The sequence below is a fragment of the Mytilus edulis genome, chromosome 14, assembly GCF_963676685.1.
Source record: "Mytilus edulis chromosome 14, xbMytEdul2.2, whole genome shotgun sequence".
Classification (NCBI taxonomy): Eukaryota; Metazoa; Mollusca; class Bivalvia; order Mytilida; family Mytilidae; genus Mytilus; species Mytilus edulis.
The window spans coordinates 23,103,706-23,175,794 of record NC_092357.1 but is presented as its reverse complement, the minus strand read 5'-3'; the positions used below and the strand labels follow the sequence as shown (position 1 = coordinate 23,175,794).

At 32.7% G+C, this 72,089-nt stretch overlaps 2 protein-coding genes across 3 annotated transcripts in view; both read left to right on the top strand.

Annotated features, from left to right (window-relative positions):
- The first annotated feature begins 32,772 nt into the window (after positions 1 to 32,772).
- On the top strand, positions 32,773 to 45,919 carry LOC139503194 (uncharacterized). Of its 2 annotated transcripts, none has more exons than XM_071292935.1 (7): positions 32,773 to 32,875; positions 36,358 to 36,664; positions 37,770 to 38,043; positions 39,213 to 39,374; positions 40,253 to 40,468; positions 43,526 to 43,717; positions 45,356 to 45,919. In XM_071292935.1, the coding sequence occupies exons 2-7, from the start codon at positions 36,450 to 36,452 to the stop codon at positions 45,893 to 45,895; spliced, it is 1,599 nt and encodes a 532-aa protein (XP_071149036.1). In that variant the 5' UTR covers positions 32,773 to 32,875; positions 36,358 to 36,449; the 3' UTR covers positions 45,896 to 45,919. The 2 variants fall into 2 exon arrangements, with proteins under 2 accessions (XP_071149036.1, XP_071149035.1); XM_071292934.1 differs by having other exon boundaries at positions 37,569 to 38,043.
- An 18,126-nt stretch (positions 45,920 to 64,045) lies between these two features.
- Positions 64,046 to 72,089, top strand: part of LOC139502769 (uncharacterized) — a 9,348-nt gene continuing 1,304 nt past the window's right edge. The window contains exons 1-4 of the mRNA XM_071292350.1: positions 64,046 to 64,652; positions 66,402 to 66,593; positions 67,472 to 67,558; positions 69,942 to 72,089. The exon at positions 69,942 to 72,089 is cut by the window's right edge and continues 1,304 nt beyond it. Of these exons, the coding sequence (XP_071148451.1) occupies positions 64,103 to 64,652; positions 66,402 to 66,593; positions 67,472 to 67,558; positions 69,942 to 70,252 (1,140 nt within the window). The 5' untranslated portion in view covers positions 64,046 to 64,102 and the 3' untranslated portion in view covers positions 70,253 to 72,089. The remainder of the gene's footprint in view (positions 64,653 to 66,401; positions 66,594 to 67,471; positions 67,559 to 69,941) is intronic.

Genomic DNA, 72,089 nt, shown 5'->3' with positions numbered 1-72,089 from the left:
TCTATCCGATCAGAATTTGTGTTCCCACAATTATCCCAAACTTCTGATGAATACTCAAGTATCGGACGAATAAAAACCATATAAATTTTTTCCAAATAATCCCTTTTTAATCGATATTTTAGTTTGCGTAAAACATTAAGCTGCTTCGTAGTTTTCTCAATCAGTTTATCAACATGCTTATTCCATTTACAATCATTACTAAATATGACACCTAGGTGTTTGTGCGCACTAACTGGTTTCAATGTAGCACCTCCAAAATCAAAAGTAATATCACTGTATATATTTTTCAAACTAAATACCATAATATCAGTTTTATTAGGGTTAAACTTCACTAGCCATTTTTCTGACCACTTACTTAAATAATCAAGATCTCTACTGATTGAATTTTTCAAAGTGGATTCATCAGGTGCAGTATGACCTATTGAAGTATCATCTGCAAAAAGCCTTCCGAATCCAGACATACCATCAGCTATATCATTTATGTATATTAAAAACAACAAGGGTCCTAATACTGACCCCTGAGGCACACCAGCGTTAAGTTTTCCAATGTTTGATAACGAATCTTTTATGACAACTCTCTGAGATCGTCTAGACAAGTAACTTGTCAACCAACATAGCAAGTCTCCTTTAATACCATATTTTTCAAGTTTATGTAATAAAGCCTTAATCCAAACAGTATCAAATGCTTTGCTTATATCAGCAAATGTAATGCTTGTTAAAAGCTTTTCATTTAGTGCACTCAAAATTTTGTTATACAATTCTATCAACTGATGCGAAGTTGAGTATCCTGGAATAAATCCGGATTGATACTTGTATAATAATTTATTTCCATGTAAATGGTTAAAAATATTTTTGAAAACAATCTTTTCTAAGACTTTACTCACACATGACAATAAGGAGACTGGCCTGTAGTTAGACGGTAATGACTTGTCACCACTTTTGAATAAGGGAATAACATGTGCAATCTTCCATTGGTCTGGAAATATTTTATCATTTAAAGATTTGTTAAAAAGTAGACATAATGGTTTGGAAATTTCATTTTTAACTGCAAGTAACATTCTGTTGCTAACGATATCTGGCCCAACAGCTTTATTAACATCGAGCGTTGAAAGAATATCAAGTACATCTTGTTCACTAACTACAATTTGTGAAATAAATTCAAGACATCGGTCGTCAAATTCCGGCAAATCTTTACTAGCGCCATCTAAATTAGAAATTGAACAAAAATATTTATTTAAAATGTCGGACTTTTCGGTTCCCTCATACGCAAGTTTAAAGTTGTGATCAGGGTCCGTCATGGGTGGTAAATCATGAGACAGTGTATCGCTTTTAATTAACATGTTAACCGTTTTCCAGTATTGTTTACAGTTGGTAACTTTTAGTTCATCTAAATTTTCATTAATACTGGTAAAAAAATATTTTTTAGCTTGCTTTTTCAAGTTATTTACTTTGTTTCTTTGTTGTTTAAATTTCTTTTCTGCGGATGCACTATTTGAGCGAATAAAAATATTACGAAGCCTGTCGCGTTTTCTCGTTTCACGCCGCAAATTTGAATCATACCAAACTTTATCGTCACATCTTATAGTTACTTCCCTTGTAGGTATGCACTCGGAGGCTATATTAAGAAATGAGTTCGTGAAATTAGTCGCAGCAACATGAACATCACTTGCATCAGAAATTAAAAATTCCCAATTTGTTTCAACTACTTTTTGTTTCATAAGGTCATAATCACCTTTTTTGTAATCCCATATCGATCTATTATAAGTTCGTCTTTTACTAAAACCACAATTAATTGTGACGTATGTTCCATCATGATCACTAATACCTCTATCAAAAGGTATTGTGTCTTTATCTAAAACCGGTATCGAATCAGTGACTAAAATAGGATCAAGTAAAGACGTGCTACCTGTTCGTGTGTCAAAATGAGTAGCTTTGTCAATTATGTTAACAAGGCCATTGATGAAAAAAATATCTCTTATATTTGACGGTAGATCTGACATAAAGTTTTTATTCAGGTCACCTAAGCAAATTATGTTATTATTTTCATCCAGGGCATTTTTCAACATTTGATCAAAATACTGCCAGAAATAAACTGAAGATTGCCGTTCCGACCTATAATTGATGTTTATCAATATTGATCGCAATTTAGTTTTTAACTCAAACCACATACTCTCAAGTTGGCAATTCTCCAAATCATGTCGACGAGTTATGCGAACGTAACTTTTATAATACATAATAATGCCACCCCCATGAGAATTTCTATCTTTTCGAACTGGTATTTCAAAACCGGATATATATAAATCAGAATCTGTAATATTTGAGTCTAAATGGGTTTCTGTCAAGAATACGACATCGTAATCTTCAATAATATCGACAATATAATTCAGTTTATTTCTAAGGCTTCTTATATTACCATGGAAAATTGACAATGTTTTCTCAGATATTTCTGGTGTGCGCTCAGGACCCGGGTTCGGTTCGATGTCACCACATATTAGCAACAACCATAATAACAGTATGTACAATGAAATCATATAAGCAGAAGATCTGTATAAATTAAAAATACATAGTTTGAGTCTTGAAATATTCGTAAATAAAACGGCAAGTAATTCATACACTGAGAAAGATACAAATGTTTTTCTCAAACAACCCAGACTTATCTTGTGATAAAACAGTCCTATTGTCATTCTATATGCTACGATGTCATTACCCATTGTCAAATACAAGACAATACATGTAAATGACAATTAGAAAATAGGACTGCTTTGTAAAACATGATGCAAGATATAAACACATATAAATCGAATGATCATTCATGAAATTCAGGAAAATAAAAAATAAGGGACAACAAAAATGTATGTACAAAAGGCAAAATTGGAACATCATAAGAATGTTCGATGCAATTGTAATGAAATCAGAGAGATCAATTTAGTTAAGATGAATTTAGTTTCGATGTCATTTGAGGGGGCGGAAACAATAATCAAATAAATCAGAAAACAAAATGTGAAGTTTTTCAAAAACGGAAGATCATTTGTGAAGTGTTAATATAAGGTAAATAGATTAATCTATCTTTTCATTTAATCAATACAGGTAAGCTATAAAAACGTTTGAAGAACGATCATTATTAAAGTTACAGGAGCGTAACAAGTTCACGTGTATGTAAGTTATTTAAATCACTCAAGTGTAAAGAGTTGAGTTATAATTTCATGTCACATGTTTTAAATTGCAAATAAATGAAATATAAATAAACAAACACAGACACGTGATACTTAACACGTGTAGCGAGAAAAGAAATATTCAGCACAGCAATACATAGAAAACGAATATAATTATCTATACAAGACTAGTGCATATAATCAAATTGATAAAACAATTTAAGAATCGTGTTAAAACTTGTTTCTGATTTAAAGATGAATTGAATCCATCGTGTTGATCACCTAGACCTAGAGATCATCATCTTATTCCTGATTCTACGACATTTCGTGAAAAAAGTTGTTCTATTGTTTTCAAACATAACCGAGGAACAATGTTTTTAACCACCCATTCAATTATTGAGGAGTAGGCCATGACATAAAGACATCCACAGGGTCGCTATTTCTACTTAAACAGTGGTAATTGTAGAGTTTGATATATATATACCGGCTGAAAAATAACATTTTGAATAAAAGAGAATGAGAAAAGTTCATGATCATGCGATGAGCTTGTAGTGACGTTAAGCACGATATTGCGTCTCAAATGGTAACGTCAATTTTTTACGTTTTACGCCGATTAATGATTATTTTGGATATAACTTTTTTTTATTTCGCTTGCAATTTTTGTTTTGCACATCAAGATGTATACTTTTTAATGTTTGGTTTTACTGAAAATGCATAGAATATTACCAACTGAAAGTAACGTAAGCAACAAACAACAAAATACATCATATTTGGGTACTGCATAAGTCCCTTTGATATGAGAAGATATATACGGTATGATGAGTGCCAATGGGACAACTATCTACCAAAAACCAATTGACATAAAACGTAGTTAAATGCAATGTTTCCCCATTTAGATCCGAAAAGGAGGAAGATATATATTTTGCTTTACTAAAAGTTTGTCGGGAATTACAAGTTACACGGGTCTTGCTTATAAAATTCACTTTACTTTCTTAAATAACGGTACAATTAGATTAAGAAATGAAACCATTGTCAGAAAAAAAGTTTATTATATTCATCTCATATGTTTACAAGCTTTGTATGATATGGGGAGGTATATAGCCACGCTTGAGGCCCAATTTTATTTTCACTTTCAAGTTCTATAAATATGAATCTTATTGCAGAGAAATAAAAAAAAAATCACAGTTTTTTTACGCTTCCCAAATTTGAAAATTGATAAAAAGATTTTTTTTATCCTCTCGTGATACAAAACTTTTTCACAACTTAAAAACCTCATTTAAACGAACAACCCCAGTCATCGGACTTTGTGGGTTGTTGATAGTATCCGATTATCAAGTAAATTCTATCTGAGGAAATATCTACAAATATAAAAATAAATAACGTACCCCGAATCGACAACGTTGAAAAAGCATTAAAATCGTCCAGTGGACAAACTTGCAAGACATTTCATTTCTTTGAAAACGAAGTCGTTTTTACTACGCAAATTATCAAAACACTGTTTTGTAAAGTTAAAGCACAATTACGCAAAAGCACTATTTAGCATGCAACAAATCTTAATTTTCAATAAATAACGTCGCAAATGACAATTTATTTGTAAAAAGCGGCGAAATTCGACAGTGGACATCTTGCAAGACATTTGCCAGGAGCTGTTACATTTTTTTATGTGGTGTGAGTGCTGCAAAAATTCGATTTTGATATGGTCTATGTATGTTCTTTGTGTGAGCATAATTTACACAAACGAAATATCATATAATCTTGTATTTTAAAACCTATAAATTTTGATAACTTAACATTTTCCAAAATCAGACCATAATGAACACTGTTTGTGTTTGCCAAAAAAATAGCGTTGGTCGTTACAGGAACGCATTTTCAGTAACATTGTAATACTTTTTATATAAAACATATCATTCATTCGAATTTTCGTGAATAAAACACTGTTTTGAAGAACACAAACACCCCTGCTAAAGTTATTATGCGTATAGTCTGTTACGTATGACACGCATATTTTTGACGTTTTGTCAATATGTTGTCCTTGTTTTAGACTATAATAGAACATGATAACATAATTTGTAGTTTTTTTCGAAATAGTATTTACCTATCTTGTCTATGGATATAAATTTTATATAATTTAACTGTAATGATTTTATAGAAAAGCTGTTTATTAGTGTGGACGGGTTGATTACACGGTATTGACACAATAACGTGCGTAACGTCACACTATGTCAGTAATAGTTTTTATACTGCAACTAGCTGTGTTTCTTTCCTAAATATAGTAACATAGCTATATATTGTATAATGTCAATTTCATCCTGGAACACTTTCTCAACAATCAGGGGTTTCATTAAGGGATGAAAATAAGTTTGACATTTGTGTTATGATTTAACAAGCTATGAATGTATAATTTAGTTTATGTTGCAGTATAAAAACAATAATAGGTCAATGTCATTAAAATATAAACTTTTTCGTATTCGGCGCAAGACTGGGGAAGGGCACGGTAGAACCTCGCTCTTCCACAGTTTTTTAGCCTGACACAAAAAAGTTTATATTTTTCTTTCATTGACCTCATATTGTATAGTTGACATGTAATATGGATATGTAATTAATAAGTGTCAGCATACGTGCCTACACCTAGAAGATCGAAAAGGTTTATCCTGTACAAACGCTTCAAACTAACTAAATTGAATTACTATGAAATACTTTCATAAATGTCCGAGAATTCGAAAACATTTAGACATTAATTTGAAATTGATTTTATCATAAACCATAACTCATAGTCGCTCTAAAAATAAATTGACACAAGCATAAATCTCATTATTTGTTTGATAAAATGGTCTTATCTTTTTATATATGGAAAGGTAACAGTTTTGTGAAAAATACTTCCTGGAAGATATTTTGTGTAGTTTTTAAATCGTAAAACATGGTATTAGTTGTAATGCGAATTTTATTCTTTACAATATTGCTTACAGATGCAGGTAAGAATTTAATTTTTGTATTAAAAGATGGTAAGATTATTCTTAACCTGGTTAACCTTTCAAAATTTTCAGGATGTTATACGCCTAAATATAAAAAGAAAGGAGATTTGGTATGAAGAGACAATTATCCTACATATTTCAAATAAAGTAAATGAATAAATTATAGGCAATCCCATGTCTTCCACAATAAGAAAAAAAAACATACTGCATTAAGAGTCTTATTTTAGATTAGAATTGGTATGAGTGTATTTCCTATATTGAAGATCATGCAGTATACAAAAAGTTGATATAGTACGTATAATCGCCAAAGAGACAACCTTCTAGCAGATCAGAGTACTTATCTTACTGTAAGTTAGTTAAACCAATACCAACTAATACATTGTGTATCTAAGACAAAATACCATCTAGTACACGTCAATAAATCAGTGAAAAGATATAATAAATAATGTCACTTTGTTAAGTAATTATACTAATTTCAATACATCAATTGGTTTGTTTTATGCATAAACAAGTGATCCTCTACACGTCTTTTATAATTTGACTTTCCAGGTAATTGCCGTATGATACTCAGATACATCAACGAGCAGAAAACATGGCTGAATGCGTCCAGTCACTGCAGAAGCTTAAATGGATTCTTATTTTCAACAAGCAATGCTGAACTGAGTTCGCTATTGCAGTGTGATTTTTATAACACCATCGAATATCCGATATGGACTGGGCTTTTTAAGTCACTATCGGATTGGATAGAAATTCGACGTAAGCATGAATCTTAACTAATTTTCTGGGTTTGAATTGTATTTACATGAGAATATAAAGAAACCGACATCAAACGGATTGAAAGCGATTTGTTCTAACTAGCAATGGTTGCTGACTTATATGTGTACATGTACCTTTTACAATGACCCTACAACAAGATTTTAAAAACAATATTTATACATAAAACCGCTAACTTGTATTGCTGGTCATTGTTTTCTATATATTTAGACTTTTTTTAAAACACACAGAAAGGGTTAACATTATTTTCAAGGACAGCAGCTCCTATAAGGAAAGGGTTTATATACCTTTAGTTTTGTTCATTTTTTGTTGCTCATGTTTTGATGAAAATTGTTTTCTGTCTGTTTCTGTTCGTCTTCTATACATTATGCCCAAAAATGCAAAATGCCAAAAAAAAGACAAAATAAAGAACGTCTTTTAAGTCATTGACTTCTATAAGAATAATGACTGTATGGGTGTATTTGTACACCATGTTCTGATGAATAGTTTTGTTTTCAGTTTCTTTCTAACTGTTGTATTTTCAACAACAAAAACAGGCCAAAAAAATTGGTCTGAATAAAGATTAAACGATAGAATATAAATAATTTGTCAAAGACTCCGACTACTTAGTCCAGTTACTTTCCTTTGATTAAATTGAATTTGCAATCCATTGTAATATATCATGCACAATAAACGTCTGGTCTATGGTTTTTAAAGATGGTTTTTGTTTGTGTTTTGTTGCTTCTCTGAGTTAAGTCCCCTTCAACTGATTTTGATAGTTTGCTCTTAAGTAATGCGGTACCACCACTGGCCAGCTGGCAGGATATAGCAATCAGAAACATGTTTAACCCCACAACAATTTGTATGTGACTGTCCCGAGTCAAGAGCCTAGGCTGATATGCAATAAACCACTTGAGTTTTTAATACAATCGAAGTACTAGTTTATGAAATGTCATATTCAAAAATACGTCCGTACGAAACAAATATTAGTTTCAGTAGTTTTATGCATATCAGCCCTGAATTTAATTGGTGTTCGTTTGTTTTTGGCTGTCATATTCTTTCGAAAATAATTATGTTGTTAATTAGGCTGTTAATTGTTTTTATCGATTGGTTTCATTCTTTTCATGTCGGGGCCTTTTATAACCGACTAAACGATATTTTTTTTACATTGTTGAATGCTGTACGGTTATCAATAATTGTTTACAACCATTCCATTTAAATGATTGTCAATAATTGTCTCATTAGAATGATACCTTGTTTTTATATCTACACCAACCGTAACTTAAAATCAACAAAATGGAAAAAAAGATGAGTGATGAAGATAAGTGTATAGTGGCTTGTGTATGTGCAATACATGTCAACGATCATTCATTAAGATTCTTTTTTGATCGACAGTTTGTTATGAAACCATAAAACACAGTAGGAAGGTGAACTATGATGACCTTAAGATCACCGAATACGACTGTCAACAATATTGCAAAGGAGGCATAAACTTTGCGCAAGTAAGTTGAAAAAATATGTATTTTGTTGGTTTTGTAACATAAGGAACACATGATTCATATTTCGAAATGACTCAAATGTTCCTTATTTGGTGAGCAAATAGTGGTTCCCTATATATAGCATTGTTGTATATTGCAAAAATGAATAACGGAAAATGAGGGGTTGATGTCAGGGACAGAGTTTCATTAAAATCATCCGATTGATTGATTTATTGCTACTTGTGGCAATTATTTTAATACATATCCAAGACGAAACCGTTAACAATTATTAAGACAAGCAGGTTGTGTCAAGTAGGTCAACGGGAATATATCGATGAATGGAACGCGATTTGCACTGCTACTTGAAACAATCGTGTGAAGGGATAAGCTGAAGCATGTCTCAGGATGCTGGATTTTGTCGCTTACATTTTATTAAGTTAGCCAGTAAACATACTTTTGTGAACGGTTTCTCCACTATTCTTGCTGTCAATCTTTCCTAACATTTATACAGATATATCATATGTTTCGACTTAAACGAATCGAATTTGGTTAAATTGAACTCTCAGCTCAATCCCCCCTTTTTACTAGCGATTTCCATTGTTCGTGGATCCCTTTTACAAAATAAGATCTTTCTATGACGTTTACACTATCGAATTTTCATGTTAAGATCTTCAAACTAGAAACATTTTCAATAACATTGATACCGCCTGTTTCAGCCATGGTCTGGATAGTCGGAAGATAGCCTCTCCGTATGATCTAACCATTGTCTTAGATAAAACTAACAATGTTTCTTCGTTCCATGAGACTAGGCATATGTACAAGGTCAATAAACTTTATCATGGACCAATTTAAAGCTATAACCAATACATCATTAATTCAATTTCCTGTACAAGAACTCATAGAAAGTGAGTTGGGAGGGTTTGAGTGGAAAGGTTAAATCTTAAACGTCATGTTGCACACACATTGCTTATATTCCTTTTTTTCTTCTTTTTCTACTTTTTTTTTTTTTTTTTGTTTTTTTTTTTTTTTGCCTTTTCGTACACATTTCAGGGTTGAGCGATACTAGCCAAAGCTTAGAATCCATAACAACAAAATGACCTCTGTTTTGTTCCCAATTTCAAGAATATATATTGGAATCTTAAATCAAAAAATCTAATTTCTGAAATATTCATTTTAAAACCAGGGAATCAGAGGTATAAATTCTTTGTCTTGTGCTGCCTTAATTGAGGTTTTGAACACAGTTCTTACTTTTTATCGGGGAGGATGGATAGGCTTACTATATCTTGTCTATTATATTCTAAAAACAACGGCTAAACTGACTATAGATTAGAAATGGAAAAATATTAAATACTAAACTCGTTCAAAGGGTATATACACGTCTCAATCTTCAAAATCGCTTATCTAAAAATACTACCATCGCTAAAAAATTTTGACAATAAAAATCGTGGTAAACCTTCTATCGATAAGTGTCATGCCAAAAAATGACTTACATGTCCCCGTCTTTCCACCAACAATACGGTTAGGTCCACGTTTGATAGCCGCACATTTTCTTTAAATTTTGAAACTGATATTACTTGAAAAACAAACAGTATTATTTATTCACTCACATGAAACAAACCGGGATGCGGTATTCAGTACGTAGGTGAAACTGGGCGATATTTATCTAAACGCAGGCAAGAACACCTGTATCGTTTTTAAAGACTCAATAAATTCAAAAGTATCATTTATCAACATCTTAAGAAGCACAATCATCCTATTAAATATTTAACAGTTCAACCTTTAGAAGTAGTAAATAAGCAGCCTGGTGAATCTCATTTAAAGTTTGTACGATCACGGAAAATAATTGGATTAAATTGGATTAAAAAATTACAGACAGTCTACCCTCTAGGTCTTATTCCTGATAATGATAATATCATGGGAATTGGTAATATATCAAGAACCGATTCTGTTAACATTTTGGATATAGTTTCCAAAACTGTTCGTAAAAATCGTTCTCATGGACGTAGAAAAAATCGCAATTAATGAACATTTCGGACCAACAATACAAATATTTCGGACCTAATTTCTATTTCAAAAAACATTGGCAGACAATATCTGTTAACCAAGCTCTGTTTTTTACCAAAAAAAAAATTTTTTTTTAGAGGATTGCAACACAATTTCATAATGCAGTCCTAAGTATGAAATCGTTCAAATTATAATGGCATATTGTTATTCTAAACTGTTTCCCAAAATTTATCGCCCTGAAGATCATCAAAAACATTTTATTAAAATAAAGTATGTCAATAAAGGTTTTTATTTTGTAAATATTGCCGGTATTTTTAACGACCATTCTGTTAAAGACCAAATTCCTGGATATTTTGATAATACTAAACTCCCTCTTATTTGTTATATTTACAAGAAATCTACCCGGAAATTTGTATTTAATTATAGCCAATTGTGTACATATGTACTCTCAGACTGACTTTATAAATTCCCAGGTAATTAGGGATGTGAATTTTTCTTAATGAGAATATGAGGCAAAGTGGTATAAAGGGTGGAAAAATCAAAACTTTGAATAGATTCAATATCACCTGTTTATGCATGCAATTTTTCAAGTACATTCAACAAGTTTTTGACACTCCAAAAGTAATTAATTCCACAATTTTCAGAAGCCTTATTTGAACAATTTATTATCAGTTTTTTTTTTGTATTGTACCAAGCGTACTAGAAAGTAGAATATACAATATAGTAGTGGAACAATGACTCGAAGATGAAATAAATCTATATTTGTTAGGTTTTTTGTGTAGCTTCGGAAGCCAGTACATATTTAGGACTTTCATTGTATTTGGTTCCGCTTGTAAAGAAGTAGCTAAAAGTTTGTGTTTGTTACAGATGTCGGTTTCTGAAAATGAAGTCAGTTGGAATGTTGGTGAATTCGTGATTTTTTTTTTGCAGAACCTCAATATAAAATTTACGTCAAAAAATAATTATATTATTAGCAGCTTTATCAGCCAAGACAAAAACAAATTCCTTGGCTAGTTCTTTTAATTTGTGTTTGAAATGCGAAATAGGCTTTTAATGGTAGTTGTTAAGAGTAAAATGTTCTTTAAAATGTTGTATTCGAATATCAACTATCTTCATTCCTGAATTTAGAAAAGAGTTCAAAGATTTGTTGTCAGTTTTTTACCGTTTTACCGATTTCAAATAGTAGGTACAGAGTGAGTTGTGGGTGATATTACGACACTCATTCCAATTAATAATTGACGGGGGACGATATTTAGGTCCTTTACTGAGGAATGATTTTAACTCTCGGTCGCGAACGATGTTAAGGTCTCCTGTTATGGCATGGGAAATGGGGCCATAAGTGTATTCGGAATTACTGCAATTACATGACATAGGTGTATTTTCACTGATATTTACAACTTAACAAACTCTCTTAGGTTATTTTTAGTAGCAATAAACAAAAGAATGTCAATTGGACATGCTTTGATACTATATATGCGCTTGAATTTTTACTTGATAACATTTTTGTTTGCTTTGGAGATTCCATATGTCGTCAAGTTATTGGAATTCCAATGGGGACTAACTGTGCACCACTTATTGCGGACCTGTTTTTGTATTGTGATGAGTTACAATTTATGACTAAAATTAACAAAGACCCATCGAAACAACATTTGTACAAAAAATATAACAATACTTTTAGATATTTGGATGATATATTGTTTCTCAATAATGACGACTTTAGTATGTATACTAAAGAAATTTATCCTGTTGAACTTACTTTCAATAAATTTTATACTAACAATGACCACTGCCCTTTCCCCGATCTTGATATATATATATAATTAACAGGAAGCTTGATACAAAAATGTATGATAAAAGAGATGATTTTTCATTTCCTATCGTTAATTATCCATTTTTAGATGGTGACGTTCCCTTATCACCATCTTATGGTGTTTATATATCTCAACTTGTACGATTCGCTCGTGTATGTAACAACGTATTAGATTTTAGCGAGAGAAATTTATGTATTACTGAAAAATTATTACACCAGGGTTTTTTATATCACAAACTAGTCAAAACATTTACTAAATTTTATCATCGGTATAAGGAAATAATTCGTAAATATAACTCAAAATGCAGACATCCTATACGTTCAGGTATTTCACATGCAACCTTTTATAGTAATATTCTTTACAAAGCACAAAAATGTCAGTTTTCACGTCATAAGCTTACAAAACCTTTAAACAGACGTATCAAGAAGAGATATAGTTACGATACTGTTGTCAGGTCATTAAAGATTGCATATATTGGCTTTAATATTGATTCACTTATAGGGTCTTTGCATCGGAACTAAACAAATGTTTTTTTCCAAAAAACCCGTTGTTGATACTAAAACCCTAACGGGAGTGAAGGTGCCTGATATTCATATGATGAAGTCATAATCTTTCAGTCAGTTAAATTGAGGTTTGGAGCTGGCATGTCAACTGCTAGAAGTCTGTTGTTATTTATGTATTATTGTCATTTTATTTATTTTCTTTTGTTGCATCTTCTGACATCGGACTCGGACTTCTTTTGAACTGAATTGTAATGTACGTATTGTTATGCGTTTACTTTTCTACATTGGCTAGAGGTATGGGGGAGGGTTGAGATCTCATAAGCATGTTTAACCCCGCCTCAATTTTGCGCCTGTCCCAAGTCAGGAGCCTCTGGCCTTTGTTAGTCTTGTATGATTATTAATTTTAGTTTCTTGTGTATAATTCGGAGTTAAGTATGACGTCCATAATCACTTTACTAGTATACATTTTTTTTTTTTGAATTTTTTTTTAAGGGGCCGGCTGAAGGACGCCTCCAGGTGCTGGAGTTTCTCACTACTTTAAAGACCCATTGGTGGCCTTAGGCTGTTGTCTGCTCTATGGTCGGGTTGTTATCGCTTTGACACAATCCCGATTTCCTTTCTCAATTTTATAGAACAAACTCTGCCTATTGACTAAAAAACAAAATTGATTTTAAACATTATCATCATGTGCCCTATTCATTCTAACAGGGATCAAATGGAGAGTGTTTCTGTAACGTCACAGTTAATGAAGACATTGGCAAGGACTACTGCGATTCAGATTTTTCATACAGATTATATAAAGGTAGTACTGGTATTTTTTAACAGTGCAATGCTCACTTACACGTTTCAATGTTCAAAGACAGAGCTATTATTAACACAGAGTTATTGTCAACTTTTCATAATTTTTTTGTTAACTAAACTCGATTGAACATTTACTTACCTTGCCATATGAAGATTCGTATATTTCTTAACCCAAGAAACTCATATAAATATATCTATTCAAAGGTTAATAAATCTGCTATCTTCCTGAAACATGTAAGATAAGCAAACAGTCGAAGCTAACTAATTTCTTCATCTTTTAGAAAAAGGGATATTTAGGTACAAGCAATTCCTCATATCCTATTTATTTCATAATGTATTCAAAACTTGTTTGGCTTTATAACTATTTTGATCTGAGCGTCAGTGATGAGTCTTCTTAGACGAAACGCGCGTCTGGCGTATTAAATTATAATCATGGTACCTTTGATAACTATTTGGTCTTAATCGTAGCTATTGCCCGTCTAAAACTAGAAGTATACAAATTATTAAATGTACAGATTGAGCACAAAAGAAGCGACGCACAAATTTCTTTAACACACATACTGCATATTTAGATAAATATCAGATGAAGACAAACACTTTAATTAGATTCAAGTGTTTAAAAATCAGTCAGATTGGTCCAAATGTGGCAATGTACATGATATAAGACCAAAAATATCGCTGACGTATTATTGAATTAAATCAATAATTCGAACTTGTTGAATTCGTTGTCATGCAACCTTCATTTCCAAACATCTTAGCTAGATATGAGTCATAATACTTCCATGATATGAGCTACGCATGTACTAGGCGTATTCAGCTACCAACAGGAAAAGAATGTCAACCTTGAGAAAGTAAAAAGGGTAAACCACCTCAATGACTGATTTGACCCACGAACTTCATTGACTGATTTGACCCGCACAATAAGTGTCTTTGAAAGGACAATTAGCAAAGTATAATTTAGTAATTTCAAACAAATATTCTTTACTGTGGGTTAGCAATTATTAGTCGTCAGTATCCTATAGATAAATAACTTGTGGTTATATTGATAATTTTGAATCGTCCTTGAAGGTCGCGCACAAATGCGCAGCTAATTAATTCGATTGATGTGTCATTTGTATGCAGAATAAAAAAATTCCTGTATTATACCTTAATATAACATTAAGGTATATAGTCGGAATTATTCTGAAACAAGTGCTTATGTCACAGAAAAAGACTTATCCTGGATATTATGAAAAATAAACTTTCTTTCTACTTTTAATTTGAGGTACAATATGCTGATGAAAAAAAACATAGGTTTAATTGTGCTGTCAAGAATACACTGTTTCAAGTTGTGGTATGCATAAAAAAATGTCCAACAGCATCCGTTCTTCTACTCGTAAAGGCATTTGTTTCTACGATTGATATGGTTATACAATTATGTCAGAACTCAAATGAAGCAGAAATGCTGATGTAACTTATCTGCTTTACTCGATCACTAAAGACAAATACATGAAAGAAGTGTAATAACGCCTAACACTAACACACATACGCACACAAACAAAACAGGACACCATAGCCACCACTTTATTCCAGAAGCTCCTAACTGATGCCGAATGCTATAGTGAAAAAATGTAATTGGAACCGACCCAAAACAATTAGAACTTTTCTGAATAAGACTTTAAATGAAAACAGTAATATATCAGTTTCCCATAATGATTGAATGTTATGAAAAATGACCAGAGATATCTTACTTTAATCACAGAGAGGGGATAGCAAACAATTTTTAATTTAAGCCTAATTTACATTAAAACAATTTTTCAACTAACAAATAATGTGTCTTTATTCAAATATAAGAACTTTGTTTGCTAAATCTACGAATTTTATTAGACATTCTGCATTTTTATAACAAAAGATAAACATGCTACATGATAAGGGACGACATCAAAAGTTCAATGAAGGATAAAAAACTTAATTCAAATAGTTTTTTCACTGACCCCCCCCCCCCCCCCCCCCCCCCCCCTTCTCCCCCCCCCCCTCTATAAACTTAATTTGGGAAAAATTGATTGACCCATATGGATATATGTAAAAATCAATGTCGGATAACCAAATCTTGCAGCAGTTATACCCCCCCCCCCCACCCCCAAACTATTTGAATTAAGTTTTTTTTTATCTTACATTGATCTTTTGATGTCGTCCCTAACCAGTTATGACGTTGTCGATTTGAGTGGTGATTTTTGGTGCTAACTTTAAATCATCCTAAATTTATTTAATTGACCTTGACTGTGGCTTTTGTAATTTATTATTTCGATTTTGTTAAGGAGTGACTGTGAATTTTTTCTATAGCACTTTTTTTATTCCGACAAAACGGTTTAATCATAGAATCGATTTTGACCGTCCTAGAACACTTTGGAGTGTTGTATGTTGCACCATATCAGATATTTTGATCAATTTCAAAAAAAAATTCTAAAATATCATGTTTTTCCAAGATCTCTTTATTTATTTTCGCACGCTCATTTGCTTAGTAACCTTTTCATTAGCGTTTACCACCAAACAGAAAATCCTTTTATCTTTCAGATTCGTGTGACATTTACTTTTATTAAATGATTGTCTTCTCGCACTTTAATTCGCAGATAACTTAACCCACAAGCACTTGTTTCTGATTCTGTTCCCATTTTTTCCAAAGAGATATATGAAGACAAAATAATTACGTTTTACGTATCAAGAAGGCCTGCTACAAATGATTCCTACAACAAAAATAGGCGTGTCATACACCATAGTATAGATACATCAATGTAGATTTATAGCAGTACAAGTTTTAGAAGGATATACAACCAGGTATCGACATATAACGACAGTTCGCGATAAATTGTCATTTAAAACAAAAGTAAAGAAGTTTCTGTTTTATTAAGGCAGATAAGGTGAGTTAAGGGACAAGTGCCTGTGGCTTATCCGTAAGTAGGGATTCTTAACCACGAGGCCACTTGTTAGAACTTCGGCAACTGTTTAGCGCAAGCTTAAGTTCGATGGACAGTTTGTGATGATAGGGAAAGTATCGTATTTCCTATCATGATTTCCTTGATAGAGAGTTGCTGCTCACAAGGAAGCTATATTAAGTCAAGAGTTCCAAAGGGTGAAGTTGAAATCATCCCTTCGTAAAGGAGTGGGTCCGGTAAGGACCGATTTTGGCTTCAAATTTCAAGTTCATCTGACGAAAAATTGAGGACAGTTTTTAAACACTTAAATGTCTATTTCAATTGATTCAATTATTTTTTGTGTAAGATTTTAACTGATTTCTTCATTAAAAACGTTCCTATTCTAACTTAGATATGAGAAATATATCAAATATGCCAAAATCTGTCACTTTTCATATGTTTTTTTGTCAAAACTGAAAGTGGCCGGATCCGTGTTCATACTCAACCTTTATATATGTTATGTATTATCATTAAACACAACTTACATTTCAATATCAAGAATCAACACGAATGCGGCCACTTTCATTTAAGACGGAAACCGTCTAAAATTTAGCTAAAATGCTGAAATTGTGAAGATTTCAGTAATTTAGCATGTCTTAATGATGCAAGTACCCCAAATATATGCATTGTAATGCCAAAAACAGCCCATATTTATGTAGCAGAGGCATTATACCTTCCAAAAAATAACTTAAAGTTTACATTTAAACAATTTTGTAAAATTGCTATATTTTGGGGCCAAAAAGGAGTCTTACTGAACCTACTCCTTAAAAGACGCCTTTACGTGGTGGTTGACCGTTATGGAATAACCGTTTCACAAATGATATCGGATATGTTTCTTACCTCGTAACTACAATACCATTCCCTTTTTATGAATGTGACCTACCGAATTAGACTATTTTCTAGGTTTGTAATAACATGAGCAATACGACGGGTGCCATAGGTGGAGCAGAATCTTCCTACCCTTCCGGAGCACCTGCGATCACCCCAGTTTTTGGTGTGGTTCACGTTGCTCAGTCTTTAGTTTTATATGCTGTTTCTTGTGTACTACTTTTTGTCTGTTTGTCTTTTTCATTTTTAGCCATTGCGTTGTCATTTTATTTTCGATTTATGAGTTTGACTGTTCCTCTGGTATCTTTCGACGCTCTTCGTATATGCCATTAACTGCTTCCGCTTGTGAAAGAACTTTTAATACAATAAATACGAGGGATAAATTTAGTTGAACGGTGGACTCAGTGTTTGATCAATATCACTCAGACATCGGTTTATCTAGATAAATTAAACGCCAAAATAAAATATTTTTGAACTCTATAATTTCACCAATATATGTTCAAAGATATACTTAATATGGAAGTGTGTGCATAATGAATCTTTTGTTTTAAGTAAGCTAGTGGTGATTATTTATAACGATTCAACAGGAACTGATAAATTTGTAATGGCGATATCAATTTTCACTGTGTGTTTATGCTATTTAGTTTTTGTACTTTTCGATTTAAACGACTTTTGTTAAGTGTAAAAACTTATTCAAACAAATAAATCCATACAACAACAAATGCTCGAGTATATCAACCCACGGAAAAGTGGAATCAAAACACATGTCATATTCCTTATTACATATTACTTGTGAGTATTTTTTCAAACAAACGATATGTTTAAACCTAACTAGCTAAACCTCCCACTTGTAGGACAAATACTCCTTTACATGTTTTATATATCTCCCAAAAATAGTCGTGGTTTGTGAAAAAGCTGACTTTACAAAGTACAATGTATAAGTTCATCAACATCATTTTAGGCTAGTATAAAATTTCACTTATATACCTTTTGCACATTTTTATAAAAAAAAAACTGGATTTTTGTACGTCTATAATTGATGCTGGTATGTTTCTTAAAAAAAAGTAATCCGTCGATCAAGATTTCTATATTTCAAACAATATTTTGCAAAAGAAAGATGAAAACTTAATGTACATTTACTTGTTCAATTTTATCACTTAATCAAGTTTTCAATTACTAATAGTTTCTAAACAAAATATCATAGAAATGAATATGTTTACTCTAAGACCGTGATTATATTTGTGTTGTTTTGAATAAGTTGATATATTTGGATATGATAAATACAGAGGCCATTTATTTCATTCAGTTCTCTTTGTATTTTTCCCCAGAGTATAATACAGGGACCTTATCGACTGAAAGTGACTGTACAGATGATGTTTGTTGTTTATATACCACATGCCACATAAGTTGTTCTCCAGCAAAAAGAAGAAGTGTGTTTTCTACCGGTTGTAGAAATCATAAAAAAGTCATTTGCAGTAAATATAATGTTTGTTTGTATTCTACCCTACACATGCTTTTCAAATAGTTCTGTTTATATCATCGCAAATACCTAAACTTGTTACAACTTAAATTCATCTCATTCCTCTGATTTTGAATGCTCGAACGCAATAAGGACTTTAATGCTGGTACCTTGTATTACATATTATTTCCGACATAAAAACCAAAGTTTTATGCAAGAAACCAGTTAAAGATACTCATCAAGTAGTTCGCCGATTTTATATGCTAATGAATGCTTGCAACTAGAGAAAGGTTTGAACATAGGATTTAAATTTTGACGTGTTCACTCATTTGTTGCTAAAACAGTACCTTTAACAAAATAAGACTAAGGGGCGAATGAATTTGACATTGAATATAATGAATGAATAAGAATCAATTGTGGATTTTATTGTCACAATAAAATCTATATTAAAACCAATAAAAGCAATATTCAAATATCTAATTACAATTATGTTGTTTGATTGTTCTGTTTTTGTCCTAGCCTGTCATGTCATAAATTTGTCCATCTTCTTGAAGTACTATTGATAATTAACGTCATATTGAGTATTTGTTGAGTTTCTTTAGTTGTTGATACCCTGTCGTCAAGACTTTAATTCAAGCAATTGTGAAGATAACTTGTCAATTGTTATTGATTGAACTTTTAAAATAATTGGATTATACCAATTTTTTTGGCAGACATAGCAAACTATAGAAATGAGTCATTATCATGGTATGATGCTAAATCATTCTGTCACCATCATGGCAGTATGCTGAGAAGACACGACACTTTGGGTAATGATATTAACGATTCTTGGATTGGTATCTCCCGTGGATATGCCTACATTTATTCTGAAAGTAAGTATCTTTAATGAGAAAAAGTATCTTCGAATTATCAATTGATGTGTGTAGACCTATCATTGTTAGCATCAACACTTCCCGATGAAGTATGTCGCATCTGTATTATGTGCATTTTAGTGGCGGATCTGCAGCCAGATGTTTGAACATAACTGAAGAAATCATTTACAACAAAACATACTGGTATCTGAAAATAACTTATTTACCAAATTTTAACATCAAACTTATCAAATGATGTTAAGATCAAATCGAATCAATCGAATATATAGGTGTTGGTCTAGTTAAACGCCATACACGCTTTGAAATTTGAGTCTCGGAGAATATAACAAATCATTTTATTTCATCAACTAAAAGAGATTAAGGATGTAATTATTTGAAAAATTAGAATTTCAAGACAGATACAATTTGTCAGAAGAGCTTTAGTTAAGAACCAAAATAAGCTCAAAGAGTGATGAATGAAACCAGAGGGATCTTAAAAAATAAAAATAAAACTCACAAGTCGAAAATAAAATGACAACGCAATGGCTAAACAAACCCGGTAATAAGTATAATTTAGTAAGTCAAATTCGGGAAAAGGGGACAGTATTAAAGTTACTATACTGACTAGGAACATATCCGTTATTATCTGTGAAACGTATACGTATCTTCTATAACGGTCAATAAACTCGTGATGGTGTCCGTAAAACTTACGAAGGAATAATTTTAACGTCAGCACTTGGAACTCTTTTTGATTAATAAAATTGATAGATTATGTAGCTCCTGTTCGAGATATTTTATTCTAAATGGCGGGAAAACACTGACTCGGGCCTTTACCTTATATTTGCATATAGTTATTATTTTGGTCTCGAAATACAGAATCTTAAATATGCTCGAACTTTGGTAAACGACCTTTTATGAGGTATTGAGGTCTGATATAAAAAGGAAAATGGGTGTTATGGGCAAAATATTTTATATTTGACCAAAAAAAATTAAATCTTGCCAAAGTACATCCTTAAATGACTAAAATGTTAGTATCATAGTACAGCAATGATTTAAATATGAGCACCTTAATTGTTTAACTTGTAGATGTGATGAACCCAGATCCAATAGAATGTGTTGAGTACAACAATACGTCATTGCAGAATAGAAGTTGCAGCAGTTCAAGAGCATTTGTTTGTAAAATAGGTTCGATTATTGTTATTTCTTCTAGAACCATATCAACCAGAATATAAAATAAAATATATAAGTATGGCACTGATGGAATGGTAATTGTTTGCAAGTTAGGATCAGACGCGTTATTCACATGATTGCAAATAATACTTGGGTGTAATTTACACAGCTTGTCGTTTAGCATATTGAAGAGGGTTTCAGAAAATGATATGAGAAATGTGGAAGACAAAAATTATTGGATGGTCGAGAGAGATGATTTAAATCAAGGCATACGAACAACGCATAATAATATCTCATACATTATATCAAAACATGGAAGTCAATATCAATTTCCTTTGACAACTTTAAATCAAATTTTTAAAATACAACACCATAAGGAAGTAATTTGCTACTAAATTTGACATATATTATACATTCTTCATGCTCTTCTTTAGGGCATACGATACAGTTTTGATCCTGTATTTACAGTTTGATGAAAATTTCCATATAGGCTATTTTTTGCCGGATTAAATTAAATATGTAATCAAAAATATACCTTCATGTGCTACTTTTTGAGTAAAAGGAGGTTGAATTTTGTATATTTGCTCAAAATTCGGATTTGTGGCCGTATTTTCCCTTTCGAAAGAAAGCCATAACTTTTTTGTTTTATAAGATAAACACGAATTGTTTTTTGTTAAATAATTTGTTGTTTCTGTAATTTATAAGTATCCTAAAACTTATGTCTTTTTTTATTCAGAAATAGCGCATATTTATCAAATGGTCATGATTGAGAAAAAAACGTCATTTTTTGCTGCATATTTATCAACATTAAAAAAATTGCACTATTTACAGTTTTATAAAATTTGGTTCCCATAATCTCCCTGCAAAATGAAACAAAATGTCGTTTTAAAAAATAGGGGTCCATGCACTCGTTTTCAAATTAAATCAGTCTGAATGATAAAAGTCTGTCGAAAAATGCATCTTTAAAGTTTTCCCGATATGTCACAGTTTGACGTCGCGAAAATAACATTTTACGTTAGCAACGTCTTTACCTCCCCTGTAACTGTATCGTATGCCCTTAAAAAGAATATGAATATGAAATGATGGTTTATTTAAATCACTAAAAATATGTGTTGAAGAATTCTATTTGCATTTACGTTTAAATTTCAATGATTCGACGAGATGTACAATTTTTTAATAATAATATGTATTTCTTTTTTAAAAGAACTTTAAATCGACTTTGATAACATCATAATTTAAGTGCAACTTATCTAAAACGAAACGATTGATTTGCATCTTCCAACTTTGATAATTTTATCAAACCGATAAGAAGACACAAAATAATGATAACATACGGGGAAAAGCACCAGTGGTGGCTTCAAGGAGGCAGGGAATTTTAAAGCGAGATTAATGAAGGCATAGTTGGATTAAAGGTGTTATATGGCTGTTATATGGCTGTCCAATAGTCATTAATCTATTTAACTAAAACAAATTTGGATCACAAACCAAAACCGAGGGAAATACATCAACTATTATGATTCAGAGGAAAACAATATTAACAAAACAACGGAAACACTGAACTGCTACAAAAACAAACGCCGTCATACATTAAAATATATAAGTCGAATTTTTAAATATGTGATCAACGCTGATCAAACCAAAAAGAATCAAAGGAATAGTACAAATTCGAACAAATATTAGAACTTTGCATGAAGGAGATTTCATAATCAATTAAGATGACTGATTTTACTATTCTTACCGAATTCGGTATGTTATTGTATACTTTAGATTCATATACGTAATGTTTGTAGATATTGAAAACGGAAAGGAAATACAGACCGACGATTGCAACGTACATGTGCCATCTACATCTACAACATCTCAGCCTACTGATTATTCTACCACAGTAACTGACTCTATGTCCATATCGACATCATCATTGCCGGAAATTTATTCAACAAAAACCTCAATTTCGACTGATAACCAATCAACAAAAACCTCAATTTCGACTGAAAACAAAACAACATCAACTTTTTATTCGACTGAAAACCAAACATCAACCTCAATTTTAACTGAACACCAAACAACATCAAACTTAATTTCGAATGAAAAGCAAACAATATCAACCTCAATTTCGACTGAAAATGACCCATTAACAACATTTCCGAAACCCTCAAGTGATAAAAGACAGTCAGGACAGTTCCCAACTGTGATAGTTGGTTCAGTAATCGGAGTGGTGTTTATAATACTAAGTATTGTTGCTGTTTTATTCATGGTGAGACGAAAGTAAGTTACAGTTGCATATAACGATTATGTAAGTCTTACACATGTTAAAGGAATAAAACTAAATGTACATCAAAAATTACGTTCATCACTTTAATTATACGAATAAAGTTTACCAAAATTAAGTTAACGTATTTGCATTTTGTACATTGCAGTGTGTTATACCGAGGTCTTTATAGATCTGTGTCTACAGTTTATGATCTTTGTTAAAAATTGTAACACGACCTTTGCGTATTGCTTTCGTTTTTCGTTTTATCACAAAATTTAACGTCATTATATATCCTCACGTGCTCCACTTTAGCAGAATTTGCAGTTGCTATGTGTCGTAATGAACTTTTTATTTCAAAATGTGATGAATTCTATTTAGATTAACAATTACTTAAAAACATTTTATTAACTAAAAATAATCTCACACTTAAAGGATAATATGAGGAAATACGTATTTATAAATTGAGTTCTTCTAAACCTTGACAAGGACTTAATGTTCGTCATTTAGTTAAGGTAGACAATCGTTAAATATTGACATGCGATAGTTCTTTAAATGCGAACTTTACAACTATATATAGCTGTTGTATTATGATTTCATCTTTTAGGAAGATTTTGTCAAACAAATACAGAAAACATGATAGAGCAGAGAAAACAGAAAAAACAGAAAAAGATAAAACAATAGGATCACCTGTTGGGAGTTCAAATGTCAGCGGCGGTAAATCCGATGTCTATTGCGATCCTTGGCAGTCATTTGAAGAGTCACAGACTCTGACAAAGGCAGGAAAGAAGCTGAATCGTCAGAGCCAGAACCCAATGTATGAACTGAACAGTTCACAATACGATAGTTATAGTGTGGCTGGCGGACTCACCAAGCCAAACAATACTGAAAAGTATGAAAATGTAAATCTCGATATCTATAACCACTGCAACGTAGGTGATTCCAAAATGGCTGCTTCACAGCAAAATGTGTACGATTCTGCCGCTGGTATTTACAGCCATCTTAACCATGGGGGAAATACAGACCATAATGAAGACATGTATGACCATTTCCATGGATCTGACCAAAACTACGATCAGTTCGACAGGACACTTAGAAATACCGAGGAATCAGAATATTCCATTTATCAGTAAAACGGAAAACATAAAATGATAGGTGAAAACAAAACTTACACTTTTGAAATTCAATTCAGGTGTAGTTATCTGCTTTTTCGAAAAATTGCTGTTAATTTTAACGAATTTATTATTTATCCGAAAGAGCCGATATTGACATTCATGAACTCGAGTTATAATTATCATGGTAAAAGTATTATAATAAACAGTATCAACAAAACTCTCCTTGTGCTTCTTAATATCGCGAGGTGTGACTTAATGTAAAAATAAAAAAATAATGCAGATTATGCTTTAAATTTGTAAAATGCTTTCCTTTAACTTTGTATACTGTATATAATTTTTTTTCTTGTCATTTTGGTTAATTTTGATTAAAAAAATTATTCGCCATCACCATTTGAAACATAGATATCCGCAATTCCGTTAAATCATTAGATAGATAGAATCGGGGGGGAGAGACCTATAATGGTTCACTTTTACGAATGGTGACTTGGATTGAGATTTGCCGCATTGGCACTCATTCCACATTTTCTTATATCTTAATCTATTGCAATTGTCATAACGTTTAGCAAAACAAAAACATGTTTGAGACAAAATATCTCTTTGACCTCCCTCTACACAAATTTCTGTAAACCTTACTAAAGAAAAGTTTAAAAAAAAATACAATATTCTAAACATTTATTTACAATGTTAATAGTACGTTTGTGAACGCATACATATATATTTTATTAATTCTAAACTATACCAGTTGATATGTAAAATAATTTTTTGTTCAATTGCTATTTTTTTTATAATTGACTATACCTTGTTGTCTCTTTGTGACACCAGGTACTGTCTGGTGAATTTTTTATTTTATATATTTTAATAAAATTTTATCAATAGAGTAATATTGCTTATATTCTGTATCACTGGTCTATCAACTATGAAGATTTGAGACAGAACCCCACTAATGTACATGTCAGGTCCCGAAAAGACAAATGTAAAACAATTCAAACGAGAAAACTAACGGCCAAATTTATGTACAAAATATGCGAGAAAATATATATATAACACAGCCACAAACGATAACCACTGAATTACATGCTCCTGACTTGGGTCAGGCACATACAGAATGTGGCGGGGTTACATTGTTTGTGGGCGTCAAACCCTCTCCCTAATCCTGGAACAGTTGTGCAACAAAACAAAACAAGAACTTACAAAACAATTTTATGAATTAATTAATAATCAAACAACGCATATGATCAACAGTAACAAACAACAACCACTCAATTACAGGCTCCTAACTTTGAACAGACACATATAAAATGTGTCGGGATTAAAAATGTAAGTGTGTTTATACTAACGCAGATAGTTTTATAAACAAATTTGCTGAGTTTAAAACAAGATTTAATGAGGAATCAGATCCGGATATCATAATAATAACTGAAGTTCTTCCAAAGAATAGTAGATAGCGTATTTTAAAGGCAGAATTGTCAATTGATGGATATGATATCTTTCCTGAGAATTTTCCAACAAACAGTGTTCGTGGAATTATTGTTTGTGTAAAACAGAACTTCAAGCAGTTGAGATAGACATTGAGCATGAATTTAAGGAATATGTTTGCTTAAAGATAAACCTAGTGAATGACGATAAACTATTATTAGGTTGTATTTATAAGAGTCCATCTTCATCTGAAGAACAACACAAGGCATTAAACGATTTACTTGTGAAAATTAGCAAATTAGCAGACTCATATTGTTATGCGCTCTTCACAGGCGATTTTAATTTTCCTGATATAAACTGGGAAACGTGGTCTGCTAAAGATAGTATTAGTACTAACTTTTTAGAATGTATACGTGATTGTTATTATCAACAGATGGTAGATAAACCAACACGATATCGTATTAACCAAGAACCATCATTGCTTGATCTTATATTAGTAAATGATAAGAACTTTATCCAGAATATTGATTATCAAGACCCGATTGGGCACAGTGACCATAATGTTTTAGTTTTTAACTTTAAATGTTATATAACATATGAGAACTCGAAAAGCGTAAAATTTAACTATTTTAAGGCCAATAACGACAAGTTAAAGGAACATATGAATGTTAGCTGGGAAGAATTACTAGCTAATAAAGATACAGAAGATATGGTTAGCATGTTCATGGACAAATTATTGGATGCTATGAATTTACATATTCCGAAAAAACATATATCAAAGAAGAAATTTAAAACACCTCTTAGTGCTGAGGCTAGATTATCAATCAGGAAAAACCCCAGAGCATGGGAAAAATATAGAAACAATAGAGATAACGAAAGCTACAGGGGGTATACTAAAGCTCGAAATAAAGCAAAAGCAACAGTTGCTAAAGAAAGGAAAAATAGGGAGAATTCTATAGCAGAGTCTGCAAAAACAAACTGTAAAAACTTTTGGTCTTATGTCAGGCAGCAACCATTTGATTTTCTGGGTGGGGGGGGGGGGGGGGGGGCTATGGTTTTTTTTGGACAAAAAGTTGGTTTCCAGTTTTTGGAGAAAAAAATAATTTGTATTTGAATCTGAGAAAAAAAATTGTTTGTTTCACCCTCAGCTGCCACTATATGTAATACTAAAATTGAAAGAAAAAAATTGTTTTAGACTTGTCGTGAAAAAAATAGATTGTTTTTCGCCGCAGGTCTTGTCCAGAAAAAAAAACCATAGTCCCCACCAGAAAATCAAATGGTTGCTGCCTTAATGCAAAGCGAAAATCTAAAAGTGGCGTATCAGAACTCCATGTAAAAAGAGATGGTAAAAACTTAATTGCAAGTACAGGTACAGAAAAGGCTTAGGTACTGGCTGAATTTTTCACTAGTGTTTTTACGGTAGAGGATGATAATGATGATACATTTATTGAAAATATAAAATTGAGAATGGAAATGGGGAATGTGTCAAAGAGACAACAACCCGACCAAATAAAAAACAACAGCAGAGGGTCACCAACAGGTCTTCAATGTAGCGAGAAATTCCCGCACCCGGAGGCGTCCTTCAGCTGGCCCCTAAACAAATATATACTAGTCCAGTGATAATGAACGCTATACTAATTTCGAAATTGTACACAATAAACTAATTTAAAAATTAAAATAATACAAGACTAACAAAGGCCAGAGGCTCCTGACTTGGGACAGGCACAAAAATGCGGCGGGGTTAAACATGTTTGTGAGATCTCAACCCTCCCCCTATACCTCTAACCAATGTAGAAAAGTAAACGCATAACAATACGCACATTAAAATTCAGTTCAAGAGAAGTCCGAGTCTGATGTCAGAAGATGTAACCAAAGAAAATAAACAAAATGACAATAATACATAAATAACAACAGACTACTAGCAGTTAACTGACATGCCAGCTCCAGACTTCAATTAAACTGACTGAAAGATTATGATTTCATCATATGAACATCAGGCACAATCTTTCTCGTTAGGGGTTTAGTATCATACCAGCATAAAATTGAGAATGGAAAGGGGGAATGTGTCAAAGAGACAACAACCCGCCCAAATAAAAAACAACAGCAGAGGGTCACCAACAGGTCTTCAATGTAGCGAGAAATTCCCGCACCCGGAGGCGTCCTTCAGCTGGCCCCTAAACAAATATATACTAATCCAGTGATAATGAACGCCATACTAATTTCCAAATTGTACACAAGAAACTAAAATTAAAATAATACAAGACTAACAAAGGCCAGAGGCTCCTGACTTGGGACAGGCGCAAAAATGCGGCGGGGTTAAACATGTTTGTGAGATCTCAACCCTCCCCCTATACCTCTAACCAATGTAGTAAAGTAAACGCATAACAATACGCACATTAAAATTCAGTTCAAGAGAAATCCGAGTCTGATGTCAGAAGATGTAACCAAAGAAAATAAACAAAATGACAATAATACATAAATAACAACAGACTACTAGCAGTTAACTGACATGCCAGCTCCAGACTTCAACTAAACTGACTGAAAGATTATGATTTCATCATATGAACATCAGGCACAATCCTTCCCGTTAGGGGTTTAGTATCATACCATCATAACATATATGAGAAGAACATAACCCGTGTCATGCCAACAACTGTTTTTAGAATAAATGTGTTTAGTTCCGATGCAAAGACCTTATCAATGACTCAATATTAACGCCAAAATATGCAATCTTTAATGACTTGACAACAGTATCGTAATTATATCCCTTCTTAATAAGTCTATTCAAAGGTTTTGTAAGTTTCTGAGGTGAATACTGACACCTTTGTGCTTTATAAAGAATATTACCATAAAAAATTGGATGTGAAATACCTGAACGTATTAAAAGTCTGCATGTTGAGCTATATTTACGAATAATGTCTTTATACCGATGATAAAATTTAGTAAATGTTTTGACTAGTTTGTGATATCGAAAACCCTGGTGTAATAATTTTTCAGTAATACATAAATTTCTCTCGTTAAAATCTAAAACATTGTTACATACACGAACGAATCTTACAAGTTGAGATATATAAACACCGTAAGATGGTGACAAGGGAACGTCACCATCTAAAAACGGATAATTAACGATAGGAAATGAAAAATCATCCCTTTTATCATAAATTTTAGTATTCAGCTTTCCATTAGTGATATAGATATCAAGATCGAGAAAAGGGCAGTGGTCATTGTTAGTATTAGCTTTATTTAAAGTAAGTTCAACAGGATAAATTTCATTAATATACATACTGAAGTCGTCATTATTGAGAGCCAAAATATCATCCAAATATCTAAAAGTATTATTAAATTTGTTTATCAGATGTTGTTTCGATGGGTCTTTGCTTATTTTTGTCATAAATTGTAACTCATAACAATACAAAAACAGGTCCGCAATAAGTGGTGCACAGTTAGTCCCCATTGGAATTCCGATAATCTGACGATATACGGAATCCCCAAAGCGAACAAAAATGTTATCTAGTAAAAATTCAAGGGCATATATAGTATCAAAGCATGTCCAATTAACATAGTTTTTTTGTTTATTGCTACTAAAAAATGACCTAAAAGAGTTTGAACATATATATTCACATTCTGATTTTTTGAATGCCCATTTAATTAGGTGTGTGAATTTTTTCTTAATGAGAATGTGAGGCAATGTGGTATACAGGGTAGAAAAATCAAAACTTTGAACAGATTCAAAATCACCAATATAAGCATGCAATTTATCAAGTACTTCCAACGAGTTCTTGACACTCCAAAAGTAATTTATTCCACTATTTTCGAAGGCCTTATTTGAACAATTTATTATCAGGTTTTTAATTGTACTAAGTGTGCTGGTAAGAAGAATAGACAATTTAGTAGTTGAACAATGGCTTGAAGACGAAATAAATCTATATTTGTAAGGGGTTTTGTGTAGCTTCGGAAGCCAATACATAGTTGGGACTTTCATTGTATTTGGCTCTGCTTGTAAAGCGGTGCCTAAAAGTTTATGTTTGTTACAGATTTCGTTTTCTGAAAATGGAGTCAGTTGGAATGTTGGTGAATTGGTGATTTCCTTTTTCAGAACCTCAATGTAAAATTTACGTCAAACAATAATAATATTATTAGCAGCTTTATCTGCCGGGACAAAAACAAATTCCTTGGCTAGTTCTTTTAGTTTATGTTTGATACGAGAAATAGGTTTATTGTTGTAAGGGTTTATAGTAAAATGTTCTTTAAAATGTTGAATACGTATATCAACTATCTTCATTACTGAATTAAAAAAAGAGTCCAAAGATTTTTTGTCAGCTTTTTCCCGTTTTATCCATTTCATACAGTAAGTATGGAGTGAGTCGTGGATGATATTACGACACTCATTCCAATTAATAATTGACGGGGGACGATATTTAGGTCCTTTACTGAGGAATGATTTTAACTCTCGGTCTTGAACGATGTTAAGATCTCCTGTTATAACATGGGAAAATGGGGCCATAAATATATTCGGAATTACTGCAATTACATGAAGTAGGTGTATTTTCACTGATATTAACATCTTTACACAATTGACTATAATTAAACACAAATTTCCGGGTAGATTTCTTGTAAATATAACAAATAAGAGGTAGCTCAGTATTGTCAAAATATCCAGGAATTTGTTCTTTAACAGAATGGTCGTTAAATATACCGGCAATATTTACAAAATCAAAGCCTTTATTGACATACTTAATTTTAATAAAATGTTTTTTATGATCTTCAGGGCGATCAATTTTGGGAAATAATTTAGAATAACAATATGCCATAATAATTTGAACAATTTCATACTTAGGACTGCTATATGAAATTGTGTTGCAATCCTCCAAAATTTTATTTAACTTATTAACCGGTAACGAACAGAGTTTTGTTAACAGATAATGTCTGCCGTTGTTTTTTGAAATAGAAATTAGGTCCGAAATATTGGTATGATTGGCCCGAAATCTTCTTTGATTGCGATTTGTTCTACGACCGTGAGAACGTTTTTTACGAACAGTTTTAGAAACTATATCCAAAATGTTAACGGAATTGGTTCTAGATATATTACCAATTCCCATGATATTATCATTTAGACCGAGAGGGTAAACTGTCTGTAATTTTTTAATCCAATTTAATTCAATTATTTCCCGTGATCGTACAAACTTTGAATGCGATTCACCAGGCTGCTTATTTACTACTTCTAAAGGTTGAACTGCTAAATATTTAAAAGGATGGTTGTGCTTCTTAAGGTGTTGGTAAATGATACTTTTGAATTTATTGGGTCTTTTAAAACGATACAGATGTTCTTGAGTGCGTTTAGATAACATATATGAGAAGAACATAACCCGTGTCATGCCAACAACTGTTTTTAGAATAAATGTGTTTAGTTCCGATGCAAAGACCTTATCAGTGACTCAATATTAACGCCAAGATATGCAATCTTTAGTGACTTGACAACAGTATCGTAATTATATCCCTTCTTAATAAGTCTATTCAAAGGTTTTTTAAGTTTCTGAGGTGAATACTGACACCTTTGTGCTTAAAAATTCTGAAAATTCCAACTTTAAAATTTAGAAGGTTAAGAGGCGCCATGATAGAAACATACAAGATAACAACAGGTGTATATGACTCAAAAGTGACAGAAGGTCTATTTACTCGTAATACCAGCTCGACAACAAGAGGCAACTTTATAAAATTGGTAAAATATAGAAGCAGACTAGACATTAGAAAATACTACTTTTCTAACAGAGTAGTGGAAGTATGGAACAGCCTACCAGACATCGTAGTGACCGCAAAGAATGTAAAGATTTTTGAAAATCGCCTAGACAAGCATTGGAAAGAATACCCAATGATTTATAACTTTGACACTGAATACAACTATAACACCCGAAGTAGCACAAGTGTAGTTAGTGACGATGAACCAGAGCCAAATATAGAGGAGCAAACTGATCTCCTGCGTTTGGAAACACTTAGGTAGGTAGACTTAGGTAGGTAACAAAAAGACACGAAGTACCGAGAGAGCTCAGTGAAAAAAACTCACAGTTACTGACAGCTGTTCCAAATAAAATAGCAACTAGTAAAACATCATGCATCTTAGACTAAATCATCAATCAGTGCACATCCATGCATTCAATAGATTTAGTGTAAAGACGTTATAAAAAGTCAGAGAAAAACACAACTTAGCCTTGTGCAAATTGCGGCATGCCAATATACAGGTATCGATAGACTGTAGAGTCATGACACTGCATAATTAAGTATTTATAGTTTATTAATTTTTATTTGTCCAGCAACCCCACCCACCAATCTCGATTAAAAAATATTTTTTATTTTATGTTCACTATCTATTGGTCCTGAGACTACTATTTATATAATAGTTCTTGAAAAACTGGTCATTATCGCGATATATGGACTGCCCACAGGACATTGGTTTTGACTAAGATAGTGATAATGACTGAGCCGAAGGCGAGGTCATTGTCGCTGTCGCAGTCAATCTACCACTTTCCAGTATGGGCAGTCCATGTATCACGATAATGGCCAGTTTTTCAAGAACTATTATGTTTATTTCATTGAGAAACCATGGTTTGGAAAATTCTCATAAATTCAAAATGCCTTAAGCAAACTCGAATAGTTGTACGATTTCTATGGCAAAGAGTGAAGACCAGTCGTAGTAATACTGCCATTCATTTAATTGCAATTTTTTCAGTATATAAATACTTAATTTAGTTCTCTTTAATTTTATAATTAACGAAAACATATAAAAAACAATTCAACAACTTATATATAATATTAAAAACAGGAACATGATTTATAAAAGGTACATCTCTCTAAACAGAGAAACCACGCCTACCGGTCATTAACAGAGAACCACGCTCCAACAGTCATTATCAGACGGAAACCACGCCCCAACGGTCATTATCAGACGGAAAACACGCCCCACCGGTCATTATCACGTAAAAGTTCGTAAACGACCGGTTTTCTGGTCCGTTTTGTTCTGTTAATGACCGATGAAATTCATTACTGAAGAATAATGAATGTCATGTGACCCCTTTTTATCTAATAAGAGAATCTTATTCTCAACCAATATGAAATAAAACGGTTATAGTAGTCTCAGATTGGTGCAAGTTTTACTGTATGTTTATACGTCACTTTTAGGGTGGTATTCGCCAATTGATGGCCGTTTGCATTTTGTGTTTGTTTATTATACCTATTTGGGTATTAGGCGTTTCAATCATTCCGTTTTTTAACTCTTTTATTTTGAAGGTTTTGCGCCAAATTTTTCAAACAAAACGGTCATCTTTAAATATATACCTGTAAGAAACTTATAATTTAAAAGATGTACAAAGTAAGTAAGTACGGAACATAAAATATTAACTTTTGTGTATTTGCTGTCAAAAGTTAACTAACTCGTGGAAGGCGAGCACAAGTGCCTGTGAAGGCGAGACATGATCATGAATGATTCTTCTTCTTCTTCTGATATAAAATTTCCCTGATACTGTATATAAAGTTACAGATTCATCAACCATGCATTCCGGCATTTAGTCTCCAATGTAACAATAATATTTTTATTATTGTTACATTTCCATGTAACCGTAGCCAGTGCCTAAATTCCATTGGTCATTAACAGAACGAAACGGACCAGAAAACCGGTCGTTAACGGGTTTTCACATGATAATGACCGATGGGGCGTGGTTTCCATCTGTTAATGACCGCTGGGGCGTGGTTTCTCTGTTAATGACCGGTGGGGCGTTGATTCTCTGTTTAGAGAGATATGTCCTTTCAATAAAACATTTTCCTGTTTTCAATATTATATTTAAAAGTTGTTGAATTGTTTACCATATGTTTTGGTAAATTATAAAATTATAGAGAACTTGATTTAGTATTCATATACTGAAAAATTGCACTTAAATGAATGACATTATTGCTACGACTGGTTTTAACTCTTTGCCATAGAAATCATACAACTACGCAAGTTTGCTTTGGACATTTTCAATCTATGAGAATTTTCTGAACATGGTTCCTCAATGGCATAAACATAATAGTTTTTGAATAACTGGTCATTATCGTGATATATGGACTGCCCGTAGGATAGTGGTATTGACTGTGACAGCAATAATGACCTCGCCTTCGGCTCAGTCATTATCACTATCTTAGTCAATACCACTGTCCTGTGGACAGTCCATATATAACGATAATGACCAGTTATTCAAGAACTATTATATATAAAGAATAATAATTGGCAAAATCCGTATCATATGTCGTATCATCCCGAGACATCAATATCAGCCCAAGGGCCTTTAGGCCCGAGGGATGATATTGGTCGAGGGTGATACGGCATGTGATACGGATTTTGCCATGTATTATACACTTTATCATATATTTCAACAGAAGAGTATTATATTATATGAATTGTTTTCTGATCCATAGCACTGGGTTACCTTCAGTTCTACTTTTGTCTTGTTTCAAAGGCCTTAAAAGAACTGCTCAATTACTTATAATCCGAAGCACCTGGGTTACCTTACAATTTGCGTGCTGTTGTTTTAAAAATATTTTGTTTATTATTGTATTAATTTGTGTGTTTTGTATTTTTCATAGTTGCATTTAGTGTGCCAAAAAATATGAAAACTTGACGTTCGTGACGTCACATACAATATGAAAACTCGACGTTCGTGACGTCACATACCAAACAATGACGTCATTCAAAAAATTTACCTATTTTGAAAAAAAAAAATTTTAAGCAAAAAAAAAACCAAAACTGACTTTATGTAAAAAAAAGAAAAAAAAAAGTAGGGGTGTGATAAAGGGTATGCGATAAAGGGTGCGCATCAAAGTTGCGCGATATGGATTAAACAGCAGGCTATTTATCACATATGCAAAACTACTGTATTTACTACTAAACATATGATAAAAATATATATCATATTCATGATATTGTTGTACAGAAGATTATCAATGGAATTTTTTATTATTTTGAATCTGATTTATCAATACCGTCATATTTTTGCATATATATAGATAAAAACCTGATAATAATTTCTAAACATATTTGCAGGACTCGACAATAACGCTTGTCCGATTGTCCGGTACCAGAGGGAAAAAAGGTTGGACAAGTAAAAGCTGTATCAAGCTTGTCCGTCTGGACAAGTACAATTATTCAGCAGAAAATAAATTTAATCCAACTTTGATGAACAAAGTAATTATAAACAAAAAACAAGAAAACAAATATTAGTTTGACATGTTTCTGCATTCTGTTTATTCAAATGCAAAACCTTTTTCTTCAACATATTTACTTGCAATCGATAATTTTTAACTGGTTCTTTGTCAGGTACTTTTTAAAAGGTAACTTTACAGGACAGTTTGTCACCTCTACAGGTTTAGCTCCAAGTTTAATAAACAGTTTGGCACCGTATGAGACATATTTAGTAGACATGATTGATAGACAGTTTGGCAAGGCAGGAGACATTTCGGGACCAAGACAAATCAGTACCTCATTTTGCTACCTTATACTGTTCCTTATAACAAATACATGTACCATACTAGTAATTTTTTCACAATTTTTTTTTTTTATTTACCATTAAATTCACAAAATCATATTTGATCATAAGTAGAAGAAAAAAACAATACTGACAATATGGTGACCTATAGTTGTTAATTTCTGTGTCATTTGGTCTGTTACAGAGAGTTGTCTCATTGGCAATCATACCTTATCTTTTTCTTTTTATTGATTGCATTTCTGACAATAAACTTTTTTCAACTTAAAAAAAACCCAGTATTATACAAATCCAACACAGGCCTATCAGATGGTGCCTCATATGTTTAGAGTCTGATGAAACTGGCATTGATGAAAAACTAGAACCTAAGTCCTGTGACATGACTAGATTTAGTTGAACCTGACTCATATTTTTGATAAGTATTTCAAATCAAAAGAAATACATCAAATCCTGTCTATTGTTTAAATTCGTTTTGTTTTTTTAATCAACTAAAAAAAATATAAAAAGGTTATTTTTAATAGAAATTTTTTAGACAAGTAACAATTTCATTCGGACAAGTAAATTTTGGTATGTACTTGTCCTACACAGTCGGGGGACTTACTTAAACAAGTGATTTTCTAAATCACTGATTCAAGTAACATTATTTCCATAAAGGTTGGAACTCTTGTACTGAATCTAGGATAATGACATAAAAATCACTTGTTTAAGTATCAGACCTCAATTTCCTTCCCAAAAATCACTTCTTTAAGTATCATTCTTTTAATAACCCCCACTAATTTCAACACCCCCCGAACAGTGAAATTTTTATTGCGAACAGTAGAATTTTATTACATAATCTGAAAGATGAAACCTTAAACTTCACAGGAAAAATACTCCCACTGCTTTGAAAAATCTTTTAAGAAAGTATTAGTTCATTATGTAAAGCCATTATTATAGCATTTTTTCAACTAAAATAGAATTTTCAGCTAAATGATAGCATCAAAGGCATAAACCTTGCTACTTAAAAGAAGCATTAAAGTTCATATTTTTTAATTTTACTAATTTAAAGATATTATTTAAACCTATGTGTTTAAAATTTTGAAAAAAACTACAAAATCCCAGTTTGACTAAACCTCGAATTTGCTACTTAAATAAGTGATTTAAAAATCACTTATTTCAGTAAGTCCCCTGACTGCTACAGGACAAGTTGAAAAAAAGTTATTGTAGAGGCCTGATTTGATGATTGTAAAAGTAACACTCTGATTTTTGTCTTATTAAAGTACAACAAATTTACATGAACATATTATAATATACAAACATGATATATATATATATTATCTGAGCTTTGTTATTTTAGAAATTAAATGTTCTTACTGACCAGAAGATGCAAGATTAAGAACTGTACCTACATGACATAGATGACACTGATGATTATCTACAATACTATCCATGTCATTTTACCTAGAACCACCTAGTGGAACAATATCGCTGCAAAATTTGGAGAGGTTTGCTGAAAAGAGACTTGGTTTCCTAATAAAGATTTATGAGGCAAGGAATGACAGGGTGAGACAGTTTGATGTGGTCCATGATGCTGGCAATGTTGTTGATTCTGAATGTTTGATTGATGGTACAAAGAAAGATACTATATCTCATTTCATTTTGAGGTATGTGAATTGGTTAATGTCAAATTAGTCTGCTGCCAATTTGGGTTGGTGTATGTATGAATAGATTCTCCTCATGTTGCAATATTTCTAAAATCATGATGAAGATATGCGTCATTACATGTACACGAATTTTCAATTTTCAACAGATAAAATGCTTTATACATGTTATAAGGCATATAAGGGGAAGTGTTAAATAAATTTTATTAATTAAAACAAAATCTTTCATTGTGTTTAACATTTTTAAAGGAAAAAGATAAGTTATTTTTATACCTTATCAATTATTATTCTGTAATCATCAAATACCTCAATTATGAATGATTTTTAAAACCCAAAATGAATATATATATATACTTTCTTGACTGGTGAATAAATTGTAAATTTGAGATGATGTTGAGTTTATATTATCTATTCTAATATGACGTGCTTGAGTCATTTCCCTTTGTTAACAACACTGTGATAAAGTTCTCACTATATCTATACTTAGCACAGACTCAGAGATACACATAATAATGGATGTTACAACCAAGAAAATCCACATGTACTGGAACTTATTTGCACATGCTAAACTGATTTTATTCTTTAAAAAAGTTGCAACTAAAAAAAAAGACTACAGAACTTCCATCCTTATTCAGATGCATAAGAAAAAGAATTAATGCACAAGAGCTGGGAGAAATCTACAAGATCAAAATAAAATAGAATTCTGTGAAAGTCTATTAATGTGTTTTGAACATTTAAGAAATAAGTCATTTCAAACATTACGTCATACAAATGAAAACATTAAAGATGAAGATGAACACAGGACCTCAGTAGACATGTATAATCTAATATTAATTACTATTTTGCCTATTTATTCTTCTATTATGTAAATACTACATGTCTAAAGATGATTATTTGTTTTGTTCAGGCTAGCTTTATGTAAAGACATTGACACAGCTGACTTTCTCGTTGCTGCAGAAACATCTTTGTTTGAATTTAGATTTTTATGTATGAACGAAGATGAATTGAGAGAGCTGTTCAGAAGAACTGAAAACATGATTAGTTATGTTACCTTGGAAACTAAGTCTAAAATTTCAAAACTGTTATATATTTTTCAATTGCTTCACAGTCAGATAAAAAGCTGGAGAAAAGTTGTTAGATTATATTTAAAGGGAGATGACAGTCAATGTTTTTCTGTTCCATTTTCAAATGTATTTAATTTGGTTGCTAAGAGACATGTTGTATTGACCAATGGCATTGCTGCAGTACCTTTCCCAAAGCTTCGAGAAGTTGTGACAGATATTTTTAGAGAGGTTTTAAAAGAAGGGCTTAAGATTGCACAAGAAAAGAGATTATTAGACCAAGTGGATTTTCGATTTAGAAAATTAATGGCTAAATTAGTGGTAGGTTTAATTTCTTAGTATATTATATTAGTATTTGTTGGATCTATTAGCAATGATTAGTATTAATAATGATAGCAACAAGCTTATTCATATTCTCTGTTTTATTTGAAGGAATAAAATTGTAAGAAAAATTATTATCATATTAAATGTAATAAGTTATTGTACGTGAAGAATTTTCAAATGTGATGACACCAAAAGTTTGAAAAACCACAGTTAGTCAGGGGTATAACCTTATACAAGTGTTTCTTATTTACTGGTACAGGGAAATTATTTAAGAAGTATAAAAGTTATATTCCAAAGGTACTCAGATTGTGTTTACTTTTTCAAGAAGAAAAGTCTTATAGTTTCTCCTTCTCTCAAATGTATTTCTTTGCTTAGTTCTTGTGATAAAAGGTTTAGAATTAATAAGAAAACCAGAAAAAAATCTGATTTGGCACGTTTTGTCCTCCCAAAACATGAGAAAAAAAATGAAATTAGTAACTTTTTGGGAAATGGTTAAGGGGAGATAATTCAAAACTTGAAAATACAATAGAAATCTTACAAGTTTACTTATAAAAGTAATAGTTACAGCTTCTAGTAACTAAAAATGACTAGTATATACATGTATAAGCCCTGACTGACAGCTAAAAATACCAGACTGAAAACTTAAGTCATTTGATATTTTAGTATTTGGCCACAATTAAAATTTGTAGAGGTAAACATTTCGTTGTCAGCTTCTTAGATTTTCAGCACTTTTTTCTTTTCCTTTTTTGTGTTTCCTTTTACACATACAAAAATGTATAAGAATATAGAACTCAAAAATAAGGAGATCTTGCCAATTAGACTACTATTCACTTTGATGATAGTGTGAATATTGATACAAACAGTTACATAATGTTGTTAAACTGGCTAAAGGATTTTCTCTAATCTCGTCTTTTTACCTTTTGTCAGATATTCTTATCATTTAGTTTTATCCACATATAGTGCTTACAATTTTTTCCCCTGCTAACCCTAGCTGAATAACAGAGCCAATGCTAAATGTGTGGGAAATCTAGTGGAAATCATATCCGCCAAATTTTAAACGGCTCATAAATCTTTAAAAAAAAAGGACACAAACCTTAATTTTTTTCTGGATTTTTGGTTCATGTAGCTACCTAACTTATATTTACTATCATTTTTTTTTTATACAGAAAAAACTACGGGAACAATATAGACCATTTGCTGAAAATAGTCATCTTCATACCAGTCTGTCACATGACACGGTTCCTAGGGAAACAAAACTGTTCCCACCATGCATGTACAACTTACAAAGAGTATTACAAAACAGACATAGGTTAAAGCATCACTCAAGGGTTAGTACTTTCTACTTGTTACTGTAAATTCAGAAATTATTACGATGTTTTTATTATTGCGAAAAATGCGAAAGAGTTACGTATTGCAATAAATTAAACTCACATTTTGTTTTTTTTTAATATGAATTAAAGAGGATTTTTCTTAATATTGCAAAATTTTTAATTGCATTTTAGTCCAAAATGACAAAATTGCAATAATAAATGCATGCAATAATTTCTGAATTTAATGTTTTTTATGTGAAATTTTGAATTACAAAATGGCATCATGGGCAGTCAGTCTTTCCTGTTCCTTGGAAATATAATACAATGTCATCATAAATATTATAACATTGAAGATAGAAATGTATGACAGAGGAATGGGAAAGAATAGATATGGTGTACCAGTTTTTGATACAACATCACTAAATGCATATAAAAAAAAAACACAAAAGCAAAAAAAAAACAAAAAATCACTTATATTGCTGTTATTCATCTTAATGTCACAGTGAGGCCTTCAACATGTATAAAAAATACTAACTTCACTTTGTGATGTATTTCTACATAAAGGCATAGCACAACAGCCAAGTTTGTTTTAAGATAGAAGATTATAAATTTCATCACTTAGAAACATCTAGATCTATGCATGCTGTGGTTTATATATACAGTGCAAATATCCTGAATATATTTAGATGTATGTTGAAATGACCATTTTACAAAGAAAAATCAGATTTAAAAATCCACACATATTAGACTTCTTTGATGTTTTTATTAATTACTTTAGAATCTATATATCATCAAGATTCATAGCCATGTATACATTAAAATCTAATAAATGTCACAGAAAGAAGCTAGTACAAGGAAAATTCTAACTTCTTAAAACTGTAATTGAATTTTTTTAGATTCAGCTGACATTGTTTTTAAAAGAGATTGGAATGCCAATTCATGAAGCTCTTATGTACTGGAGGAACGAATACTCTATTGATGTTGACAACAAAGATGGCTGCCATCAAAATTGGAAAGACAATGAGAAACGTTATGTATATAATATCCGTCACTTGTATGGATTAGAGGGGTCTCACATTAACTACAGAGCTCATTGCTGTAACTCACTTCAGGTGATGAACTTTTTATGCGCCATTTAGGGGCATTATGTTTTTCAGTCTCTGCATCCGTCCATCTCTATGTCAGTCTGTCCCGCTTCAGGTTAAAGTTTTTGGTCAAGGTAGTTTTTGATGAAGTTGAAGTCCAATCAACTTAAAACTTAGTACACATGTTCCCTATTATATGACATTTTTAATTTAATTGCTAAACCATTAGAGTTTTACCCCAATTTCAAATTTCACTGAACAAAGAAAATGATAGTGCAAGTGTGTCATTCGTGTGCTATGGACACATTCTTGTTAAATTATCATTTCTCAAATATATGCATGTACATGTATGAAGTTTTATGTTAACAAATACCCCACATTAAAAAAAATAATAAAAATTCTCCTTTTCAGAATCTGAAGGACTATGGGTAATCTCATTGTTTGTACACCAAAATGAAAATAACTTTATGTTATTGATTGAATTTCTATTGTTTAGTATGTTTTAAACCAATCATAATGTTTGGGTGTATGCTTTTGAAAATATTACCCAGAATGCATAAGATATAAGATTATGAAACATCAAAATTGCATATGGCAGATTTTACAATAAGAAGGAATTATTGTTTTTTGTATCCATCAAAAAAGCAATTGCTGAAACTGTGAAACAGACTGTGTAATGGAGTAATGCATTATGTTATTGAATAAAATGTGTCTTTCTGAGTAAATAAAAATAAAAATTACTCTGTGTTTGTGTTTTATGTTAGAATTAGAGGGTTTTCAATTTCAAAATATTGGACATGGAATAGACATCATGACCTACTTTACTGACATCCAGCTTATTTGGAGTGGAATTTTGAAGTATTATTTATAAGTGGAGCCTAATAACATGGACTTATATTTTAATAAAAAGTCTTCTTTTGTGTTTTAATCATAACTTTAAGGCAGATTTTTATTGGTAAAGGCTAAAAAAGGTAATTTAATAATATTGTTGCTAACGTCACGTCTTTTCCGTCCATTGTGGTATGTCACGATCGCAATTTTCTTGTTAGTTCTCAGACAGCCCATTGTAGTTATTTTTATCCCGGGTTTTATAAATAATTGAAAATAGCAATCATATTAAATTTGGATGACGTAAGGGGGTCAAAGGACTTGAGGAATCAATATCATTGGCTGTTTTATTTTTTGCGAACGTTACTGTTCGAGGTTTCCGTCCAAATCAGTGTCACGTGAGCAACATATATTTATATCTGTAACTCTCCTGTATAGGAGTTACGATATCGCCCTTTGCAGAAATAGATTCGGAGTCAGTTCCTTCACATGATGGGGAAGCAAAGAAGGTAAGTTGTATGTAATATCGTTACAAGAGGACCTTAAATGTATTCCGTCCATCAAAAAGACGTTCGCAACAAAACATAATGTCATGATAGTAGATGTTGCTAATGTTACTATTACGAATTGGTTTCTTGTGTATTCATTTGATATAAAGTACACCTGCAAATGACATTCTGTATATTTAGAAATTCTAAACCAGACTGTACAATTTTATTACTCCAGGCATATTTTAAACATCACTGTGTGCATACATTTTAACTTTTAAAGATGTTGTTGCTCATGTGACATGTCCAAATGTCGCTAACGTTACTAATTTTTTGGTTTCTTGTGTATTCATTTGATATAAAGTACACCTGCAAATGACATTCTGTATATTTAGAAATTCTAAACCAGACTGTACAATTTTATTACTCCAGGCATATATTAAACATCACTGTGTGCATACATTTTAACTTTTAAAGATGTTGTTGCTCATGTGACATGTCCAAATGTCGCTAACGTTACTCATTTTTGTCTCCGTCACATTAGCAACATGAAAGTAGGAGACAGAACACAATACTGTAAAATCTGCCATATATACATGTACATAGATATATAGGAAGATGTGGTATGAGTGCCAATGAAACAATTCTCCATCCAAGTCACAATTTGTAAAAGTAAACCACTATAATTCAAGGTACAATCTTAAACACATAGCCTAGGCTCATGTATAAGACTTTGATTAATTTTTGAACATTCACATACGAAATAAAAGATGATTTTGTCACTGTTTTATAGGGTTCTTATATCAACCATGACAATTGTGAAAAATGACAATCTGAGGAAATAGTTAAGTTACAAGTTTTTTTCTTGAATCTTGGATTTTGAATAGTTGTTTCATTACATCTACATGCAGATGTCAGGTAAAGTTAAGGAAAATGGTCCACATATTTAAATAAAACTAAAAATATGGGGCTGTAAAGGATGAAAATTGATCGTTAGGCTCCTCTAAATTTATTCCTGTTTTTTTGAACTCCTACTTTTGAAACATGATTTAAATCTCATGCAGAAATTTTTGACATGCAATAGAGGCAAATTCTTTAATCTGTTCCATAATTAATGTATAATGTTAAGGTATTTGAAACAAGTTTCTACAAAAAAAGCAAAAATTTTTAATTGATGAATCAGAAAAGATTATTATTATCCATTGTAATCAGTAGACATCATAAGCCTATTTGACTGGTTTGTATTTAAAACATGTATTAGTTTGTATATTCAGGTTGCACTATAATTCTTCTTTTTGTTCTTCTATAAAAAGGAAAAAAGTGCATTGACCCCCCTACATTTAATTTTGGAATAAATTTTGATTGTCAGAATGTATTTGCTATTTGTAAGATAACAGATTTTCATATATGTTTAAAGATTGTTGAAATGGGGGTACCTTCATCATGTTCATGGCAAAAATGGTAAAAAAATCTTACAAAATGACATAAGCTGTAATTTTCGGTACATGACAATAAAATGTACATTGTTTTTAAAATACAGATTTAAATGCAGAATAACATGTTTGTTAACTCAGGTGTCAAAAAAGATATGTAACAAATTAAAAACAAGTATGTACAATGATGTAACAGGTTGAAAAAACATGGATAATTGGGTTCATGGTTTTGACAATATATCTGTACAAATCCTTTAGAAAATTTGTTATTTGTTGAACATGTTTTACAATACAATCTAAGACAATTTTGAAAATAAATAAATTTATAATTTCAGAACTTCACACCATTTACAGGAGAAGTTGGTGGCTGTCCTTTAAAACATTTTGACAGGGAACATTTGAACTGGTTACTTAGTGATATGGGGGTACCAGATAAAGATATACAGATGGTAGAAACATTGGTGAAGTTCCAGAAATATACTCAAGCTTGTGGTACAGTTCTACACAGTAAGATGGCCTGTGTGAAGGTACTATCAATCACTCATATTTTAAAAGTATTCATTTTTCTTCACCAGTTGCATATTTCAACACATGGTGTCTCTTCATTGATGCTCCAGGACAAAATATTGGAAAATCCAATGTGATTATTATTATACCCTTTGAATTATACCTACACTTTGAAAAAGGGGGGTATACTGTTTTACCTCTGTCTGTCCATCCAACCATCTTTCAGTCTGTCAGTCCATCCATCATGTCGTTAGTATGTCCGTCCCATGAATATTTTCATCAGAATTTTTTTCAGGAACTACGTACAATACAAGGATTTCTGAAATATGGTTTCAGGGTTCATATGGGGACGGAGTCCCCAATAACAGTAGAAAATTCAATAAAAAAAAAATACGGGAAAATTTCCCGAATTTTTCATTGTACTAATGAACTCAAAATCGTTCAAATTTTTTGTGTCGTGTTTTGAAATCCCGGACCTGCGCAGAAATGTACAATGTACTTCCTTTTTCCGGTCTCCTTTATATGAAACTTTGAGTAAAATATATATTTATCAGTCTAGTATAAAATAGGAAGGAACGCGCAATACCAATTTCATTTTTAATAATTCCTTGATATGAAAAAACGTTACCTGATGATAGCGTTTCTTTGTTTACATTGCATATGACGTCATAATTTAAATAACGTCACAACTAAATCCCTAACATCAGAAACAAAATCGGAAACATTACGGTACTTCCGTTTCTTTTTTTTAAAACAAATATTTAAGTTACAAAAAAATAATTCATACAGACTTCGTCCCCATTTACAGGTAATGCCTGCCTCATAATATAAGTCTGCTATACCGTGTGATGTGTTTTCAGATTTATCACTGGACAACTTCCTGTTTACCCAACACTTGTATGATTTTACACATGATAGCTAAGTTGAAAATTTTTTGTCACATTTTTCTTAGGAACTACAATACAAGGATTTCTGAAATTTGGTTTCAGGGTTTATATAAGTCAGCTATACCGTGTGATGCGTTTTCAGATTCATCACTCTACAACTTCCTGTTTACAGATTACTTGCATATTTTTACACTATTAAAATTATCCACTTGTAACGGGGGTATCATCAGTGAGCAGTATCTCACAGTTTCACTTGTTATTTTTGCTATACATTTGTTGTACTGAGAAAAACCCACGCCATTCATCATGTTCTTATAAAAAAAAAATCAAAAATGCATATTTAAATTATTGCAAATACTACCCTGTCACATTTTTCATAATAATGAGAACATTTAAAATAGTTCCTTATTTAAATCAATAAAAGATATTCATGTATCTTAGACTATACTGAGGATTCATCAGTATTTATGAGATATCAATTATTATGATTAGTACTGTAGTACATATAGTAGGGAGTCTCATTGACGTCCCCTTAGTAGCTATAGGTAAGGGTAAACTACAGAGTTAAATGCAGTACATAATTCTATAGGGTTGTGTGGAGACTTGACCAAAAATTCAGAAATCAAATTTACACAGAAATATTTCAATCCACTAAAAAATTCGAACCTACAAAAATAAATAAATTCACAGTTCTTATTTTAGATTGCCAAGTTTTAATTCAATTATTTTATGTACTTTTACCATGACATTAATTTTAGTATTTTATTGCAGGGGGTGCCTGATCCTCAAACTAAGGAGATTTTAATTGACAGTTCTATAGATGGACAGGACACTTCATTTTCTCAGTCAAATTTGTGTAACGGTTGCAGTCACAGCTGTGGTCAGAAACAACATGTTTTATCTGAACAAACAGAGTGCTCAAGTATGTCTGAGTTACACAAGGAACATAAAAGCTGTAATTCAAAAGGAGATAAAACTTTAATTAGTGATAAAACCAAACCTAAAGAAAATCATAATTCATTGGTGTGTTCTGAGCATGACATATCTGAGCATGACATATATAATGCAAAATTTGATATAGTGCCAAAAAATGAAATAACATTGGATTTACCTCAAAGCAGGAATACTACATGTACTGATAAGGATGATAAAAACTGTTCAATTAATGTTATGTGTTACAATGAAGAAAGAAAACAGTGTATATCGTCAGAATGTGTTGACGGCAGAAGTTTAAAAACTGAAAGTCCTTTTAATCTCCAAAAACCTTCAGATTTTTATTTTTGGTTTAGAAAATGCTCTGTTGATTGTTGAATTATTAAAAAGAATGAATATCTATTATTGTTATTGTACCCATAAGCAAAATTTCTGGTTAATTGTACGGAAATGCTTGTTTTGCATATATACTGATAATATTCATGTCTTATGTTGAAAATAACTTTATATTGTCTAAAAATATGAAACACTAGACTGAGAAATAGGCAGCATAACTAGACAAGTTCATGCATTTTTCAGATGTATACAGATAAAATGTAAGGTTTGAGACAATATATGTTAATTCTGCTAATTTCATATAGCATCCTGGTTAACAAGGAAATTTGAAATACCATCTTGTTTATAAAAATTATAGCATCACATCCATATCAATCCATGAACAAATTAAAGTCAGATAGCATCACATTCAAGAAATAAATATATATAGCATGTATAGTATATGTTACCATGATACAAAAAGCCCTTAGGAGATCACTGATGCTCATTCTCTTCCGTTAAAATTTGCACTTATAAATTTATTCAATATATATATAAAAAAGGATGTGGTAAGACTGCCAATGAGACAACCCTCCACAAGAGACCAAATGACACAGGAATTTTAAAGAACTATAGATCACCTTACCGACTTCAGCAATGAGTAAAACACATACCACATAGTAAGTTACAAAATGTCCAATATGACAAATGTAAAACAATTCAAATAAGAAAACTAATGTCCTGATTTATGTTCTAAAAGAAACACAAGTATACTGGAACAAACATCAACCTCTTAATTACCGGCCCCTAACTTACAAAGACAGGCACATACAGAATGTGGCAGAGTTGAACTAGTTTGAAGGATCATAAACACTATTTGTACAAGACTTGAGAATCAAGAAGAAGAGGGAACATTTGGAGGATTTACTGGACACTTTCATGCATGTTTGAGACAGGGACAAATAGAATATATGCATTACACAATGCATGGTTGTTCTCTTCGCTTGAAATTAACACTTATACCAGGTTTACTTTTATTTTGACAGCCTGTTTTAATCCATAAATAAACATTATCAATTATGAATGCTAGTAACTCAATCTTCTAATGAGTAAATTACTGAATATGGTTAGAAAAGGGTTGTGAAAATAGACCATTGGTTCTTTTTCTACAAGGGCTTAGTATATGAATTATAGTTACATAAGTGCTAGGTTTGATGTCACTTTGACAGTCTTTTTTAATGCATGAATAATCCATCAGATGGAGTAGATGGTTTGTGGGTGACAGATGACATGTAACACAGGGAGACACAAATGCATTGTATTCAACCATCTACTAGCATACAATGATTATATAACCCTTTGTAAACCAATCTATAATGAAGTCACCATCACTTGAACAAACATTGTAAACTTGTCAATATAGTAATATTATAAAGTTATATCTAAACTAAACCTTGACTTACATGATGCTAGTAATTGTGACTTAAAAAGATATAGGATTACCTCAAAAACGTTAGCCCTTGATGTGCACATCGGCAAAGTATCTAAGCCAACTGTACATAGTTTCTGTAACGTGAAATGAAACTAATTAAAAATGAGGGACGAAAGATACCAAAGGGACAGCCAAACTCATAAATTTAAAATAAACTGACAACGCCATGGCTAAAAATGAAAAAGACAAACAGACAAACAATAGTACACATGACACAACATAGAAAACTAAAGAATAACCAACACGAACCCCACCAAAAACTAGGGGTGATCTCAGGTTCTCAGGAAGGGTAAGCAGATCCTGCTCCACATGTGAACTTAGAAAGAACTGTAACACTCCATAATACCAACACCAGCAAGACGATGGCAAGGAATTGACAGATATACGAGCTGACCGATGTAAAGTGAGACGAGATAGATGACAATATATTAATAGCTCACAGCTCACCTGCCCATTATGTGATTTTGCTAACGGAAATTTCTAGTTTCATGATCACCGATTTTTAATTGTCTTGTCGTAATATCTGTTTTTATTTTTTTGATTGTCAGACAAGTTATATTCTTTTTTGCCGCAAACCACTAAAATCAAAGGAGATGCTTTTACGATGTTTATTATCTTGCTATCCCATATGCAATACAGTAGCCTGAACTGTTTATGCATACTTCGGCCAAAATTTATAGGTTGTAAGTGAGAAACGGATATTGACAAAGAGGTATTTAATAATGATACAAATTAATTAAGTAACTTTTCGCCTCACCCATTATTTCTATCTTTTTATCAAGAAAGAATCTTAGCTGGACTGTTTTGTTTTGTTTTTAATTTTTTGGCTCTGCCGTGATGTAATGAATTAGCCCACCCAACTGATGGTAGATTCGATTATCAAAGAAATTCTTTATAAAAACGGCAACTACAATGCAATAATTGTTTTCAATTAAGCTGCTTATATTTGTCATCAAACATAGCAAACGCAGTATACGTACCACGTGTGCCACTTTCCTTTGAAGTACATAATATATATATAGAACTTTTAAAAAAAAAACTTATTTCAAGTTATCATTAGTAATCACGTTGATTCTGCTAAACTTACAGTTTTATGCATACTTTGAATGTTAAAACAGAATAATTTCGACGACGTTAATTTTCCTCGTCTCTTCAGACACTTTATTGAGCTGTGGACAACACCTGTTTATCACATTTTAGGGGTCGGGGCATACTCGCAAAGCCCCTGTCTGAATCTGCCCCTGTTTTCATCTTTATAACCAATTCCTGTTTGTCGGAGGACATTGATCAACACAACCAAAGGTTCGTCAAAGTGTATCTCTGCATAAGAGATGATCAGATGACAAACTTAATCAATTTGAATATTTCTTTCGCCTCTCTTTGACATGTAACAAAGCAGAAAAGAACCCGATATTGGTCTTGTTTATATATGAAATGGACAACAACATGAACAAGTTCTAAGCAACAACCTCGGACATTGTGAATAAAACAAAACTTATGATAATATTATCTTTATCATTGTGTTTAATTTGTATTCATAGTGTTGACGTAAATATCGGTTTTACTATAAAGTTTTGTTTTTCTGGTTCAAGAAACTCATTTATTTTGTGGTTACAGCTATCGTAATGAATATAATCGTTCTTAAAAATTCCTTGTAGAAAATGCCAAAGTATAAAGATATACACAACGAACATTGTTATACTTGGTATTATATCTTGTGACAAAAAACTGTACCGGAAGTTGATAATCCAACTAATTGGTCTCAAGAGCCAAATCACAAACATGATTAACACTAAGATGTACCGTTGTACCATCACATTATTGTCACACGTCATACACTGCTGGTGGTGCTGGTCTGAAAGAGACAATCATGATTAGCATAGACTATAATTTGTTTGTCCGTTTTAAGTTTTTAATTCATTTGTCTCTAATGACAAGTCCTTGTATACTAAACGATTGTTAGGCGTTCTAGATTTATGATGGGTTAGTGTATCAACATATACAATTCTGGGTTTAGATGAGTCTGCCCATAACGAATGAGGCCCCTCATGGGGGGGTCCTAGTAATCACATAATCACCATTTTTTTGCCAATATAATCACATAATCATTAAATATTTGCTTATCTTTAGTAATCAAATAATCATAAACTAAAAATACAGTCCTAGGTAATCAAATAATCATGTCGAAATATTTGGCTTAATAATCAAATAATCATTAAAAAAACAGCCAAGTAATCACATAATCAAAAACCCCATGAGGGCCCTCACGAATAAACGAAAAAAGAGTAACATGTCTCTATTATCAGCATGAAAACATAAGATGGATTTGCTGGTGGAGTTTTTATTCCAGGCTAATTCCAGCCCAGTAGTCAGCATCTCTGTATTGACATTAATTATCATTAATGTTAACAAAAAAATTGATTTTTTGAAATACTAACCTAAATGCTTTTAATTCTACCTCAGGAAAAGATAACCTTAGCTGTATTTGGCAAAATATTTAGGAGTTTTGGTCATGAATGCCTCTTTAACTGCGTACTTTTTTTGCCTTTTTTGTTTTTTTTTTATTCAAGCGTCATTGATGAGTCTTTTTGTCGCACATACAAAATATCTATCCTGGTAACTGTGATGAGTTTATTTGATTATTGTCCTGACTTAAGAATAAAGTGGAATCTGCTAGTGTCGATGGCATCAACAATATGTAACAGTTTGTGTTCGTCAGTTTTAGGACATTTGTGTTACTGAGATGTTCTTGCCTTTTACGGGGACTAAATAAATAGACAAGACATCATTACAAACACGTCTTTATTCTCCATAAGCACGTTCATACTAAGACATCAAAAACAGCATTACGGGTCTGACCTTACACCCTTACCTGGAATAGCCCCGACCTCGAACAGAATTCAACCCTAATACATAACATCCCCCCGCTTAGCAAAAATTTGGATAATTTTTTTTCCACAGGTTGAATTCAGTTCAAACCATAATACTATGTAAATATCAATTTATAAAAAACAATCTTCAGTACAATACGACTCCATATGCAAAAATCTTATTGAAATACGTTTCAACTCTCTACAATCTCACATCTTACTCATATGCTAGATAGTAAAATTTGATAACGTTATGAAATCACAATACAATTTTTTTGTAAAATAGCATATATATATATATATATATATAAGTGAAACAATGTTGTCATGACTGTAGCTGTTTACATCGATAAGGAACCAACAGAGACCGCTACCTCTTATTGAAAATGAGCTTTCCACAATAGGTTTCATCCACCATAACTGTTTCTCTCACACTCTCATACCCCTACCCCCCTACTCTCTCACAGACTCGTGGATCCGTATTTATAGTTAATGAAACATGTTTCAGAAAAGCAACACCTCTTGAAACGGCAATTTATGATTTCTATCACACCGCTACTGACAATATTCCACATGAACATTCATTCTACTGTATCAAATGTACACGCTATCAAATGATTTCCGTTATCATGAACAAATTTGATGAAAATCAGTTATGTGCAAATAGTGAAAACTGATATGCAAATCTTGAATGAATTTATGCACACTTATTTTCAAAAAAAATGGGCTATTCCAAGTCAACCAAAAATATAATGAAATGCAATAAATTTGAACAAACGATTAACATTAATAAAGTGCTTCAATTAACAGTTCAAAGTTTATCAAATTGTTGGACATCTATACAAGAATACGAATGACGGCGAGATAAACCTCACACAAATATCAGGTGCAAAAGAGATGATGCTGGTGATTCTTTTCTTTTCTTTTTCTTACATTACTAAATGTTGTGCAAACTTTATCTCTGGATACTTATGAATTAGCGGCGGTGAAAATCCCACACGCTTATGCAGTTACGAGAAGACGCTACTTTGATCATTTATTTCATTGTAAGCGGCGGAATAATTGCCACACGCCCAAGCTATAATACACTTAATTTATTATAGGCGGGGGCCTTTTACTAATAATCTCTTTGGCTTTAACGTTGAGATCAGAAATATCCATCCAACGTGCGTTCTGTGCAGGTTCGCCACAAAGATGAACTAAATATTTATGTGTTCCGTTCACTATTTTACAAGCTAGTATACGTTTGATTTTAACATTGTCTTTGATATGACTATCTGTGGACGATTCAGGTGTCGTAAAATTAGTGTCTCGGAAACGCATGGGTTTTCTGTGTATCCTTTTAGAACGTCGCACGGGTAAATTATTTTCTGATGTGCTTACATCCGGGACATTGGATAATTTATTTTCGGATGAAACAAGATCATTACATGGACTATCGTTCTCACTGTGTTCCGAATGTTCATCTGATAGTAAATCGTGTTCTACTGTGAACTGATTGACATTTGTAATAACTGGATCCATGAAATAGTTACACTGATTAGGTTTGCGAACATATGCCGGCTTTAGTCTGTTAATATGGATTGACGGGAAAATTTTAGATGTAGTCTGGTCTTTTAATGTATATAAGTGTGGACTTTCACAATTTTCAACAACATATGGTCCTGCAAATTTGAATTTAAATTTATGTCCTGGACCTGTCGGGTCTTTACTCATGTATACAAAGTCGCCAAGTCTTAATGTTAAGTTATGCACTTTTTGATTAGCGCGTTCCATCATTGCTGTTTGCGACTTTAGTGCGTGATCCTTTACTTCATTCCGAATAATATCTAATCTTTCGGAAAATTGTTTAAGATAGTCATGAGAATCTTTTGGGATTGACGCTAAATTCAAATCACGAACGTGTCCCGACAAAGGAAATTTAGGACGACTGCCGTAAAGAATTTCAAAAGGTGAATATTTTACACTGTCATTGGCAGTTGAATTTAATGAAAATAAAATAGATGGTACCATATCCTCCCAATGTTTTCCCTGTTGAATGTAAGGCGTCATGCGTTCTGCAAACGTTCTATGCGTTCTTTCACACAAACCAAGACAGTGGTGAGTAAAACTCGGTGTGTATTGCTGATTTATCTCCAATAATCGACACACTTCCTTAATTGCACGAGCGGTGGCTTCCGAACCACGGTCACTGATCAGAGTATCGAAAACTCCATATTGAGATACAAGTTTAAACAAGACTTCCGCAACTGTCAACGCATCTTTGTTTGGTATAGGCTCTGCAACTAAAAATGTTGTGAACGCATCGACGGCTGTAAATATATAAGAGTTTCCTTTTGCTGACACTGGTACAGGTCCGTATAGGTCCATTTGCCAAACATGAAAAGGCGCTTCAGGTGTCTTAAAAGCGACGATACCTGCTTTTGTTTTAACTTGAGTAACTTTTCGGCTCTGGCAATCATGACAACTTCTAACATAATCCGTCACACTCTGTAATAATTTCGGGAAATAATAATGTTCTTTTAACATGTCCGCTGTATGTTGAATGCCACCGTGTCCACCTAACGGTGAGTCATGGTACAATCGAAGAACGGTTTTAATAGCGACCTCTGGTAACGCTAGTTGATACGAAGTGAAAAGTTTTGTCCGTTTACACTTTGCTGTACGAGTATGAAAAAGCAATCCATCCACCATGTCATAATTTGGAGTTTCGAGTAGAATTTTTCTAGCAGCTTTCTGTGAAGAGGGTAATTTATTCTGTTCAAAATATGATATAAAAGGTCCAAAGTATGGGTCCCGCACTTGCAGTTTTTGAAAAGTGTCCTTACTAAAATCACCATGTCTAAAAATTTCAATTGAATCAGTGAATTTAACTTGCGTATTGTTCTCACTTGTAGCCGTTTCTGCACTAAGATTAGTTTGGGTTTCGTCACCATCGGTATTTAACGTTGTAAAATTTGAATGATCTTCCTTTTCCGTAGAAATTTCTGTATCCTGATTGTTAGCACTTGTTTTGTGATCGACTGATTCTGACTGATTTTCAGTGTCAATATTTTGAGATGAAGTTTCCGGTATATCACGGTTTCCTGTATCTGCTGTTATATTACGGTCTTCAGAGTCACATTTGTCCGTGAATTGTTGATATTTTATGTAATCTGGTAACTGACTTTTTATTTTGGAAATTGTTTGATCTGCTACATCGTAATCTTCTGTATCAGCGTCATATCCAAAATCTAATTGTTTGCTTTGAAATTGTTTACTGCGCTTAAAATGTTTTAAATTCCTAATGGAGTCGTGTTTTTGCATTACGTTGTTAACTTCCGGAAGATTGTGTTCTTGAAAATCAGTACTTTCAGAATCCATAAAATTCGGAAATTTAACACGCTTTCCTTCAAATTGTATATCACCAACATGTTCGGGAACGTACGGAAAAAATGGGTCCTCTTGATCAGGACTATCAATACCTTCACAACTAGTCAATCGAGTTGACCGAGATAAAGCGTCTGCAACCTGCATATCTTTTGCCGGTTTATATCGTAGTTCAAAATTGAACTGTTGCAATATTGCTACCCAGCGTTCATATATGGCCCCTTTAAGTTGTTTTTGAAATATAGGCCGAAGGGCCTGGTGGTCGCACTCGACAATAAATTTACGACCCCTCAAATACATTGCACAATCTAAAATAGCTGTTACCATCCCTAGTAATTCTAATTTTGTAGGTCCGTACGATCTTTGCCATTTGCTTAATGACTTAGAACCAAAACGAATTACACTGACCTCCTTAGTACTATCGCTAGCTGTCTCCTGATACTGGTACAACATATATCCTATACCTTTAGAACTGGTATCCACTGCTAAATAAAACTCAGTATGAAAATTTGGAAATGCTAAGATCGGAGAATTTGTCAATAAAGATTTCAACTTGGTAAATGCATTTTCTTGTTCTGATGTCCAACGAAATTTAGCGTTTTTCCGAAGAAGTTTGGTTAGAGGTTCTATTTCAGCGCTAAAATTTGGAATAAATTTCTTGAACCAGTTCAACAGACCTAGTGCACGGCGAAGTTCACGTACTGATCGGGGTGACGGATATTCCTGAACTGCTGTAATTCGATCAGGCGGTGGTTGTATACCGTCTTTAGAAATAAGGTGGCCAAGAAACAAACAAGATTTCTGTGCAAAATGACATTTCTTAGGGCCCAATTTTAGGCCAGCGGCTTGTAAACGATTAAATACCTCATGTAAATCACTAAGGTGTTGCTCAAAGGTTTCTGATGTTATTAAAACGTCATCTAAATAACACAGACATGAATTGAATGTTAACCCATGGAGCACTTTGTCCATTAAAAGTTGAAATGATCCTGGCGATGAACTTAAACCCATTGGTAGGCGGAGAAATTTATATGTACCGTAACAAGTGTTGAATGCGGTATATCGTTGGCTGTCTGGAGATATAGGCATCTGAAAAAATCCTGAACTTAAATCGATATGAGTTATGAAATTCGGGGTCCTGTTTGAGAAAGACTCTGTTAAATCCTGTAATTCTGGTAGTCCATAAAAAAACTGCTGAGACTGAGAATTTAAATAACGGAAATCGCAACAAAATCTGAACTGAGAGAGACTGTTTGAAGACTGATTGAAATCGCTATTTTGGCTATTTCGGGACTCCTTGGCTCTTTTTGAAACTAACACTATGGGACTTGTGATGGGTATATCTTCGGTTTCACCAACCGGGGAAATTATTCCTTGTTTTAGCAAATGATCGAGATGATCCCGAAGTACTTGTTTTTTATCTGGGGTAAGGCGATACGATCGCTGATATTTTGGCTTGAAATCCGGTTTTAGTATAATCTTGTGTTGCACTACGTCCGTGAAACCTAAAGCAGGATTTTCATCTGTTACAAATATGTTGTCATGCGATTTTAAAAACCCTTTCAATTGTCTTTGTTCAGACTCAGATAAATGTTTTGGAATATCAAAATAGGAGAAAAATTTTGTCCCACTAAGTTCCCCATCTTCACACTTTTCGGTCGAAAACTGTACATTATTAACCTCTGGATTTTCTCTATTTCCTATACATGTAGCTATTAAATCAGAGTCATTGTCAAGTATCTCAAATTTCGCAACAATCTGACCCCTTGGAATATCAACTATTTCATTTGTAGAATTAAACAGTTTGACAGGCACCAGTTTATCTTTATTTACAGAAACTACCGATTTCGCTGTCAAAACACCTAATTTAAACAAATAATTATGGTTCGTGCATATTCCTTGCATACCATGTAAAATATCATTATGAACTTTGCCCCATACTATCATCTCAGAATTTGGCAAAACTGACAAACGCTTTTGATTTTTCACTTTACAGAAACGGGAACATACGGTCAACTTTGAAAAATCTAGCATTATTTTCTTCGAGACCAAATAGTCTGTGCCTAATAATAACGGATGTGATGTTTGTGAAAATACATGTACTAAAATCCAATGTTTTCCTTGTGGAATTTGTATTTTAATTCGTGAAACACCAATAATGTTAACAGATTGGTTATTAGCTAAAACAATTTTCTCACTAGTTGAATTTACCCATGACTTGTGAGTTTCAGGTATTGAATTAAATAATTGTTGTGAAATTACATTTATTGAGCTTCCCGTATCTACTAGGGCTGCAATTTTCAAATTCAAAACCTGTACAGGCAAATAAATAAACTTATTCCGGCTTTCCATATTTGATGTAGAACACTGCATTTCATCATCGGAAGTTTGAAAATGTTCAGATTGAACAGTGTTAATAAATGACCTAGAAGGCGAACGACTACGACATCTGGCACCTATATCAGTCCTCCCGGAAGACCGTGCCTGGTGTCCCCCGGGACTGTTCAGTTTCCCGAAAGTCTCTTACAATTAACCGCTGAATGACCAATTTGGTCACACAACTGACATGTGATATCGGAACTGCTAACTCCTTGTCCGTTCCAGTTGCAATAACGTTTAATATGATTTGGCGAATTACAATTGAAACAAAGATTGTTTGTTGCCTGAGGGAGGGAGGTTGCCTGCTGACGACTGTTGGTTGCCTGAGGGGGGTTGGTTTCCTGCTGACGACTATAAGCAAATCGATCGGTACGTCTGTTTTGTTTTGTACTTTCATCAGTTTTAGATGCAGTTAAATTTTGGACTGCCTTAGTGAGAGTGTCTATTTGTGACTGTAAGGAGGCGAACTCGGAGTCACGTTCATCACTAGGTTTTGCCTGTTTACTTGCCGCAGCTACTTGTAGCTCAGCCTTCCTATACCCATAAGCTTCGCCCATTTTAGCGGCTGCTAATGCCGATGGACTGTCTCTATGGTGACCGGCTCTTACAAAAAATGCTAGTTGTTCGGGTAACCCTTTAATGAATTTAACTAAAATTTCGTGATCAGGTTTTTTCAATGTATTTGCTTTTTCCACAAGTTGGCAATAAAAATCATCAATTGACTGGCCTGACGATAAAGACATGTTTTCAAAGATTTAACTATCAAGCATAACTGTAGGATTTTGCCAGTCTAAATCAACATATTTATTTGTGAACAAATGTACTATAGCTTCCCATGATGCCTTATTTTCAGACGATAGTGAATTAAACCAGGTTAATGCTGGACCAGTCAAATGTAAATGAAGCGCCGCTATTATGCGGTTGTCGTCCAGTGGTGAAATGTTATGTAGGGTTGCATATGATTCAAACTCAGCAATAAATAATGCAGCATTTTCATGGGGATAGCCGCCAAATTTCCGACAGTTTGCTAGTTTTTCCATCGTGTCTGAAATTGCAAGATTTGAATTACATGTTGAAAAGTTCAAAGGTAGTTTTGGGGACGGAGTAAGTAAATAATTAATATCGGGCTCCCGAAGCTGATTTAGCGACAAAAATTCGTCTGATAGAACAGAGTTTGGTTGTTCAAGTTCAAATTCTAGGGAATCGTCAGAGTACTGGGACAATGGTGATATAGAAACGGGTAAAGGCAGTAGTGGGGTTTCAGGTGACTTAATTGATATCAATCCAAATTCGACCTCACTGTCGTACTCGTTATCAGAAAAATTTGCCGAGAGTTGATTTGAAGTCATTTACAAAATTATGTTACCAACGATCAGGATTACCCTATACATGTAGCGAGTAAATTCACACATACACATTCATAAGATGCCATTTTAATATAAAGAGCAAAAATCAACAGTTGTGGGTCTAGCGAGCTAGAATGATATTACGCTTTTATATGTATACTTCAGTCTAAATGTATTACGCTTTGTTTAATGCCTTGTGTAGCGAGTTAATTCTCACATACACTGAACCACTATACATACAACCATGTTCATGTATCAATACAAAGAGCAGCGAGATAAATTCTCACATACAAAACTGAAAATCTGTGAAAAACATACCAATCAGTTAGGTAAATGTTTTAATTACAATCTTTATTAAGCCTTAAACAAAGTCTGAGAAGCCAAAGCTTCGCTAGTGTAGGTGACGGATGAATCCCATCCAAGTACAGAGCGAAAGATGTACTATAACTCGTTTGCAGATCGTAGTGCCGCTTTCTGGATGCCAAAATGTCCAAATTGAAATCCGGTGAGTTTTGTCCTAAAAATTCGTTTAAAGTGATGATGTACTTATTCACTTCTAATATCTGCTCATGTAGAATATCGTCCTTCTTTAAGAACTGGTCGGGGTCAGGGTGGTTATGAAACTTGTTCCACCAGTAAATAGAATAAAACGGAACTTGAAGAAAAATAAGTCGCACTGTTGGGAACTGGTGTATAAAGGTGTAGATATCCCGAAAATCCTGGCAAAGATCTGTTACCACTTGAAAATCAGATGATTTCAAAAAAACATATTTACCCGTCTTGAATGTTAAGTCACAGGTGCCCAACCATATAAAAAGAGTAATGTGTATCTGTCCCAAGTCCTGAAATGTCTTCACAGCTTTTTCTTTCAACCATTGTAAATTCTGTTGTACTGTCGTGCCGGGATGTATCCACCATACAATTTTCCGTTCAGGGTGTTTATCTACAGTCTGATCCTTTAAATACCTTCCCTTACTGTCAGATAAAACGACAGGTATATTTTTCAAAGTTCCCACATTTTCTAACCTCGGACTTAAGTTGGTGAGATTTTTCTCGGCTTTAGAAATAAGACTCATTCGGGAACAAAAATTTCAACAACCAACGGAAATAAAAATTGTCTCCGTGTAAAAACCATGTGCTTGCCGCCTACATGTAATGTCACGCTTCAGTGCACGCCAATCGATCCTCGTGGTAATTCACAAAAATATTTCAGTTACACAGTATAAAATTGAAACAAATTGTCAAAAGCGGTTTACAAAACAAATTAATCCATTTGAAGTCCTCCACCATGAGATGTTCTTGCCTTTTACGGGGACTAAATAAATAGACAAGACATCATTACAAACACGTCTTTATTCTCCATAAGCACGTTCATACTAAGACATCAAAAACAGCATTACGGGTCTGACCTTACACCCTTACCTGGAATAGCCCCGACCTCGAACAGAATTCAACCCTAATACATAACATTACATTGTCAAAATTGCACTAAGGCGAGGCATAGGTCTGTGTATTCAGTTTATTAATTCATTAAACCTAGGATTCACGTGCACACAAATTTTTTCATTGACTATATGCATATTTTTAATCGATCCTAAACATATTAGATATAAATACAGGTAAATGAATGTTATTGAAAGCATGACGGTAACATGTGTTTTGTTTGACCTACATAAATCGAATTAAAACAAATGTATGTAAGTCTCTTCTGTGTGTAATTTTGAAACGCATTTAACATCAATGGCCATGACTGAAGGGAAAATGATCAAATACACTCCGTGAAAAAAGATTTAATATCGCAAGCTGGTCCTATTGAAACGTCATAGTCACATAGTTGTACAATAATTGACTCCGCCGTCGCTTTGTTCCCGTGTTCCCGTGAGCGCATTTTTTCCAGCTGTTCAAATTATCACTGGAAAAGGCCTTAATTTTCAGATCGGTACTTTTTACACAATAAACCCATTGTTAGCCTTGGTATGTTTTCTGCTTTTTTATTGGGTTGATGTTTCTTTGATACAATATCCTTTTCCATTCTAAAGTAGATCTAGAGTATAGACACAAAGAACTTTTCAACAAGAATCCCAATTTACTGAAATCCAATTTCATGTATACGAATACAAACATAAACCCAGACATATTCTGTATGTATGTGCCTGTCCCAAGTCAAGAGCCTCTAAATTAATGGTTGTTTGTTGTTGTGTTACATATTTTTGTTCGTTAATTTTTTACATTAATTAGGCCGTTATTTCTCTCGTTCTAAATGATTTACGATTGTCTTTTCCGGGCCCTTTATAGATGACTATATGCGGTATAGGCTTTCCTTATTGTTGAAGGCCATACATCAACATATAGATGTTCATTTCTTTGTCATTTGGTATCTTTTGAAGAGTTGTCTCGTTGGCAATCGTATCACATCTTTTTTATATGATTTTCTTTTAGTCTGAAATATCAATCATTACATCTCTATCCGATTTAGCGTAAGGATGCAATAGCAGCATGGGAAAAGCATAAGCATGATAATGACAAACTACATAGGACCCTACGATTAAACTGGATGACAATTCACGCTTTTTAGTTAACTATCTAAAAACTAAAATCCATGTTAGAACCGAAATGGATAATATTCAAAGATCTTTCCATATTCATATTAGATTAATAACATTTACAGATAAGTTTACTCAAACGATCTATATACATGTATCGTTTTCTTAATACAGGAACTATTTAAACAAACAAATTTTAAAGAAAAGGAAACGTAATGCCGTTTGAAATCAAATTCTAAATGAACTGTCGTACTTCTCAACAAAATGTTTGTATTTACAATTAAGAATTCAAAGAGAGTGCAGTTTCTGTTTCCTGTGTTCTGATTTGTCTGATATTTATACAAAAATTTTTTAATTATTAACCAACTGCGAGTATATCATCACAAATTTCTGATTTTATACCGTCTGAAAAAATAAAAATATCAATAAGACTGATTAGAATAATCGGAAATCTCTACGGTATAATTTACTAAGTTACCTTGTTGACGACTGGACACACAGTTCTTATCGTTCCAGAGCAGGATAAAAGAGACAGGAGCATAAACCAAAGCATATTCCAATACACAACAAACAAACGAACTGTTGCATTTCCATACAGCTACTAGTTTTGTCAACATATTCTCATATGACAAATATGTTTGCTTAACTTCGTCATCAATAAACGTAAAGTCAGACTTGTAGAACTCAGCGTTGTCATGTTGGCTGCTAAAGCTGTTTACAACTCCCACTCCGATAGCTAGTAGCAAAGTCATAGATATGTAAACTCCATAAACAAATATTCTTCTTCTTAATTCCTTCTTGGAAAGTTCTGTCATAAATACTACGCCAAGTGTAAGTATGAAACAGGCGACTGGGAATGTATAGCTATCCAACACGAATGAACTAATGACATAACACTGATAAGTTGTTTTAAGCCAGGAAATGGACGCAAAGCTCTCATGAAAAAATCCGATACACAAAACAAGAAATAAACTTTTTGAAAGTTTATGATCAAACGTCAAGAATTTCGTTGGGAGAACTATTAGCATCATTATTCCAAATAACAGGTTCATAGTAATGCCGATTAGTTGAACACATTGAAGGACGCTTCTGGAAGACATTATTGATGGAAAGAAAAACCTTTCAAACCTTCTCTTTTCCTGTCTCTATTAATACTTTTCGTTTCTTTTGTTATGAACTAATTATTTATATAATTTCACCTAATTGTACAAATATTTAGAACATGTGTATGTGAGTACAAATGTTTACACACTGACAAATTTAATATCCAGCTTACTGTAACTTGCCGTCTTACAGTTTTGTGAAATTCCATCAATAAACAACTTCCAATCATATTCTACATCAAGTGTTGTCCCATTTTTATAATGCAACAGGTTTTGTTACATCGAAGGAGCAAAAATATATTGATCATTAAAACATTTGAAATTAGAACGTTGATGAAAAATAATTTATAAATAATGGGTTAAAACAACCCACGTATTTCAAAATATCAAAAGGTGTAACTTTGAAGTTTTTATTGCTTTGTCAACGATGGTGATGCCAATCTTTTTGTTCAATATCAAGGGTAAATACTACATAAATAAATTATCATGACAAGAAAATGTTACTGTATTATAAACCAATGCTTAAACTGGGTTAAATATACTTGATTAATTAAAAAATGCTACCTAGAGTAGTTTCCATGCAAAATGTTTAGAATCATTCACATGGAACCCTTCAGCTATAGTGACAAACTTTTCACTGATACCATTACGAATGGCAACTAGAGCTGATATCACGTGTGCTATTGACAAACTTTTCACTGATACCATTACGAATGGCAACTAGAGCTGATATCACGTGTGCTATTGACAAACTTTTCACTGATACCATTACGATTATCAACTAGAGTTCATATCACGTGTAATATTGACACTTTTCACTGATACCATTACGAATGACAAATGGATTCATACCACGTGTGATATTGGCACACTTTTCACTGACACCTTTACGAATGACAGCTAAAGTTGTTAACACGACTGCTATTGACACACTTTTCACTGATACCATTACGAATGATAGCTAAGGTTCATATCACGTGTAATATTGACACATTTCTCTGATACCATTACGAATGGCAAATATAGTTGATATCACGTGTAATATTGACACATTTCACTGACACCATTCCGAATGACAGCTTGAGTTCATACCACGTGTGATATTGGCAGACTTTTCATTGATACCTTTATGAATGACAGCTAAAGTTGTTACCACGTGTGCTATTGACACACTTGTAACTGATACCATTACGAACACTATCTAGGTTTGAAACCTCGTGTGCTATTGGCATATTTTCACTGATACCATTTATAATTATAGCTAGAGTTGATATCACGTGTGATATTGACACACTTTTCACTGATATCGTTACAAATGACAGTTAGAGTTGATACTACGTGTTATATTGACAGACTTTTCACTGACACCATTACGAATGACAGACATAGCTAATACCACATGTTATATTGACACATTTTCACTAATACCATTACGAATGACAGTTCGAGTTGATATCACGTGTGATATTGCCACACTTTTCAGTGATATCATTACCAATGACAGCTATAGAGTTTTTATCACGTTTGATATTGATACACTTTTCACTGATACCATATGTATTATGGATGACAACTAAAGTTGATTGATACTTCGTGTGATATTGACAAACTTTTCACTGATATCATTACGAATGACAGCTATAGTTGATACCACGTGTGTTATTGACACACTTCTCACGTAGTGGATTATGATCCTAAATATTCATAGCATATTTCCCTCCAGCTAGCATATATATATATATATATATCATGCATTTTAATGCATAATATTCAGAAAATGCTTGTTCCAAGTCAGTAATATGGCAGTTGTTATCCAATCGTTTCACGTGTTTGATTTGGCCATTTGATTAGGGGATTTCATTTTTAAATTTTCCTCGGAGTTCAGTATTTGTGTTATTTTTTTTTAGATGATGATTCACGTGATTTACGTTAAAAAAAAGAATTATCGAATTTCTATTGTTGATTGTATTTGTACCACCTTACTGTTTTGAATAGAAAAAGAGATAAAGAAAAAAAGATCTTAAATTAAAGAACTATTTTAGCATTTAGTAAATTATAAAATCCAACCTCAGCTAGAGGAAGATGATGGTACATGTTTATTAAACTAGATTGATATACAATGTAGTAGTAGTAACTAAAAAGTGACATAAACACCATATGGTTATAGGTTGGTAAGCAGGTGATTATCGCATATTTTAACATCTCTTGCAAAGGAAATCATAATCTCGGTCACACCGACAGAGTGAAAACAAGTATTAATTTGTATGAGGAGAGACCATTTAAGTGGACATACATGAGAAAACCAGCATCCGTGTATAAAAAATGTATATAGATAAAGGCAGATGTGGTGTGAGTGCCAATGAGACAACTCTCCATCCAAATAACAATTTAAAAAAGTAAACCATTATAGGTTAAAGTACGGCCTTCAACACGGAGCCTTGGCTCACACCGAACAACAAGCTATAAAGGGCCCCAAAATTACTAGTATAAAACCATTCAAACGGGAAAACCAACGTCATAATTGCATCAGATTCGTTTCAGTTAAATGTCTTTGTCCACTAGAGATTAGGAGCATTAATAATGTGAGTTGATAAGTTTAAGCTACAAAATTAAACGAGACAGAATAGAAGAATTACTGAAGATCAATATGCCATTAAGGGGGCTCACGGGTTTAAATTTTCGCGCCCACTGCGCAACAAGTTGCGCATAGTTACGGTATCCATGACGGAAACCGGCCAGTTGTCACAACAATTCATACATTATTATTTAGCGTATTAAAAATAGTTTTGAACCAATAAAACATTTGTTTATTTATACAATATCTTACCTTACGTTTATTTATATTTATTTTTATCTCATGAGTTATTTTGTTATTAAATTTTGCACTTCCGGTTTTATAAATATGTAAACAAGGAAGTCAAAAACGAAAGTTATTAATGTAGTTTGTACTATTCAGGCGGTTATTGTAGACTAAGAAATAATAAACGGAAACAACTGAATCTGGTGAATATTTCGGTGTTTTTATATGTCTTGTATATGCTGTTTCACCTACGAAATGAACCAGCCAAAGTCCTGTGCACCTGAAAGAACTCGAGACAAATGGTAAGTAAAATAAATCGGAACAACCGTAAACTATATTATAACCAGAATATCGTCTGCTGTAGGAGTATGTCTGTAATAAGAAATGAGCGAGGGAAGTTTTCAAAGAATAAACAAATACAGAAAACTAAAAGGGTAGAAAACTTGGTTTACAACCGACCAAATTGTGTAACACAAACTGTTGAAGATGAAGTTGATATACATGTTGTCCCTGATATTTCTATCGACCATCCTTACGTCAAAGAAACCACAACCACTAACTGTTCTGATCCTTTTTTCCAAAATGAAATCGTTATAGATTCGGCAGAAAATGATTACAATGTAGATTTTGACTTAGACTTCACATACATTCCATCAGATCTTGTTGATTTAAGTTATTGCCGTTTTGTGGTAGAACTTGATGTCCTTGCCAAACAATTACAACAATGCACTAAGTGTTGTACTCCTTTGCACCTGCACAACTCACTTGGAGTCAGACCCCTTGGATTGTCAGGAATATTGTTTGTTCAGTGTACTGAATGTGGAAATGTTGACAGAATCAAATTGGGCAAAACTCACTATCGCACTGAAGTGAAAAGAGGAAATGGTATTTTTGATATAAATACTAAAGTGGCTACAGGTACTTCAATATGTTACTCTTTTATTATCTTTTCCAATTATAAATGACTACCAATTATTGCATTGTGCCAGTCATATGGAGACTTTCCCTGAAATAATCATGTGTACATGTATGTATTATAATTAGAGATTGTACTTTTGGTATAGGTATGTTGTAGCTACATGTAGTCATTTCTTACAAAAACTTTTTGTCCACTATGGGCGGTATAAGGTCCGTTTGTCCTGATAACATGTTCGTCTGCAGTGAGTTTGTTCGCCCATACATATAAAAGTAGATGATGTGGAATATATGATTGCAAATGAGACAAATCTCCACAATAGACCAAAATTACTCTAAAATTAACAACTATAGGTCACCATATACAGCCTTCAACAATAAGCAAAGCCCATATCTCATAGTCAGCAGAGTCCACTGGCCCTGGTTTTGTTCTCTTTACTATAAAATAATATATATCAAGAATACATGTACATGTATTAAAGTTTAATAAATTTAATCAGATATTTATATATGATATTATCATATATATTCTAGATATGTATGGAAACAGATGAGAATGTTTAAAAGTTGATAGCTTGTTTTGAAGCATGCATGGTTCAATGAGATAATGATTCTTACTGACTGATTTAATTCTTGTCCTTGATGGATTAATAATTTTTTTGAAAAAGTAGCCTGGTAATACTAACAATGATGTACAAATTTTAGATCATGAAAAGAATTTACAATATAAAAAAGAGGACGTGGTATGATTGCCAATAGGACAACTCTGCACAAAAGACGGTTAGAGACCAAATGACACAGAAATTAACAACTATAGGTCACGGTATGGCCTTCAACAATAAATTAAGCCAATACCTCATAGTCGGATATATAAAAGCCCTTGAAATGAAAATGTCAACAAGAAAACTAACAGCCTAATTTCTGTGCGAAAAATTAAAGAAAAACAAATATGTAACCCATAAACAAACAACAATTACTGAATTACAGGCTCCTGACTTGGGACAGGCATATACAAACAGAAACATTTTTATTTATTATCTATACAGTACTCACAAATTGACTGACTATTTTTTTTTTCGGTTAACAAATACATGTATCAATAAATACATATTCTACTATGCACCTCAAAAAGAAAGTAATAAATTAGTTGAGATTCAGTAAAATTTTCAACACTCTTTAACCTAATCTGTTCAGATAATAAACAGTATGCACTTGACACCAATGCGAAAATTAATAAAATCAGGGCTAATAGAAATTTGGTAAATGGTTTTCATTCTCCACTTTAAGATTAAAGGTATAAAATATGGAAAGTTCTTTTGTACTGGTCAGGGTAAGAAAGTTTTTTTCCATATTCTAAACTATTTTTTCACAATGACTGTTTACCTTATAAATTTTCCAAGGAATTAAATCACGCCTGTGCGTTTAAACATGCAAGAATGCCAGATTGAACTAGCAGAAATTGACAGATTCTGCTAATACATGTAATAGTTTCACCAAAATTAGTCATTAATGTGTAGTATCAAACAAAATTGCATTTCCGGCATGTAAATAAAAACCATCTATTTTTTCATGAGAATGGATGAAGAAGAAGGTAATTATTTCTGAAAATGTTGCTTTTAGTATGATTACTACATGTATTACTAAAATGTATTTCAGTATATGTATTAATAAATACCATATTGAACAAATAAGTATTTGAAGTCAAATCCATTTTATTAAATTTAGATGCTTATTTTAACATAAAATTTTCAGGGATGATTCATGCTGGAATTGGGGAGACCCAATTAAACAATCTGCTAGCAGCAATGAATTTACATTGTATAAACTCCAAGACCCTGAAGGACAGAGAAATTGAGATTGGTGAGGTGATGGAATGTAGTGCAGAGGCCTCAGAAAGGAAGTTTTTGTTAGAGGAAGCTGTTGAAGCTATTTCACTTAATGAAGGTTAGATCACACGACTATATAAAAATACATATAAATGCAGCTTTCACAATAGTTTTGTTCTGGTGAGAATTCCTCCATCATTAAATATTTTTTCATGTAGATCACTGGCTATAATTACTATAAAGATTAAATTTAGAAATGTTATTTTAAATTGAAAATAAAAGGATATGTTTTTTAAATGCATTTGTTTTTCGGCAAAAGTTAAAATAACATGAATTTACCTGGAAAGCATTTCTTTAACATATATTATTTATTCAACTGAATGGAGGAAAAACATTTAAAAAGAAATGTTATGAGTAACTTTGAGTTTTTTATATTGTACATGAGTATTTTAGGATTGTTTCAACTTATAAACAGCTGGTTACAGTATATGAAATAACATACATGTGTCAGCTTGTACACTTCATAAAACCTCAAACTTTTTTTTTCTCAAACAAAGCAACTTTTATTCAATAAATATCACATTTAATATGTAAATCTCGTCTGAAACCTTAGCTCCCTATCTGTTGCACCGGCATTATCAATGACAAAATTCAAGTTGGACTTAACAGTTTTTGCAAGTCTTAAAAAATTCTTTGTTTTGCCACATATACATGTATAAAGGATGTTCAAAATTGGACATCTGACTGGAAGTTAGAAAAGATATTCGGTGCAGACTGTATCTGTCTCAGAACATGTTGTGCTGAAGTTACAAGTATGTATCACTAGTTATCTTGATAGAAAACTATCAAATCAACTCTTCAAATGCAATACTAATTATCAGCCATACATGTGAAAATGTTAATTAATGTTGCTACATTTAAACTGGACATTATTTCTAAAAAGTGCATTTTCAAATTTCAAATTTATCAATATTAAACTGGTTCATTTTCTTTCAGATAGTCAACAACAAGAGGGTATACATGCATCAACAGACACATGCTGGCAAAAAAAGGGTTCTGGAAGAGCATATAATAGTTTATCAGGTTTGTTTTGATCAAAAAAATTACTATAGTATCATTATGCCTGTAAATATAAAGGTTTGATTCTATGAAATACGAAAGATATGTTTTTAACAGGGTATGGAATTTCCTTGTCTGTTTAATGTTGACTAAACAAAGGAGTAGGTCCGGTAAGGACCGATTTTGGCCTCAAATTTCAGTTTCATCTGACGAAAGATTTTGACCACTTTTTAAACACTTAAGTGTCTATTTCATTTGATTCAATTATTTTTTGTGAAAGATTTTAACTCATTCAGTCATAAAAAATGATCCGATTCAAGCTTAAATATGAAAAACCTACCAAATATGCGAAAAAATGTCACTTTTCAGATAGTTTTTGTCAAAAATGAAAGTGGCCGCATCCGTGTTCATCCTCAATCTTTATATATGTTATGTATTATCATCAAATACAAAGTTCCATTTAAATATTTTGGATGAACACGAATGCGGCCACTTTCGTTTTACTCGGAAACCGTCTAAAATTTAACTAAAATGCTTGAATTTTGATGATTTCAGTAATTTAGCATGACTTAATGGTGCTAGTTCTCAATATATGTGCATTGCATTGCCAAAAACAGCCAATATTTATGTAGCAGAACCATTCTACTATCCAATAAATAACTAAAAGTTTACATTTTCAGAATTTTGTAAAACTGCTATATTTTGGGGCCAAAAAGGGCTCTTACCGGACCTACTCCTTTTGCCTAGATGCACATGAAAATAAATAAATTTGGTGTTTTTACTGTCTTCTGATTGGTTAAAATTATTAGTTTTATTTTCAATGTTGTCAATCTTAATGGCGACCCGCCCACTCTGACGTTGTGTATTCATATGCAACCATGTGTGTACATTGTTATTGTTAATATAAATAATATAAAAAGTGCTTTGAGCCATATTTTTGATAGAAATTTATTTATAATGAATGGCAATAAATTATTTTGCATTTATTGACGCATAAAATAAATTTTTGACTCTTCACATTTTGCATAATCCGCTTTCCATTAAATAAATATTATACCTGCCCTACTACATAAAGCTAATTCTCTTTTTGGCAAGATTCCCTTGTCTTGGCCACTCACAACAAGTACAAAAGGGTATGGAATAAGGGGAGGGGGGTTATCAAATGTTTCCGTTGTCTGTTCTGTAAGTCCTCAAGTTTGCATTAACTTTATTTTATAAAACTGATACATGATGCTTATTACCATGAAACAAAGATCAAGTTCAGTCATTTTTTATACGACAGCAATTTTTTTTATTTTGTGGTCGTATATTGGTATCATGTTGTCGTCCGAATACTTTTGGTTTTCGCACTATAACTTTAGTTTAATATAAGAAAATAGAAACCTATGAAATTTTGACACAAGGTTTATGAACACAAAAGGAAGGTTGGCATTGATTTTAGGAGTTGGTATCCCAACAGTTGAGGAATTGGGGGCCAAAAAGGGGCCCAAATAAGCATTTTTCTTGGTTTTCGCACCATAACTTTAGTATAAGTAAATAGAAATCTATGAAATTTGGGCTGTTGTCTCTTTGACACATTCCCCATTTCCATTCTCAATTTTATATTTTTGATTTTCACAAAAAATTGAATCCTTTGGGTTCTTTGATATGCTGAATCTAAAAATGTACTTAGATTTTTGATTATTGACCCAGTTTTCAAGTTGGTCCAAATCCGGGTCCAAAATCAATCTTTGTTTAATTACATCAAAAATTGAATAAATGGGGTTCTTTGATATGCCGAATGTAACTGTGTATGTAGATTCTTAATTTTTGGTCCTGTTTTCAAATTAATCTACATTAAGGTCCAAAGGGTCCAAAATTAAACTTAGTTTGATTTCGACAAAAATTGAATCCTTTGGGTTCTTTGATATGCTGAATCTAAAAATGTACATAGATTTTTGATTATTGACCAAGTTTTCAAGTCGGGGTCCAAATCAGGGTCCAAAATTAAACTTTGTTTGATTTCATCAAAAATTGAATAATTGCGGTTCTTTGATATGCCAAATCTAACTGTGTATGTAGATTTTAAATTTTTGGTCCTGTTTTCAAATTGGTCTACATTAAGGTCCAAAGGGTCCAAAATTAAACTAAGTTTGATTTTTACAAAAATTAAATTCTTGGGCTTCTTTGATATGCTGAATCTAAACATGGATCCTTTTTTGATAAAATCTGGCTCTTACTATACAGATTTTAAATAAGACAGATATTTTTTTATGTTCAAATAATGTTATGATGATGTCTGTGTGGTTGTTCAAAGAAGTTTGAGTTTCTCTTTACTGATTTTAACAATTTGATATGTTCCCACTTCTTTGTTACAGCTTAGTGACTTATATGACTATTTACATATATGTATTTATTTTGATTTCAGGAGTAGCATCACTTATTGGACAGAAGACTGGGAAAGTTCTGCATCATACCATGAGATCTGGGGATTGCAGAGTATGCAGCATAGCAAACAGAAAAGGAGAAGTACCCAGAAAACATAAGTGCTCTAAAAACTGGACTGGATCAGCAAAAGCAATGGAGCCTGACATGGTTGTCCAGATGATCCGTGATTTGAAGGAACAAAATGTCCCAATATCAGAACTTGCTGGGGATGATGATTCAACAGATCTTATTCTAATACCACATAAGACAGGATATGGAATGAAGCCAAAGATAAGGCATTTAAGGCTTTAAAGGAACATCTTAATTCCGTACCTGTACATAGATATGCAGGCATGTTTCTTCCTTATGAGTTACACTCACTGATGCGTGTAAGTGAGGAACTTTGAACTCTACTATGCCAGGAACAGGGAGTTCAGAATCGTGTAATCAGCGATACTATTCGTGGTTCGTTGTTTTTTTTTTTAGCTTAACTTTAGGTCCAATTAGATCTGATTTCCTTCTTAAAGTTTGTATCAATGTTTTGGTTTCCTATATATTGGTCTCGAACATCTACAGTTTATAGCCTTCACCGACAACAATCGGGTAACGTATGTTTTGACTACCGCCAATATGAATACAACATGACCCACTGATTGGAAGCACTTACATCATAACAATTTGATATCCAGTCTAGACCAGAAGGATAAATGGTTTTGCAGGTGCCGATAACAAGTACCATAGAGACAATACAAGCTATATGTAAATCTACTGTACTTTCAAATGTCGAATCACAGACTCTTTCACCTGATGTGATACTTGATGACCTAGATTCAAGGGGAACCAACCACCACTAGTAAGATGGGTAAATGAAATGAAACTGAAGATATGAATACAAGTAATGTTATGGAATTTTTCAAGATCAAACAGAAACCACCAAGAAAGAATGTTGGAACAAAATCAACTATTTTGACAGTTTAACCATTTGAATTTGATAGATGGTGTACTTCATTGGAGTGGCCGTCATCAAATGATTATTATCCAGTGTTCATGCTTCAACCCTATTAGAAACCCTACACACTGACATGAGTCATCATAGAAGAGATAGAACTGTGTCTTTGATACGGAATTGTTTTTATTTGAGCGAAATGTATCAATACGCTACGATCTTGATTACTGAATGTGGCAAATGTACCCGAGTTTGATCACCAATCAACCAAAACATCATCCAGCTGTAGGACGTCTCCGGGTGCGGGAGTTTATCGTTCATTGAACACCTGTTGGTGACCTTCTGCTGTTGTCTGTTTTATGGTCGGGTTAATTGTTGTTGTCTCTTTGACACATTCCCCATTTCCATTCTCAATTTTATCCCAGGGGGCATTTGCTAGTCATCACAGACCCATTCTGAAAGATATGTTATGACTTTACAAACACAGATCCAATAAACATGTGCAATTAATGTGGAGTCGGATGAACCTGCACGAGCGAAAATTGAACTCAAAATTGCAGTGTCCACTTGCTAATGATTATAGTAGAAGATCTATAAAGACCTCTTGGCCACCAAGGCACCTTGGAATGAAATGACGGACCAGTTTAACTGCACATTTTTAAATATGCCAGACTCATTTCAACCATATCCATGATATATGAAGACTAGCTGGAAGGTATTTTTCACCTCACACGCCCATGCCTATACCTGCAATTGGCAGGTTTTGCACTAACTAGTCATCGTTTATATACTTGTATTTGGAAGGAATCCCAAGCTTCCGATTGATAGGTTTTGGTTTGTGGGGGAATGAAAATTGGGCTCAGTACCACTTTCTAGGAATATGGATATGCTGATGATTCTACTAATACCAACTATCATTGATCAGTCAATGGCGGGTCCCAGAAAAGATGTTATCACAAACTAATTCATTTAAAATAAGAAAAAAGTATTAAAGGCAACAGATAGACCACTGGTGGTTTTCAATTAATCACATTTTAATGCATTGCTGTCAACGATGCTGTTCACGCCATCGTCGGAAACAGTATACCTTAGTTTCGCTTTTTGACATCGTCAAGGCAAGATCATAAAATGATGATTTAAGATCATTCTAGCTAAATGAATAATTTAAATTTAGATATTCTAAAGCAATAGAGGATGTGATAG

What these genes read in the sequence shown, in the direction of transcription:
- LOC139503194 (XM_071292934.1), top strand. Translation starts at nt 36,450, where the DNA reads ATGTCATTTTACCTAGAACCACCTAGTGGAACAATATCGCTGCAAAAT. An exon ending in ATATCTCATTTCATTTTGAG is followed by an intron (nt 36,665 to 37,568) that starts GTATGTGAATTG and finishes TGTTTTGTTCAG; the next exon opens with GCTAGCTTTATGTAAAGACA. An exon ending in AATTAATGGCTAAATTAGTG is followed by an intron (nt 38,044 to 39,212) that starts GTAGGTTTAATT and finishes TTTTTTATACAG; the next exon opens with AAAAAACTACGGGAACAATA.